Source organism: Bos indicus x Bos taurus, chromosome 1 (genome assembly GCF_003369695.1).
Source record: "Bos indicus x Bos taurus breed Angus x Brahman F1 hybrid chromosome 1, Bos_hybrid_MaternalHap_v2.0, whole genome shotgun sequence".
Classification (NCBI taxonomy): domain Eukaryota; kingdom Metazoa; phylum Chordata; class Mammalia; order Artiodactyla; family Bovidae; genus Bos; species Bos indicus x Bos taurus.
Genome location: NC_040076.1, coordinates 51,417,119 through 51,489,207, shown reverse-complemented (window position 1 = coordinate 51,489,207; position 72,089 = coordinate 51,417,119). Strand labels below are relative to the sequence as shown.

The following is a 72,089-nucleotide window of genomic DNA, read 5'->3' as shown; positions in this document are numbered from 1 at the left end:
TTGAATCATCATCGTCTGAGCAGGAGCTGACAGCCCAGCTTCAGTGGTCCGGAATGTGCTCAAGTAACGAGGAAGCAGCAGTTGGCAGGGTCTGTGGTTGCAAACATTCTAAAAAGGCTCTGCATTCTGTTAAACTCTTTTCTGCTTTCACTCATCAGAGTGAAACTGTGGGAAGAACGGAGAAGCCAACTTTACTCTCTTTAAAAAGAACTGGGATGGGTCTTTCTTGATCTTTGTCTCTGAGTCAGAGAAATTATTGGCTGGTTTCTAGCTTTAATTCTTCTTGGTAAATTGCCGAAATGTCTCTTTGGTCTTCAGGAAAGGGGGATACATTGTCCCACTTTAAAATTCATCTTTGTCTTTGACTATTTGAGAAAAGTCTGTTTCCTTTGCTATTCTCTTAGGCAGGATTTCTAACTTAAAGACAACTTTCAAACATCTTCCACAATTGTAATTTTTCTCATATGAAAAAGATGCTTCCTGTTACTGGTACTTGCTGCCTTTTGTGATCTACAGTTTGCATGCTGCTGCTGCTGCTAAGTTGCTTCAGTCGTGTCCAATTCTGTGCGACCCCAGAGACGGCAGCCCACCAGGCTCCCCCGTCCCTGGGATTCTCCAGGCAAGAACACTAGAGTGGGTTGCCATTTCCTTCTCCAATGCATGAAAGTGAAAAGTGAAAGTGAAGTCGCTCAGTTGTATCTGACTCTTAGCGACCCCATGGACTGTAGCCCACCAGGCTCCTCCATCCATGGGATTTTCCAGGCAAGAGTACTGGAGTGGGGAGAGTTTGCATACATACCCTCATTTGTAGTGGATTAACTGAGAGTGGGGGTGGGGGAGTGAGAGTGGGGGTGAGGGTGGGCAGTGGCTAGGATGAGGGCAAAGAGGTTGAAATTTCCTCTGATCAGTTTAGAAGGATATATGCCTACTCTGTTCTTTGACAATACTTGATGGATTCCAGCTCTTCTTGCAAAGTACATTTGAATGCCAAAAGTGGTTAGTTAATAATATGATCACGTGAAGTTTAAGACACTTAAGCCCTGGACTCTCATTTGGCACCTCAATTCTCCTTTGTGACTTTCTGTATGGTTTAGGGGGTACATATTTCAAAGTGCCCCTCAATGTGTGTCTTTATGTAAGGTAAATCTGTGCTGATTTTCTTTCCCAGTATGGAGTACATGACAAGTAAACCAGTATAGGCAGAACAATTATGACTTGGGGAGACAGAGTTGGTGAGGATCTTTATATTAATAAATATTGGCCCCTTTTTATACCCACATTTTAACTTAGTGTTTAGGAACTTGGACTCTGGAACCAGACTCTCTGGGTCTGAATTTAGGTTGCACCTCTTACTACTGGGCAAGGTACTCAGCCTCTCTGCACCTCAGTTTTCTCATCTGTAAAGTAGGGTAATGACAGTATCATAGGGTTATTATGAAAATTAAATGACAATTAGAACCTTTTATTTTGGAGAAGGTAATGGCACCCCACTCCAGTACTCTTGCCTGGAAAATCCCATGGATGGAGGAGCCTGGTAGGCTGCAGTCCATGGGGTTGCTAGAGTCGGACACGACTGAGCGACTTCACTTTCACCTTTCACTTTCATGCATTGGAGAAGTTAAATGGCAACCCACTCCAGTGTTCTTGCCTGGAGAATCCCAGCGACGGGGGAGCTTGGTGGGCTGCTGTCTATGGGGTCGCACAGGGTCGGACATGACGAAGCAACTTAGCAGCAGCAGCAGGAGATCCTTTTATTTAGTGTTTTGTAAATACCTGCTAAACAAATGTTTATTTATTTATTTTTATTTTTTTCCTTTATTTTATTTTATTTTTTTAAACTTTACGATATTGTATTGGTTTTGCCATACATCAACATGCATCCGCCACGGGTGTACACTGTTCTCCATCCTGAACCCCCCTCCCATCTCCCTCCCCATACCATCCCTCTGGGTCATCCCAGTGCACCAGCCCCAAGCTTCCTGTATCCTGCATCGAACCTGGACTGGCGATTCATTTCTTATATGATATTATACATGTTTTAATGCCATTCTCCCGAATCGTCCCCTCCCCTCTTCCTCTCCCACAGAATCCAAAAGACTGTTCTATACATCAGTGTCTCTTTTGCTGTCTTGTATACAGGGTTGTCGTTACCATCTTTCTAAATTCCATATATATGTGTAAGTATACTGTATTGGTGTTTTTCTTTCTGGCTTACTTCACTCTGTATAATAGGCTCCAGTTTCATCCACCTCTAAACAAATGTTTAAAGGCAAGGTAAATCTGTTATGCTAGTCTTACAGAGTTTTTGTTTCTGCAGGGAAGTTTTCTATCAGGTGATTTTTTATGGGAAGATATTGCCTTGAATGTTTCATGAACATGTACCAGGTGCTTCCAGGATGGAATTTCAGGGTTTTCCCATTATCTCTTGTGCACATAGAAACATTTGAGAAAGAAGAAATGGAACAACCAAAACTTTGTGCCAAGATCATATTACAATCGACTCCTCAACATAATTTATTTAACAAACATTTATATAGCACTTGCTATGTGCCACACACTGTTTTAAACACTGTACGAATATGAATTCATTTAATCCTCATTATAACATGAGAATCCTTGTTGAATTTCAATTAAGTGATGTGGGAAAATCCTCTCTCCTAGTGTCTGACATGATAATCCTTCAGCAAATATTTGTTGATCGGATGAATACCTATGAGTGACTCGATCAATCAGTCTATCTTGTTTGCTATCAAAAAGCAAACAATGCACCAGGATGTTATAAGTGGCCCAGCATGTTCTCAGAGACCGGAAACAGTTGAGATGCTTCTTCCACAGCTAAATTCAATTTGTACTGAAGGGACAAAAATAGTCTAAGTGTTTCTGTTGCTTTCTCAGGATTCATTCACTTATTATTTTGATGTTAAATTTAGCCGTTTAGATGTCTTAGAATAGATAAAATCTTTGGTGACTTGTAGACTATTATGCTCATCTATATTGGCAGTTGACTGTGCCATTCTAAATTTTCATTTTAATCATTATTTTGGATTTTGAGCAGAGAGTTTTATGGTTCTAAGATTTGCCAATTTTTAATCACTCTTTGAATTGCATTCTTTATTTTTATTCTAATCTAGGAAAACATATTTACATTGTGCTTCTTAATTTGTCACTATCTTGAGATTAGCAGAGAAGTACTTAATGTTTTGTAATGCTTTATCGTAATTGAATATATCCACCTACTAAGCTTGAGCAATAAACTACTTTAAAAGTAAATATGTCAGATTTATTCAAACACTTGAGAGGTAAATGCCCATTTTTTTATGAAGCTGCAATACATATTTTTATTCAACATGTTATTGCTGCAGTCCACTTTAGACTCTTTTTATAGCCACCAAATTAGTTGCATTTAGTCTTAAATTGTACTTATTGAAGCACAGTTAAATAATAGAAAGGAATCAATGTAATAAGAACAAAACACCTAAGACTTCAATAATCTCTGTGTCTGTCTCTCTTGCTCTCCTCATCTCTAGCTACTAATTGAAATATTTATCTTTTCCTCACCGTGACAAGCATCTTGTGAAATCGGATTTAAAATTTTTATGAAACTATTGAGAGGTGGCAACTGAAGGGCATCCAGAAAATGGTGGGTAAATTTACATGAAGACTTTAGTGATTAAGAAGAAGTGGAGAGGAGAGATCAAATATATAAGCTTTGATCTCTGAGATTAAATGTTACTGATACTCTGGGATAGACATTGGTGATTGTGGGTTGAGGAGTCAACAAGTATTCCAAAGTCACAATGTTGGCAAAAATTGCAGTTGGAAAGTGGACTGCTCTCGTACCTTTTTCCACTGGTGAGGGGGAAAGTGGGTTGAAGTTGATGAATTGACAGTCGGTCAAAAAATGTCCCAAATCAGCCAAGTGATGTCAGGCTTGAAGCCAAGTTGCTCTAACGAATGACTAAAAATTCCAGTCCGATTTAGACACCCTTGATTGTGTAGCCCTGGGATGATGAGAGGGGACAGTCTCCTTACTTCATGTTGAAGGTTTACTGAGGTGAGGGCAGAGTGATGAAAAGAGAAAGGATATCATTGGAAAGTCAAAGGATATCATTTCAGCTGTGAACTGAAGCCTCACATTTGACAGTAGGATCAGTGGCCAGGCTCTGAGAAAGAAGCAACAAGTTGCTGGTAGGATTAGAAGATCAGCATATTTCTGGACATCTCAGGATGGTGATATGGGGCTGGCTGCCTGGAGGAAAGATATTGGACTTGTTTATTTGGTTATGAGCCTTTCTATGTAGATATTTAATAAAAATTTTATTTGGCTTGACAAATATTTGTGGAAAAAAATATTGAATGGAAGTAGAAACTTCAGGATTGTACTTCAAAACATCATTGCAGTGGGCAGGGGGGAGTCTCATTATTCACATGCCAATGGTTAAAGTAGGATGCTCAACTTCCAGTTTACATGTAAATCCACCCTACTTTCAGATGCTTTCAAACATCTTATAAATCTTCATCTACCTTTGTCTGCCCTTTCTGCCTGCTGGCTCAGTGATGTCTGCTTCTCATGTTATGGAATTTAGCATGATGGTCTCCACTTGTCAGACTGATCCCTTCCACCTATCCGAATATGCCTGGTTCATCACCACACTAAAGAATCATCATGCCATTTTTCTCACCTGGCCTTCCTCGCCTTTTTCCTCTGTCTACAAATACTGCCCATTCTTTAAAGTTCAATGAAACTTTTTGGGTGACTTTTCCTAAACTTTTGCCCTTTGTCTAAAATTATGCAACCTGACCTATCCTAATGGGTTGAAAGTTTCTTAAGAGTAAGGGTCAAAGCTTTATCTTCTGTTTATTGCACTGCACTCTGCTGATATGTGACCACAAAATAGCCACCCAAAAATCTTCATTTGCTTTAACTGCTTTGTATTCTCTGAACAAACTCAACTTCTGCCCCCACAATTACAGATTACTTCAGATTAATTAGAGTTTTAAAAATAGAACCAAGTTCAGTTCAGTTCAGTTCAGTCGCTCAGTTGTCTCCGACTCTGTGACCCCATGAACCATAGCATGCCAGGCCTCCCTGTCCATCACCAACACCCGGAGTCCACCCAAACCCATGTCCATTGAGTCGGTGATGCCATCTAACCATCTCATTCTCTGTCATCCCCTTCTCCTCCCACCTTCAGTCTTTCCCAGCATGAGTGTCTTTTCCAATGAGTCAACTCTTCGCATGAGGTGGCCAAAGTACTGGAGTTTCAGCTTCAGCATCATTCCTTCCAAAGAACACCCAGGACTGATCTGCTTTAGAATGGACTGGTTGGATCTCCTTGCAGTCCAAGGGACTCTCAAGAGTCTTCTCTAACACCACAGTTCAAAAGCATCAATTCTTCTGTGCTCAGCTTTCTTTGTAGTCCAACTCTCACATCCATACATGACTACTGGAAAAACCATAGCCTTGACTAGACGGACCTTTGTTGACAAAGTGATATCTCTGCTTTTTAATATGCTGTCTGGGTTGGTCATAACTTTTCTTCCAAGGAGCAAGTGTCTTTTAATTTCATGGCTGCAATCACCATCTGCAGTGATTTTGGAGCCCAGAAAAATAAAGTTAGCCACTGTTTCCCCATCTATTTGCCATGAAGTGATGGGACCAGATGCCGTGATCTTTGTTTTCTGAATGTTGAGCTTTAAGCCAACTTTTTCACTCTCCTCTTTCACTTTTAAGAAGCTCTTTAGTTCTTCTTCATTTTCTGCCATTAGGGTGGTGTCATCTGTGTATCTGAGGTTATTGATATTTCTCCCAGCAATCTTGATTCCAGCTTGTGCTTCTTCCAGCCCACCGTTTCTCATGATGTACTCTGCATATAAGTTAAATAAGCAGGGTGACAATATACAGCCTTGACGTACTCCTTTCCCTATTTGGAACCAGTCTGTTGTTTCATGTCCAGTTCTAACTGTTGCTTCTTGGCCTGCATACAGATTTCTCAGGAGGCAGGTCAGGTGGTCTGGTACTCCCATCTCTTTCAGAATTTTCCACAGTTTATTGTGATCCACACAGTCAAAGATTTTAGCATAGTCAATAAAGCAGAAATAGATGTTTTTCTGGAACTCTCTTGCTTTTTCGATGATCCTGTGGATGTTGGAAATTTGATCTCTGCTTCTTCTGCCTTTTCTAAAACTAGCTTGAATATCTGGAAGTTCACGGTTCATGTACTGCTGAAGCCTGGCTTGGAGAATTTTGAGCTTTACTTTACTAACGTGTGAGATGAGTGTAATTGTGTGGTAGTTTGAGCATTCTTTGTCATTCCCAAAGACAGACAATGCCAAAATAGGACCAAAGCCCCACTTTTATTTTCTTTACTTTGTTTTATATTTATCTCCTTCAGACTTTCCTTGACTCTAATCATGGCAGAAAACCTGAAACAGTTTTGGAGGTTTTCTCTCTGGTGGACAAAGGTGCTGTTAGATTAGATGTTCCAAAACATAACTTCAGTCATCTAGGCCATTTTAGGTTTTCTAGTAAGTTATTGAAAAATATTTATGTAAAGTCTTTTGAAAGGCCTTAATCGAAAACCGATCTCATTAGATAGACGTATTTTTTATGCTACACTGCTTGAATTTATGATGATAATAATAGTGAAATAATTTACTTTCATAGTATATTTTAAGCCCTCTGGGACCTTAATGTCAAATATATTTTTAGGCACATATAGTAAGTCCTCAACAACTATGATGGAAAATTGATATATTTTAATATATAAGGTTTTGAGTATGCTATTCTACTTTGGCAAGTTGACAAGTATAATGTAATTGAATGGAAAATTCTGTAAAGTGCTCATTTATGACCAAATTTAAAACCTCTTTGAGGTTAGTAGAGGTGCCTTTGTCTTCACACAGCTTGGAAGACAATAAGCCTTTTTTTACACAGAGATTATATTTGCTTGTTTTCTTTGATTCACAATAGTCCATTATTATAATTGTGTTTTAGTACAGGCTGACAAGACATCAGCACTATTATCTTTTCTCTTTCCAATTTCAATTTTTCTGTCTTATTCGTAACAGACTTCTTTCTCAAAACTATTCACAGGCATTTAAATTAAATTATTATTCTTTAAGCTACATATGATATAAATTAATGTTCTCTCAATTAAGTAGTTGATGATTATTTTCATAGTTGCATTATGGACTTTGGTATTAGTCAAATAATACATAATTTAAATTCTGACAAGCTTTTAAACATTGTATTCTGAGTCAGTTCAGTTCAGTCGCTCAGTCATGTCTGACTCTTTGCAACCCCATGCATGCCAGGCCTCCCTGTCCATCACCAACTCCCGGAGTCCACCCAAACCCATGTCCATTGAGTTGGTGATGCCATCCAACCATCTCATCCTCTGTTGTCCCCTTCTCCTCCTGCCCTCGATCTTTCCCAGCATCAGGGTCTTTTCAAACGAGTCAGCTGTTTGCATTAGGTGGCCAAAGTGTTGGAATTTCAGCTTCAACATCAGTCCTTCCAATGAACACCCAGGACTGATCTCCTTTAGGATGGACTGGTTGGAATTTTTGCAGTCCAAGGGACTCTCAAGAGTCTTCTCTAACACCACAGTTTAAAAGCATCAATTCTTCTGTGCTCAGCTTTCTTTATAGTTGAACTCTCACATCCATACATGACCACTGGAAAAACCATAGCCTTGACTAGATGGACCTTTGTTGACAAAATAATGTCTCTGTTTTTTAATATGCTGTCTAGGTTGGTCATAACTTTTCTTCCAAGGAGTAAGTGTCTTAATTTCATGGCTGCAGTCCCCATCTGCAGTGATTTTGGAGCCCAGAAAAATAAAGTCTGACACTGTTTCCACTGTTTCCCCATCTATTTGCCATGAAGTGATGGGACCAGAAGCCATGATCTTCATTTTCTGAATGTTGAGCTTTAAGCCAACTTTTTCACTCTCCTCTTTCACTTTCATCAAGAAGCCCTTTAGTTTCTTCTTCACTTTCTGCTATAAGGGTGGTATCATCTGCATATCTGAGGGTACTGATATTTCTCCCGGCAATCTTGATTCTAGCTTGTGCTTCTTCCAGCCCAGTGTTTCTCATGATATACTCTGCATATAAGTTAAATAAGCAGGGTGACAATATACAGTCTTGATGTACTCCTTTCCCTATTTGAAACCAGTCTGTTGTTCCATGTTCAGTTCTAACTGTTGCTTCTTGACCTGCATACAGGCTTCTCAAGGGGCATGTCAGGTGGTCTGGTATTCCCATCTCTTTCAGAATTTTCCAGTTTATTGTGATCCATACAGTCAAAGGCTTTGGCATAGTCAATAAAGCAGAAATATATGTTTTTCTGGAACTCTCTTGTTTTTTTTGATGATCCAGTGGATGTTGGCAATTTGATGTCTTGTTCCTCTGCCTTTTGTAAAACCAGCTTGAACATCTGGAAGTTCATGGTTCACGTATTGCTGAAGCCTGGCTTGGAGAATTTTAAGCATCACTTTACTAGTGTGTGAGATGAGTGCAATTGTGCAGTAGTTTGAGCGTTCTTTGGCATTGCCTTTCTTTGGGATTGGGATGAAAGTTGACCTTTTCAGTCTGAGGCCACTGCTGAGTTTTCCAAATTTGCTGGCATATTGAGTGCAGCACTTTCACAGCATCATCTTTCAGGATTTGAAATAGCTCAACTGGAATTCCATCACCTCCACTAGCTTTGTTTGTAGTGATGCTTCCTAAGGCCCACTTGACTTCACATTCCAGGATATCTGGCTCTAGATGAGTGATCACACCATCGTGATTATCTGGGTTGTGAAGATCTTTTTGTATAGTTCTTCTGTGTATTCTTGCTACCTCTTCTTAGTATCTTCTGCTTCTGTTAGGTCCATACCATTTCTGTCCTTTATCGAGCCCATCTTTGCATGAAATGTTCCCTTGGTATCTCTAATTATCTTGAAGAGATCTGTAGTCTTTCCCATTCTATTGTTTTCCTCTATTTCTTTGCATTGATCGCATTCTTGCATTGATCACATTGAATGCATTCTTCTAAGTAATGCCTACAAATTAGACCTTTACTTTCCTTCTTAGGCTGGGATAACTGAAATATCAGATGGGACTAGAAACATGAATACATTAGGGTAGAAATTGTAATAGCTGGATGTAGGTCAATAGGAGGACCTATGGGTAAGTAGAGGTAGAGTTATGAATGCATTCTGGAGTCTACTTGCAGTCATGACTTCATAAGTTTAGCTTGCAATCTGCTGTCACCTAGAACAATATCATAAATAGTGTAAGAATATAAACATTTAGTCTCATGAGGAAGGCTATGTTGACGAACTTTTCTCTGCATAACTTTTAAAAAAGAGTTTACTTATTTATTTGGTTGTGCTGGGTCTTAGTTGTGGCGTGCAGAATCTTTTTTTTTTTTTTTTTTTTTTTAGTTTTAGCATGTGGGATCCAGTTCCCTGACTAAGGATTGAACCCAGGCACCCTGCATTAGAAGAGCGGAATCTTAGCCACTGGACCACCAACGAAGTACCTCTCTGAATAACTTGATGAAAGATCTCATTCTTTATGATGTGAGAGAAATATACTAGTTGCAATGTTTTACTGCATGAAGTATATTTTAGTTTAAATTAGTGGCATACAAAGCTTTCATCTTGCTTGAACAATATTCAGTTGAACATGTTTTTAGTCCCCCAAAGAAATTAAATTTTTAGACAGTTATTTTTTTCAGTTGGAAATTTATTGAATTAATAGAAAACAAGTTACACAGCCTTCCAAAGAATATATTACATGGTTTTGCAATTTGGTTTTCTTTGGCATTGTGTGGTTTTTAGAAAATCTTGCAAGTTTAATACATTAGGGTAGAAATTGAAAGAAAATAACCAGAAATATAGCAATACATTTGCAGATAAAATTTTCTATAAATAAAATGTTCACCACAATGTTATTTATATAAATAATCTAGAACTATTGAAGTCTCTAACCATAAATATATTATTATAATAATTGTAATCTTCCTATTAATGGACTGACTACCAGGTAGACATTAAAAATATTTTTGAAGGAATTTTAATAGCACAAGACTTTTTTTTTTTTAATATAAGATCAAACACAAAACCAACAAACCCAGAAAGCCAACTGTATATACAATAGAATTTTGTTTGTAAAGATAAACACATGAATGAGCATAAAGCAATTTATTACACTTAATCCTCACAGGAGCACAATGAAATTGTTATGGGCAATTCAGAAAATGCCACTGTCAAGAACTGATTCCCTGGATGAATAGTTTTTGGAAATCATTCTGAAGTTGAAAATCACAGGTCAACAATTTGAAATCCATGTAAACCGAGTATTGGAAGAAATTAAATATGCAAATATAAGGGATGTAATTGATTTTATTTGGAGGAGGTGCAGTAACTGCTGTTGTTCAGACCAGTTCTTAAAGTATAAACTGGCCGAGTAGTTTGAGCATTAACATATCCAACAATGACTGTTTCCCTCTATAGCCTTGGCCAGGTCCTTAACACCTTAAGGCTCCCTTAAAATGAGCTGCTTTACCACAATGAATTGGAGCAGTCTCTTTGATAGAGCTTGTATTCCAGTCCTGGTGGTTTTCCCATGAGGACTCCAAAAAGCAGGTGATTGAAAATTCTCTCCCAGTGGAACTGAGAGGCCCAATATGCTTGGAAGCAATGTCTCTAAAACCTTATATGATGATATTGCTTTTATAATTAAGTAATAAGTATTATCGGAGAAGGCAATGGCACCCCACTCCAGTACTCTTGCCTGGGGAATCCCATGGATGGAGGAGCCTGGTGGGCTGCAGTCCATGGGGTTACTGAGAGTCGGACACGACTGAGCGACTTCACTTTTACTTTTCACTTTCATGCACTGGAGAAGGAAATGGCAACCCACTCTAGTGTTCTTGCCTGGAGAATCCCAGGGACGGGGGAGCCTGGTGGGCTGCCGTCTATGGGATTGCACAGAGTCGGCCACGACTGAAGTGATTTAGCATAGCAATAAGTATTAAGAAAGTAGAGATAAAATATTTTTACTTCTGAAGAAGTAGGAAAGAAGAGATTTTTCCTTTAATGAGAAAACATCTCCCTGTTTCCCTTTTCCATTCTGTACTATTTGCTATGATTGCACCTGACGTGTTAGTCTGAAATGACCTGAAGACAGAAACAATGTGCTCTACAAGTCTGGAAAAATCTGCCTCAATTAAGGCATGTGAGGTCAGATTGTACAAAAATTAGTGTATATTATTAAGTAAACTTATGCGTGCTAATTCTTAAAAAAATGTAGAATGGATATAGTTCACAAGATGTTCTTTCTTATTTACCACTTGATTTCTTCAAGCTCCAATGGGAATCTGTTTAGCTGTAGAAACTTGAATATATACAAATCTGCATGGATATAATTCTTAGCCCTCTTTGCACTAGGTGTGCTTGCCCTGAAGAAGGAAACCAAAATCTTGGAATTCGTTTTTATTCATGGAGTTGCTCTCTTTAGACTTTTGAGAAAAAGAGCTGCTGGGCAGATGAGTTAAATATGTTACTCCTGTCTGACATGTCTGCCCATCAAGACTAGCTGATACAGTGCACTTTAATGACCCTTCTGTAGTCAAAGCCAACACTGGCACTAACGAAAAGATTTGGGACAAAGAGCTGTGTTCACCTGCAAGTCAGCTTCAAGTTTCATCACAAGCTGTGCTTTTTGTGCTGTCTTTTCTGCTTAATCACCTCTTTGTATATCTGTAAATTAAATGCTTCTTTCATGCTTATGGAATTTATCTTGGGTCAAGGAGGGGACAGTTTGGATCATACTGTTTTGGCAGGTAAGTTCTTTGACAGGGAAAACTATGTGGCTTGATCGTAAGAGCTAAAATTCACTAAATCTGGAACTACTGAAAAATTTTAATATCTGTTGAAATATCTCCTATCTGAGGCATGTTTGAAAATGAACTAGTTCAAAGGCATTTCAAAAGCATGTGCATTTTAAGAAAGCCGTTTGATTCTGAGAGTTATATAAAACTTCAAGTACTTTATTAAAAACCCTAAAAATTGAATGATTGAAGATTGTTCATGGAAGCCTGGGCAGTGAAAAGAAACTGGGAGTTGGAGAAATGGAGTAGTATTCAGAGATACATCTAATTTAGACTGTCTCCAGGGCAAGGCTTAAATAACTGAAAATTTGAACGGACTTCTGAAGGGTAGCCTGTTTTTGTTTGGCCTTACGTTATAGGATGTTCAGCATTAAAGAGTGTCTAAGAGTATGGTTCCAAGGAGCTTGAGGGTCCACAGCTGCTGTGCATCCTGGCATAAGTCGATAACAAACTTTCAAAATGGCAAGAATTCTTCTGAAACTGTTAGTTCTTCTCAAGGAATAACAGAACTTCTAGTCTGAGAATCTCTCACGTATGTCCATAGTTTTAGAGTGATGACCAGATGATGATTGGCTTAGGATCTCTCTTGCGTGCTAAGTTGCTTCAGTCGTGTCTGACTCTGCCACCCTATGGACTGTAGCCTGCCAGGCTCCTCTGTCCACAGGGATTCTCCAGGAAAGAATACTGGATTGGGTTGCTATGCCCTGGTGTGCTGCAGTCCATGGGGTCACTAAGAGTCGAACATGACTGAAAGACTGAATTGACTGAGACGTGCCATGCCAAGTCACCTCAGTCCTGTCTGACTCTTTGCGACCCCATGGACTGTAGCCCGACAGGCTCCTCTGTCCATGGGATTCTCCAGGCAAGAATACTGGAGTGGTTGCCATTCCCTCCTCCAGGGAATCTTCCCAATCCAGGGATCAAACCTGTGACTCTTATGTCTCCTGCATTGATAGGAGGGTTTTTTTTTGTTGTTGTTTGTTTTGTTTTTAACCCCTTGCACTGTCTAGGAAGCCAGGATCTCTCTCAGTAACTTTATATTTATGTGATCAGTATCAATATATATCTGGTTTCAATTCTTTTGTGTGTACCTGCTTTTTACCAACCCTGACTATTTGAGATGATTAGCTTGGACTGATAAAGGGGAGGCTCCCTTCTGACTCACTCCAAGATTATTGGTTACTCCCATGGCCTCAGTATCCCCGGAAGAAATGAATGAGATAGCTAAAGAGAAAATCTGTAGTGATTACATCTAAAGATTATTTAATACTTGTAAATAGAATATTTCATAGAGATTGTACCTGATCAAGGAGGGTAACTATTTTTCTGTTTGAATGCAACCTGAAAATTCTACCAAGGCAAGAGTGAGATAAAAATCCTTCCACTGACATGGCTTATGGTAGATAAGAGATGTAATACAGGAGAGAAGAAAAACAGGCTTACAGTGGAGATTATGCAGAGCTGAGAGAATTTTTCTCAGATAATAAACACTTGGCAGTCAGGATTTTGCAGCATGTTTGGGAAGAAAGTAGTGCCACGGAAATGCATTTGAGGGAGACCACAGTTGAAATGATGAATTTTGCTAGGTGTAATAGAGATCAAAAGTTACTTTTGAATTGTATGACAACATTGAGATTAAAAAGTGGCCATTACAATAGATACCTGTGGAAGGTATAATCAGTGTGAAATGCAGACAAGGTCTGCAGGTGAAAAGAATTAGATGATTAACAGGGACTGGATGCTGAACCAGAATAGTGCTGAGTCATTTCTTCTGGCTTCAAGATTCCCCTGGAAGGAGGCTCTGGATGCTTGGCCCAGGAGTAGGCCACCGGTGAGTGAGCCGAGGGTGCATGTGTTTGAGGATGAGTGAAACTTAGCTTTAGTATCAGTAATGAAGTTTTATTATTAAAAAATAAAGAGAAAACAAAACCTCTTGTTTAATTAAGCAGGGAAGCCGTTAGACTGAGGTGGCTCCAGTGCTGGGACCCATGTAAGCAAACCAAACTCTAAGCCCGTAAATGCCTTAGGGTTACTAAATCAGAACACTAAGGTCAGCTAACCACAAATAGACAACTAGGCTTTAAGCTACAGACAACTTCAGATAATTTCCTTTCTTTGCTTCTGTAGTTTCAAAGCCTTTCTCCTGGGTCCTGCTGGTGGAGCAACCAGAACCACTTATGTTTGGCATTGCTTGATTCCAGTTGTGTTTCTGTGTGTTGATCTGATGCATCAAACCTGGTTTCAGGTCTTGTTTGGGAGTAGAGAAGGAAAGCCCAGTGAGGTCCAATCTCAATTGGGTTACAAGTGAGTAAACTGAATTTTAAGTGTATACATTTATTTTCTAATCTGTAGGGTGTGTTTTATTATTCTCCAGTTTTTTTAATCTTTATAAAACACTTGTTTAACCTCCCCCAGATGTTGTTACACATAATTAACTGAATTGATGGAATTTCTGCTGACAGTTGCAATCAGGATTCTGTGCCTTGAGGATATAGTGGATGAATAGGCATTTTTATTGAATGATTCTAGGAAAATTTTGTTTCTATTGATGTGAGTTTGACATAATATGTCTACAAGCTATCATTATTTTCAGATTAATAAGATAGTTTATAAGCTTCTTATCAATTTTGTCAAGATGTAATTCTTTATACAACTAATGAGGGATTGTTAGCACATAAATAACATTCCAAGAATGTGTCTTGCCCGTTTTAGTAAAAGGCAAATACATTTTCAATTGGTGATAAAAGCAACATCTAAATTCAAGAGCACTTTATGTCCTTCCTCAGTTGAAGGTATAACACAAAGTAAATTAAGGTTCTATATAATTTATTGGATTTTTAAAAGCTTTGTACATTTTTCCTAAAAATACCCTGAGGCATTAACAATAAAATTAATTTAAGCATCTGCATCTCCTTACTACAATAATGATACATTCAAAAAGAAAGTAGGAGCATGCAAATCAAGCAGGATGCCTAGTTACCCTTGGAATATTGAAGGGTGCATTAAAGATTTGTACTTATTTTAATGAGGAAGGGTGAAAATCTTTCTTGTGTTCTCTTTCTACATTCCCTCCACTTCTCTTGATAAAGTAGCCAAGGAAACTAATATTTGTCTGTGGTTGTATAGAAGCTAAGGCTTAGGAGCTCCTCCTGAAGAGTGGATGTGCAAGTCTTTCCTTCTCTGTGCCCTGCTATGCGCCTCCACCCTCACATTGAGCAGGGGGAGGGCTCTGCAGGCCTGGGGTTCACATACGCTCTGATAATTCTCACCATGTGCCCACTGCCAGGAAGCTGCACACCTCCATCATTTTATGCAGTGGTCTTTTCAGTAGGCTGCTAGAGGATCCTTCACATTTTTGCTTTATTTAAAAAAGTCTAAAATAAAAGGATGGAGAGTAGAAGCATGTGGTATAACTCAAGTTGGGAATAAAAAGGGATTTGAAATTTTTCTGTAACTGATTTATCTTGTTCTGTGACACTTTTTGTTTTCACGGGGTAAAAACTTGACAATTAGGTATAATTAAGCCTCTTCTGACTAAAGCAACCCCTTTTTGATAAGTATTCTGTCTGTCCAAAGTTCAAACTTACTATCAGGGCTTTTCTTTTCTTTCAAGTGGTACCACCTCCTTCTCTTCCTTCCCAGGAAGGCGGGCTGGGTGTGGGAGGACACCGAGCTCTCACAGTGATGGGTAGGAAGTAGACAATTGGGGATGGGAGGGAGCTCTGGTCCAGCCAGTCCTCTGGCTCAAGGTGTCTTGTCCTGCTTGTTCATGGTCGGAGACTGCTGGCTTGCTGCCTCTGTCACTGACAAGTCTGGCACTGTTTTCTCAGCAGCCGTAGTGCAGTAGGCTCCACATTGTTGGGCTGCTCCTGATCATTTCTTTCTTCTCCATGTCTACTTTTCTGAGCTCTGGATCCCTGAAATTTTGCAGTGACACCCATTTAACCTCAGCCCTTTTGCTCCTTTCCTCTTTCGTTGTGCTGCTCTACCAGGGGTGCATTCCAGGGGTGCCCTCCAGGGGTGCCCACCAGCCAGCAACATCAGCTATCCCTCTGGGACAGAGGAGGCTTCTTGATTGATTACCCTGGAGAATGTGGGGTAGTCTCTCAGGCCCTGTCTATGTAAACTTGGTATCAGTCACCATATTCCACCGTAGTCACCCCACATGGCAAGGCTGATTTGAGGGGTTGCCTCCCAGAGTTCCAGATAGTACTTGGCTTCCCCTTTAATTGATCTGGAGGTGACCCATCTGTCCCTCTTGACCTGATGCCAGACTCAGATCTGTCAGTTTTTGTAACCTCTCCTTCCCACTGCTCTTTTCCCTTTATTTTTCCTGGAGGAAGGAGTCGTTCTTACGTGGGAAATCTAAAAACGAAAAAAAAAAAATAAATAGGGGATCAATTCCCTGTAAACCTGAGTCAAATGCATGTCTCAATCCCAGCTCTTCAGTGCTGGTGTATGCTGTGGAATCAAATCCCTTGGCTCCTGTGAATTCAGAGGTCAGCTGGGGGCTGTGCTAGCTGGTCATTTGTAAGGAGAGGCCACTGGGGGAGGGTCTGTCACAGAAGTCTTTGTTAATAACTTGGTAGTTTCAGTCTGCAATCAGGGATGAAGCACCGTTGCCATCCAGGAGTATGGATTTGCTTTCACTCACTGTGTTCATCTTCTCAGCTGAGAAATGAAACTAGCTTGGTGAATTTTGTTTGCTCCTTGCCTTTAACCCCTCTTAATGAGAACAGAATTGTAACCAATAGGTGATTTCATTTTCACAACGGTCTTACACAGCAGCAGTAGTTGTTTGCGAGGACTGCCAGGGGGCGCTAGCGGTAAAGAACTCGCCTGCCAGTACCGGAGACCGAAGAGACTCCGTATCAATCCCTGCGTCAGAAAGATCGCCTGAAGAAGGAAATGACAACCCACTCCAGTGTTCTTTTCTAGAGAATCCCATGGACAGAGGAGGCTGGCGGGCTACAGTCCGTGAGGTCGCAGAGTCAGACGCTACAGAAGCGACTTAGCAGCATGCACGCATAGCAAAGTTACCACAAACTGGTGGCTTAAACAACAGAAATGTATTTTCTGACAGTATTGAGGCTGGGAGTTCAAGATAAGGGTGTCCATCGGTTTGGTATCTTCTGAGTCCTCTCTCCTTGGCTTGTAAAAGGCCACTCTCTCCCTTGTGTCTTCACTGGTCTCTGCTCTGTGTACAGCATCCCCACTATATGGCTTTCCCTTCAGATCAGTTCAGTTGCTCAGTTGTGTCCGACTCCATGGACTGCAGCACGCCAGGCTTCCCTGTCCATCACCAACTCCTGGAGTTTACTCAAACTCATGTCCATTGATTCAGTGATGCCATCCAACCATTTCATCCTCTGTCGTCCCCTTCTTCTCCTGCCTTCAATCTTTCCCAGCATCAGGGTCTTTTCAAATGGGTCAGTTCTTCGCATCAGATGGCCAAAGTACTGGAGTTTCAGCTTTAGCATCAGTCCTTCCAATGAATATTCAGGACTGATTTCCTTTATGATTGACTGGTTTGATCTCCTTGCTGTCCAAGGGACTCTCAAGAGTCTTCTCCAACACCACAGTTCAAAAACATCAGTTCTTCGGCACTCAGCTTTCTTTATAGTCCAACTCTCATATCCATACATGACTACTGGAAAAACCATAGCTTTGACTAGATGGACCTTGGTTGGCAAAGTAATGGCTTTATTTTAAATTTATTGTTTCTTTAAAGACCGTATCTCTAAATGCAGATACATTCTGAAGTAATGGGAGCTGGGAATTCAGAATTTGAATTTTGGGTTGGAAGCAATTCAAACTGTAAGAGCAACTGGATTTTGGGGAATTCAGAGTACTTTTAGATCATAATCATTACTGAAACAAATGTTAATATTATCACTACTTTTCAGACTGTAATATGCAAGAATAGGGAATGGTTTATCAGAGGTACCAAAGCTCGGGAGAGAAAGTGAGAACTTCATTCAGTCCTCTTAGAATGAATGAGATATATGCTTTTGCATTTTTATTTTTTTCTTTTAATTTATGTATACATAAATAATACCTTAAAATGAGCTTAGTGGGGAAATCTCAAACTGTACAGAAAAATGTAGAGTTGTTGTCCACTTTATATTCAGTCTCCCTTTTTCCTAGAAATTATATAATGTTTTGATATCTATTTATCCAGAAAAAACAATATTTATACACAAACAAGATTTTTATGTGAAGATTTTGAATTTTGACTTTGTTTTTACAAAGTGTAACAATGCTATATGTATTATTGTCTGGCTTGCTTTTTACACTTACATGATGACGTGGAGTTCTTTCTGTGTTAGTATAAGGCAAGGTTCCTTTGGCATTATCGTTTGAGACTGGATAATTCTTTGGGGAAAGGTGTCCTGTGTGTTGTAGAATGCTTAGCAACATCCTTGACCTCTACTCACTGGATGCCAGTAGTACCGCCACCCCTGCTATTTGGATCAACCAAAAATGTCCCTAGACATTCATTTCCAGAACCCTTCCCAGCTTGAAAAACCACTAGTGTAGAGATTTCCCTAATATTTAGAAACTGTTATGCAGTATCCAGAGTGTGGGTTACACCATAGTTTATTTGCCTCTCTTCCTGTTGATGGACATTTAGAATATTTCCATCTTATTACCATTAGAAGCAACACTACACTGACCATCCTTGTGTGTGATTCTCCGTTATAGGTACTAGCATTGCTTTGAAAATACTTGGGATCGATCCCTGAGTCGGTAATATCCCTGGAGGAGGGCATGGCAGCCCACTCCAGTATTCTTGACTGGGGAATCCCCATGGACAGAGGAGCCTGAGGGGCTGCAGTCCATGGGGTTGCACAGAGTCAGACATGACTGAAGCGACTTAGCACACACACGCACATGCACTTGGAAATTTAATTACTGGGTCAAGGAAAATGCACATTTTATATTTTGATAGATGCTGTCAAATCATACCTCAAAACTTTTGTACAATTTACATTTCCAAAAATGAGTGTTCGTTTCTTTACCTTGGCAACACTGAATAGTATCAAACCCTTTAGTTTTCATTAGTTAGTATGACTAAAAATATGTATCTTGTTATATTTCCCTAATGAATAGAAGTTGAGCATTTCTGTACTTTATTTCTAATTTTGTGATCTATTCATATTTCTTAACCATTTTTATAGATGCTTTGATTTGTAGGAGTTCTTCAAATGTATTCTGACTCTTAATCCTTCTGCTGTTATATACATTGCAAATATTTTTCCTAATCTGTTATTTGTTTTCTAACTTTTGTACCACAACCCTTTATGATCATACATTTAAATTTTATATGGTTAAACTTTTGAATCTGATTTCAGAAAGTCTTCCAAACCTCTATTGCATAATACTTTATATTTTTATTCTTCTTTATGTATTTTTATGTTGCTTCACATTTTACCATTTAGATCTTAAATCATCTCTAATCTATCTTTTTTTGTAAATAGTTTTATGCAAGGGTATTTTCATTATTCTTGACCCAAGCATTTACATAAACAAGTTTGAAGCTGTAAGATCAGTCTGTTTTTGTACTGTTCATCCAATACAGATGTGATGATAAAACACAAGTAAAATTTGCATTTCTATCAATATTAACATTCTTTAGAGAGCTCCCATCTGTCTTGTATATGGAGGATTCATGACACTTAGGACAGGGGAATTTTTGATTGCTGTTCCCTTTGCTTTTTGTTCCCCATTAGGCTACAAGTAGGTGGAGTAGAACAATCTCTGAGCAGAAGCAGAAAAGCAGGCTTCTGATGATTCATACTTGGTGCTCCTTTCCAGAGAGCAGGGTCACCATTCATAGGAGGCCTTTGGATTCCTTCTCCACTGTGCTCTGGGCCAGCCCCTCTTTGAAATGTACACCATGCAAGACATAGGTCTTTTTTTATTCCCTGGGTTGCTTAATCTGGCTGACTTCCAAACTGCAGGACCGTCACATATCTGGAGAACATATTATTTTTGGATTGCAAACCAAGAGGACGACCCGGCGAGGGCCTGGGAGGGTCTGACAAGATCCCCCTAGGAGGCAGGGGTTTGAAAATGACTCCTGAAAAGAAGCAGCCTGGATCCCAAAGTTCTAGCAGAGTCAGAAGTCGTCCGTGATTTCTTTACATCTTATTACCAATTCTGCCCTCACACTGGTGAGTTCAAACCCTTTCATATTCACTGTAATTGATTAAATTTTGTACTCAGGAAGGAGAACAATGAAGAAAGTAAAAACAGTCTGAAAGAATATTACACTAGAGACACTGTACATGAAAAAGGACAAACTAAAAATGTAAGTGGGCAGGAACATCTGTTTCCTCCTCTCTGACCCCATTTCCTACCCCCACCCACAGCTTCTCACTCAGCTCCAGCTACCAGCACCTTCTTGTTGCTCTGTGAATACGTTAGATGCCATTTTGGGTGGGACATCTCCTCCCACTCCGCCAGTATTCTGGGCCTGCTCATTATTTTTCTTCAGTCCCTGCACACAGGGAGCCTGTTAGTGAGACTTCCAAGCACTGTCTATAATATAACACCTCTCTGGTCACCTGACCTGGGTTTGTGTCTCCTTATACTTTGTTGGGGCTTCCCTTGTAGCTCAATTGGTAAAGAATCCGCCTGCCATGCAGGAGAGCGGGGTTCAGTCCCTGGTTTGGGAAGATCTCCTGGAGAAGGGAAAGGCTACCCACTCCAATATTCTGGCCTGGAGAATCCCATGGACTATACAGTCTGTGGGGTCGCAGAGAGTCGGACAGGCTGAGCAACTTTCACTCACTCACTCTGTTGTGCTTTATACTTAATTACAATGTGCATATTCACTTATGCACATGGATTGCTGTCTGCTTCCCCCACTGGAATGTAAACTCTGCATCTTTAGTGCCTAAAACAGTACTTGGCACTCAGTGCATTTTTGTGCTGAAAAGAATGACTAGATTGAGGTTACTCTATAAAGATGTGGGGAAAGGAAGGCATCAAGTATTATCCTCTGATTCCTAAATCCATCCTTCTTAGGAGCCCTGAGGTATTGCATTTAAAATGAATATATCATTCAAGGATGAGGTAAATATGTTGGGTTGGCCAAAAAGTTTGTTCAGATTTTTTTGTGCGATGTTACAGAAAAACTCGAGTGAAAGTTTTGGCCAGCCAGTACTTTTAATGTATATTTTGTGTGTGTCTTGTACTGTGCATCTAACTTGTGGCAGTTTAAAGGGCATGCTAAAGTTGCTGAAATGAATGCCGTTGTCAGTACCTTTGGAATTTTGTGAGATCAGAAAGTGGAAACTAGGGGAGGCAGTGTTGCTATGATAGATTTCTGTGGTTTCTGGCTAGCCTGCACCTCCCTATGAGGCCATCCATGCAAATCTTTCTATTTCAGGCTCATTTCAGTAAGGTGGACTTTCCATCAGGGATTTATCCTTTTGTGAATAATGGAATCAATAAAAGATTAGCAGGCTGTTCCTTGAAAACTAACAAATCAGCCAACAGAGTGCATATGTAGGTAAAGGTAATACTTTTTCTTCTGTAGTACCTGCCTTCCAATAATTATGAATATTATCTCTTCACCTTCACATATTGTTATGTGAAAAATAGAATCAACTGTTCACATTGTATATCTACAGAGGGTCAGAAATAACCCATGAGTCCTGCTCTCCTGTTTTTTATATTTTGATAGAATATTTGAATCTTTTTATCATATAAAGTAAGAAAAAGAAAGTAAACAGTATTATACTGAAATCAAATTTATTTCTAAGTCCTGTCTTAAATTTGATGTTCTCAATGAGCTTATCCTGAGCCTGTCAAACAGTGAAACTTTTCTACCTTAGAACAAGGAAATACTTTGTACTTTACTGAAAATACTTTCTGGCTTTGTATTCTAATGAACTACATAAGTGTCCCATTTTCTCTGTGAGACTATGGTTTTAAAATTTATAGCTGCTTGGGATATGTTTTCTAAAATTTTTAAGTAAATGTTGAAAATGTCAGATTTATAATAGCATAAAATAAGATAAAATGGTATTTTTAAAAATTTGGCTATATTTAAGACACCATGAATGTTTATCTAGAATAAAGAATATAGCATTCATCAAACTATATTACTAAATGCTGAATAATAAGACTTCCTTTTGCCCTCAAATAATTCTGGTTAAAAAAAAACATTGAAATAAATATCTGGAATACCAGGGGGAAATTTCTCTTTCACAAAAAAGAAAAGTAATGAGCAAAATTACATTCTCTATGCCAATACATTGTGCTTTTCCTAAGAGTTCTCACTTCAGAACTGTGGCACAGTTGAAGGGCAAATATATGCAGAAAGACAAATGAATAGAAATTTTCCTTTGAGTGAACAATGCAATTACTAAAATTACCAAGATGAATATTTAAGCTTTATGAAAAATCCAATGTTTCCAGCTTATATATGCACTAGTAACACAATTGCTAGAATTGTCGCATCCCATAAAATCTACTCTTACTAAATGGTGTAAAGAGTGAAGTAAGAATTAACTTGGATTATTTAATACATTATCTTATCTGTAATAGAGAGTTGTTTGCATTTTTTCTGAAATTCTTTTGCCTGTTTTTGAACAATTTAGTGTTCAGAATCATCAGTGAAGGCTTTCTTCTACAGCAGTGATACTCAGGAATAGGTTAAATGATGCTTTCTTGGAAACTTTATTCCAAGCAGGGTTTGTGATGGTGTGGCTCTTTGGTTTGACCTAAATCTCATCTGTTTCATAGTTTTACTGAAATGAGATACTTCTGGAGAATTACTGAGAGCCTGTCAATTCAGTGGGAATCCCTAGATACAACAGCATCGCTACTTGGTGCACCCAGAAGACACCACTCATTTTTTGATGATTGTGAAATGAAGGGGAAATGGTTTCCAGAATGTAAGATGAGAGCCAGGGCTAAGGATGATGTTTTCAGAAAACAGCACCCATAAAACTGTCAGAAAAATAACATCTCCTTTGAAGAAAAACTAAAAAAAAATTTTTTTAGCCTATCCCAACTTACATGACTTATGTGGTGGTCATTTCCAAGGCAGTATTCCTTCCCTCCTGTCCCATAGGCAGCGCCTAAGTATTTGGATTGGCAGTAGAGTCCACGGAGTCACCAAGAGTCAGATACAACTTAGTGACTGAACAACAACAACACAGAACATATGAATTAATTTCTGAAAAGAGATACAGGAAAGAGTGACTTAGAAACTGGCATGATTTTCTCTTTCCTATCTAAATATTCATACACTTATTTTTCCCTCTGCCAGGCACATGGTGTTGGATATCAGCCTATTACCAGGGACAATATCAGGATTACACACTTCTTTCTGCATGTCATGCTTTTATATAGGGCATTGACTCTGGAAATAATCACCAACAATTACTGCTGTTAGTTACATAGTATGACAGAGACCCTTCAACTATTATCCTTCCATGGCATTTTCATTACAAATCCCATTAAAATGTGATTTATTGTTTCGAGTACCCCATACATTATCCAGAATCGCTGTTCAAGGCTGATATTCTAAACCACTCCATAGCTTTCTTCTTGGCCTGTCAAGCAAAACTAAAGGTCTACTTCCAAAAATCTGTGTATGTGTTGTAGTTAAAGAATGCTTATTCTTTAAAAGAAACTAAACTCTTGCATGAAACTACCTTAAATGGGGACTCCTGTTGATTATTTAGTTGATTATTGTTGGCATTAACCAGCACGGCCACATTCTCTCAGGCCTTTTCCCCAGGTCTGAGTGTGTCTGTAGAATGTAAATTGTTTCAGGACAGGAGCTACATCTTTTGAAGGCATCGTTTTGATTTATATTATTTAATATCCATAGATGTAAAGTATTGTGATGATGAATGTAATGAAGATGAAACTAGATTTTATTTAATTCTAAAATTTATTGTGAGAATCATAATACCAGTGCTTTTAGTCTCAAGACCTCCCTGGCTCATGGATAATTTTATGAACTGTCTCAGAACTTCTTCCTTTGCCCTGATTAGTTTCTGTGAGTGTGTGTGTATGTGTATATATGTGCACTGGACCACCAGGCTCAGTGACTTGACACAGGACAGAGCTTGGCAGGGACTCACCTAGAAAAGAACTTCTCAAAGTCCTGGATTTCTGCAGCCCCTTGAAGGAGACCAGGCTCTCAGGCTGTGTGACCAAGTGGGCTTGTGGAGTCTCTCGGTTTCTACCTATCTCAGTTCCTGATTGCTGTTGGTGGATGATAGGGAGCCCAGTTCCCAGCCATATTCCTCTATGTGGCTTTTCTTTTATTTGGCCCTGACCATAGGGCTTCCCTGGTAGTTCAGCTGGTAAAGGATCTGCCTGCAATGCAGGAGACCCCAGTTGATTCCTGGGTTGGGAAGATCCGCTGGAGAAGGGATCGGCTACCCACTCCAGTATTCTTGGGCTTCCCTGGTAGCTCAGCTGGTAAAGAATCCATCTGCAATGTAGGAGACCTGGGTTAGGAAGATCGCTTGAAGGGAATGGCTACCCACTCCAGTATTCTGGCCTGGAGAATTCCATGGGCTGTATAGTCCATGGGGTTGCAAAGAGTTGGACACAACTGAACGACTTTCACTTTCATAGGAAATAACAGACTGCCAGGCAAAGCTGCCTTCCTCACACCAGGCCTGGTGCATGGCTATATTTGCAAATGTCTGGAGGAAATGCAGTTGAGGGCTCCAGCCCCCTGGCTGGCTGTGCTCTCAACCATTTCTGCATTTCCAGCCTAGTCACCTCCAGGAGATCTTTCTATTAGGGGTCTTTGGCAGAAGCCACTCTCAGTTGCCTCTGCAGAGACCTCCTATCTAGGGGAGGAGGTGGGAAACTTGAAAACACTTTTTCTCCATCTGACCCAGTACTTAGTACTTTTTCACTTCTAACCCTTCCCTCTCCCTCTTCTTCCTGGCCCTCAGGTACATAAAAACCTGAAGAGCCTTTTATCTTGGACTCGGTTGGCAGTGAGATGATTCTCCACCTGGTCTTATCCCCCAGGCCCTGACATGGGGCTGATCCTTGGGGAAAAGTGGTTCAGTGAGGGAGCTGCCACCTTCCCTGTTTGACCTTTTGCTTATACTGGCACTATAAATGATTAATGGCTTGACTGTTTCATTTTGAATTGTCACCTTCTTGACCCCTCTAACACCTGGGCCTCAAGCCCAGCTCAACTCAGCCCCTGACAGATGATATTACTTATATGTAGCATCATCTCACCCAATTTCACATGAGACGTTCAACATCAGAATTTGAACCAGAAGTCTAGCCATCGAACCATATCTTGGGGTAGTATACAGAGCAGGGAATTCACTGTTGATCATTACTAGGAAAACTGATTTTATAGGTGAAGCCAATCCTTAAAACTCACTCTTAAACTGTCTTCCTTCATTTGTCTGTCATGGTTCACATTTCCTGCAATGTAGATAGAAATTTTAACTAATACTATCTTAAATTAAATAATAATGAATATTCATTGCATGAATACTTTATGGCATATACTATGCTCTTCATATAGTAATAAAAAATTGTACAAGTTCTGTATAAAATATTGAAGCAAAATGTGAGTGCATAATGCTTAAGAGCAGATGAGTAGAGCATTATGTTTGCATGGACTGTAGCTCACCAGTCTTGTCTGGCCAGGCAAGAATACTGGAATAGGTAGCCATTTCCCTTCTCCAGAGGATCTTTCTGATCCAGGGATCGAACTCATGGCTCCTGCATTGCAGGCAGATTCTTTACCATCTGAGCCACCAGGGAAGCCCATAATGAACATTTGTTGAATGAATACTTTATGCCATACACTATGCTTGGCATATAGTAATACAAAATCTCACAAGTTCCGTATAAAATATTGGAGCAAAATGTAGGTGTGTAATGCTGGGAAAGATTGAGGGCAGGAGGAGAAGGGGACGACAGAGGTTGAGATGCTTGGGTGGTATCACTGACTCAGTGGACATGAGTTTGGGTAAACTCTGGGAGCTGGTGATGAACAGGGAGGCCTGGTGTGCTGTGTTTCATGGGGTTGCAAAGAGTTGGACACGACTGAGTGACTGAACTGAACTGAATGCTTAAAAGCAGATGAATAGAACATTATGGTTGCAGGAGATCATTTTCTTACAATAGTGAGGTGTGACTAGTTGTTGGTGGATGTGGAGATGCATAGGTAGCTAGCAAAGACAAGGTGACTAGAAAATTTAGGTATTACTCTTCTGGTTGTGTAGGAGGGCGTGCAGGGCATGGCCTTAATTTCACCATGTCTCTGAGATGTCAGATGGGAAGTAAGTCAGATTGGATGGATAAATGGAAGCAATATGGTAGGTATCAGAGACAGTCCTTGTAGTATGGAGAACTGTGCATGTTAATATTGAGTCATCCCAGCTAATTCCCTAAACAGATTCTAACCCTAAACCATCCACCTCAACCCGGTACATATAATCAGAAGCTGGTAGGCAAGGCAGCTAAGTTGCTGATTTATCTGATCTGATGAAAATTGACTTATAAACTGGAGCAGAAGGAGAACATTAATCACTTAGTTGTACAAGCTAGTAAGTGGGAAAAGAAATTTGAGCAAGTATTGAGAAATCATTTATGACTGGCCCATCTGTTGAGTGAAAAGGTTATAGACTTTAAATATATTGAAATACAGGACTGCTGCTTTCTGTTTTGAGGTAGAAAGTTGAGAAAGACCATCACTTCTATTATAGAATGAGAACAATAAACTTAAACAGCAAAGAGCTAAAGAATCACAAGTGAATTAAAGTCTAGAAAGAGATCATGATCCTGCAGAGAAGGACCCATGACTGCCCTCTTCTCTGGGGGACAGCAGAAGGAGGCACCAACTTACCCACAACTGGATAGGAAGAAACCAGATGAACTTTTAATAAACATTTAACAATGTATGTTGATTGGTTTATTGGATTAGACCAGTGGTCAGAGAGCAAAGCCATGTCTATCTCTCAATTCTTCCACCGAGAGTACAGAGGCAGCATGTTGCAGGCTGGGGGCAAAGTAGGAGAACTAAGACATTTCTCTGAGGTACATGGTGTCTTTGTAGCATTTAGGGCAACTGCATGAAAAAAAGGCGGAGCGCCAAAGAATTGATACTTTTGAACTGTAGTGCTGGAGAAGACTCTTGAAAGTCCCTTGGACTGCAAGGACATCAAACCAGTCAATCCTAAAGGAAGTCAATCCTGAATATTCATTGGAAGGACTGATGCTGAAGTTGAAACTCCAATACTTTGGCCACTTGATGCGAAGAGCCAACTTATTGGAAAAGACCCTGATGCTGGGAAAGATTGAGGGCAGGAGGAGAAGGAGGCAACAGAGGATGAGATGATTGGATGGCATCATTGACTTGATGGACATCAGTTTGAGCAAGCTCTGGGAGATAGTGAAGGACAGGGAAGCCTGGTGCACTGTAGTCCATGGGGTCTCAAAGAGTTGGACACAGCTTAACAACTGAATGACAACAACAGATGACATGTAGTTTGCCAAAGGCTGGAGGCAGGGCCAGAGAACTGAGAGAAATCCCTTTGGCATATCTGGTATTTACTGATTGCCACACAATGGCACACTGAAGATTAGGGGAAGAAACGTAGGGTGGAGAAGGAATTTCATGGTTTGGGATGGGAGAATCAGGGGACTCCACAGAGGTCCTAAAACCTGTTGGATAGATTGTAAAGCATAGAGAGACCTTTGAATCATTGCTTGTGTTCAGATCACAATCCCTGATCTTGCCACTGAAATATTCTAAATTATTGGTGACTAGGATTTAAATACAGCTACAACAAATCCAAACTCAACTACAAATTAAATGAACTCAGCCTGGAACTGGCACACCATCACTTCTGTTGCATTCTGTTGATTAAAGCCAGTTTGCAAAACAAGCACAGATTTAAGGATAGGATAATCTCCATCTCAGTGTGAGGAGTGATGAACATGTACAGAGAGGATAGGAATTGTTAGGACCCATATTTGTAGATTAGTTAGGGACTTAAGCAATACATCTATAATATTCCCTGGTTTTAAGAATGAACAATAAATTTAAAGAATAATCCAGAATAAACTAGAAAATATTTCAAAGGGAATGATAATGAAAATGCAACCTGTCAAAATTTGTGGAATGCAGCTAGCATGTTACTTAGAGGAAAATTTGTAGTTAAATGCTTATATTAGATAAGTGTGTTTTAGTAGCTCAGTTGTGTCCGATTCTTTGTGACCCCACGGACTGTAGCCTACCAGGCTCCTCTGTTCCTGGAATTCTCCAGGCAAGAATACTGGAGTGGTTTGCCATTCCTGTTTCCAGGGGATCTTCCTGATCTAGGGATCAAATCCAGGTCTCCCACATTGCAGGCACATTATTTACCATCTGAGCCACCAGGGAAGCCCACAAGGTTTACAATGAATGTTCTAAGTTTCCTACTTAAAAAATGTAGAAAACCAAGAGCAAATCAAGTGCAAACTAAGAAGAAGAAAAGTGTTAGTTGCTCACTTGTATCTGACTCTTTGCAATCCCATGGACTGTAGCCCACTATGCTCTTCTGTCTATGGAATTCTCCAGGCAAGAATACTGGAGTGGGTTCTTTACCGTCTAAGCCACTAAGAAGAAGAAGAAGAAAGTATTTTATAAAAATACAAGCAAAAACCCATAAAATATAAAGTGGACGAACAATAGAGAAATTTAACAAAGAAACAAAAGCCAAAAACTAGTTCTTCAAGAAGATTAGGAAAATCAATAAAACTCCCTAACAAACAGCTCAAAAGAAAAAGAGGGGATCCCCTCCCACAAATTATCAATACCAAAAATTGAAAATAGGACGTCACTGAAAAAAATAAAGAGATGTTATAAACAACTTTATGCTGGTAATTTTGATGTTCAGGTAAAATGAGTAAATTCTTTGGTAGACATATACTATTAAAACTGATACAAGAAGAAGCAATCTCTGAATAGCTTCATATCAATGAAAGAAATTGAATTTGTAATCAATCACCAGAAAAACGCCAGGATCCTTTGTCAGGATCCTTTCCCCCTCTTATCTATTATCTGTTTATCTGTCTTCTGTTTGTCTGTTGATCTGTCTCTTCACCCATTTACCAATCCATTCATTCTCACTGTCTTTAATGCATTCATGTTTATTTACCCTACACATTTTCTTTTCCTTCTCCTTTCTTTTCTATAGCTATATGTCTCTCTATACAGATACACACACTCACACAAACACACACATGCACAAAGTTCTCCATATCTGCTGGTTCTGCATTTATGGATTCAGCCAAACATGGATTGAAAAAAAAAAAAATCTGAAAAGTTCTAAAAAGCAAAACTTGAATTTGCTGCATGCCAGCAACAATTTACATTATCATTTCCATTTTATTTACTAGTTATGTGGCATACTGTATTAGGTATTATAAGTCAAGAAGCAACAATTAGAACTGGACATGGAACAGTAGACTGGTTCCAAATCAGGAAAGGAGTACATGAAAGCTGTATATTGTCACCCTGCTTATTTAACTTATATGCAGAGTATGTCATGAGAAACGCTGGGCTGGAGAAAGCACAAGCTGGAATCAAGATTGCCGGGAGAAATATCAATAACCTCAGATATGCAGATGATACCACCTTTATGGCAGAAAGTGAAGAGGAACTAAAGAGCCTCTTGATGAAAGTGAAAGAAGAGAGTGAAAAAGTTGGTTTAAAGCTCAACATTCAGAAAACGAAGATCATGGCATCCGGTCCCATCACTTCATGGGAAATAGATGGGGAAACAGTGGAAACAGTGTCAGATTTTATTTTTTGGGGCTCCCAAATCACTGCAGATGGTGATTGCAGCCATGAAATTAAAAGACACTTACTCCTTGGAAGAAAAGTTATGACCAATCTAGACAGCATATTAAAAAGCAGAGACATTACTTTGCCAACAAAGGTCTGTCTAGTCAAGGCTATGGTTTTTCCAGTAGTCATGTATGGATGTGAGAGTTGGACTATAAAGAAAGCTGAGCACCAAAGAATTGATGCTTTTGAACTGTGAGCACAAGGTAACTCTTGAGAGTCCCTTGGACTGCAAGGAGATCCAACCAGTCCATCCTAAAGGAGATCAGTCCTGAATATTCATTGGAAGGACTGATGCAGAAGCTGAAACTCCAATACTATGGCCAACTGATGGAATTAACTGACTCATTTGAAAAGACCCTGATTCTAGGAAAGATTGAAGGCAGGAGGAGAGGGGGATGACAGAGGTTGAGATGCTTGGATGGCATCACCAACTCAATGGACATGAGTTTGAATAAACTCTGGGAGTTGGTGATGAATAGGGAGGCCTGGTGTGCTGCAGTCCATGGGGTCACAAAGAGTTGGACACGACTGAGTGACTGAACTAAACTGAGGTATTATAAGTAATCCAGAGATAATTTTAAGTATACAGGTGGTGTAAACAGGATGCAAACAGGATGCCATTTTATAAAAGGGGCATGAGTATCCTGGGATTATGGTATCTGTGGAGGTCCTAGAACCAAACCCCAGAGATACTGAGGGATTGCCCGCCACCCCCACTCATATATGAGAACATTCCCAATAGGAAAACTTTATGTCTTAGAAGCAACCCTGGAAGTTTAATATCATCTATGTTCCAGTGGTCATGTATGGATGTGAGAGTTGGACTGTGAAGAAAGCTGAGTGCCAAAGAATTGATGCTTTTGAACTGTGGTGTTGGAGAAGACTCTTGAGAGTCCCTTGGACTGCAAGGAGATCCAACCAGTCCATTCTGAAGGAGATCAGCCTTGGGATTTCTTTGGAAGGAATGATGCTAAAGCTGAAACTCCAGTACTTTGGGCACCTCATGCGAAGAGTTGACTCATTGGAAAAGACTCTGATGCTGTGAGAGATTGGGGGCAGGAGGAGAAGGGGACGACAGAGGATGAGATGGCTGGATGGCATCACTGACTCGATGGATGTGAGTCTGGGTGAACTCTGGGAGTTGGTGATGGACAGGGAGGCCTGGCGTGCTGCGATTCATGGGGTCGTGAAGAGTCGGACACGACTGAGCGACTGAACTGAACTGAACGGACTGATGCTGTATTTTGTTCTTTATTTTTCCTTTCCTCCTTCCTTTTTGCCCCTCTCTTCCCCTATCCCCATGTTCTCTGTCTCTTCTTTTTGTGGGAATAAACACTCTGGGATTCTGGTATGCAAGAATTTCTAGCTAATTACATTTCAGTTTTCTAAGAGAGCTATATATTATATGGTATGTGCTGTTTCATCAATTTATTTAACCATAGATTTTTTTTTGAGGGGACATTTTGTGGAAACAGTTTTATATGGAAAAAAATTGGGACATTCTGCTCTATTTTATTAAAAATTCCATTCTCTTAGCTTTTAATATATTTTCAATAATAAAAGCAAAGTAAATGTTCATTATAAATGACACTTTTACAAATGTATGAATTTAAAAGTTAACAGTTCTCTTACATTTTAACTAAATGGATGCTCCATGAAGGAGAGGGCCATGTCTGTCTGAGTCACTGTTATATCCTCCTGTCCAGCACATTGCTGGGTACTGAGTAGGCCCTAAGTAAATATGGCACAAACATATAAGGCATGTCTATTAATCAGAAGCTAAAATATATTTGCAACTATTCTGCATTTACATGTGGTATAGTTCTTAATCAGTGACTCACAATGAATTCATAGTCAGTCTATGTAATATGAAAGTCCCTGCTTAACATAGATGTAATCCAAGGCTTTAGCCTGAATGATTGTAAGAATTTATGAATATATTCTCAGAAGCAATGGACTACTCAGAATCTCCCTCCCCATAAAATAGCATTACTAATATAGTGACCCAGGATTCTATTTTATGCAACAGTTTTAGGTTCACCTGCTATTTCTCTGCATCGTTCATGCTACAGGCAGTGGTAACTCTTCTGTCATTCAGGAAAAATATTACAGACTTTCAAATCACAGACCTAAATAATTGCTGTTCTGTCTATAGGGGGAATCAGTGTTGGCAGCTGCCTTCTAATTTAAAAACCACATTACCCTGTACTACTGTCTATGGCAAATCATAATTTGAATTTATCTTGGTAACTAGTTCTTTAAATTTGAAAACAAATTCATGAAAGCTATTAAATGTTCAAATAGCATGGCAGACAGTACAACAGAAATAAATCTAAAAAAAAAAAAATCTGGATTCTGCAGTTCCTTGCAGGGGGCACAGGTTCGATCTGTTTTGAGGAACTAAGATACCACATATTATGCAGTACAGCCACAAGTTAAAAAAACAGTCTAGAGACCCATACCCATATATCTCCCCCTTTCCAGATGCAAATGCTCTAACAATTTCCTGTGTTTCCTTCCAGAATATTTTGATGACAAATATTAGCTTCCAAGATTGTTTTTTAGGAGAGAGTTAAACAGAGACATGTAGCTGCTGCTGCTGCTAAGTCACCTCAGTCGTGTCCAACTCTGTGCGACCCCATAGATGGCAGCCCACCAGGCTCCTCCGTCCCTGGGATTCTCCAGGCAAGAATACTGGAGTGGGTTGCCTTTTCCTTATCCAATGCATGAAAGTGAAAAGTGAAAGTGAAGTCGCTCAGTTGTGCCCAATTCTTAGGGACCCCATGGACTGGAGCCTACCAGGCTCCTCCATCCATGGTATTTTCCAGGCAAGAGTACTGGAGTGGGGTGCCATTGCCTTCTCCGAGACATGTAGAGAAAGCATGTAACACAAGATCATTAAAAAAGAAAAAAGAGAAAGAAAATAGTCCTCTTGATTCCATATGGTCTTCCCTGGTGGCTCAGACAGTAAAGAATCTTGCCTGCAACGCAGGAGACACAGGTTCGATCCTTGGGTCAGGAAGATCCCCTGGAGAAGGAAATGGCAACCCTCTCTAGTACTATTGCCTAGAGAATTCCATGGACAGAGGAGCCTGGTGTGCTATAGTCCATGGGGTTGCAAAGAGTTGGACATGACTGAGTAACTAACACACATAGATTACATGTATCAAAATGGGAAATAGAGATTAAAATACACACATGCATTTGCTCCCCAGGCCTCCTACTTTCCATCTTCTCCATGGTGTTGCTGACAGTCCCAGCCTATCTTTTGTGACTGGGAAAGTGTGGAATGGATGGTTTCTTGGCTATTGCCCTGGTGGTCTGTCATTTGAACACCCCTCCTAAGAAGGAGCCATGTTAAAAAAAAATTCCCTACTTCACTGGTAACCGTCTTGCTTTTTTTGTTTTTTGTTTTAAATGGATAAAGATATTCTCAAAATGATAATGGCAGGTGGGTGATACTGATTTGGAACTGGGCAAGTCTGTGTGGACTTTCTTTAAACCAATTCATAATGGGAGCTCTTTATCTCCCAGGGGGCATTTGGCAATGTGTCTGGAGACATTGTGGACTGTCATGACTCGGGGTGGGTGAGTGTTGCTGGCCCCAAGTGGGCAGAGGCCAGGGATGCTGCACATCCTTTGAGGCAGAGGACAGCCTCTCCAAACAAAGAGTCATCCAGTTTAGGATGCAATACTGCTAAAGTCGAAGAACTCTACTTTAATTTAGCTGTTTTGCCATTTTTTCTTTTGGGGACAATAATTTTCATTCAGAGAAACAACTCAGAATAAGCAATCATGTCAACAGCAATAAAATTCTCTGCAGTTTTCCACTGGGTTTACAGTTCAGGTTCTTGAACCTCAGAACATAATGGGAGAGTTTGGTGTCTTACTAGTTCATCCAGAAAATAATTTTTCTTATAGCATTATCTACCCTTAGCCTTTTCTCCTTTTTTTTTTTTTAATATCTTTTCTGATTATATTGCCAATGGGAAAAAGCCCAACATATTGCAGGGAGATGAAACTTGAGTAGTAAAGAATAATAGCAAATAACTATTCTATATCAGTTTGAAAAATACTAAAAAAATAGAGAGCATGTCCCTTGTTCATTTTCCTTTGCTGAGTTTTATTGCCAGCTACTTTTAATCTTGTTCTAACCAGAATCTTTACACAGATACTCTATTTCAGTTAAAACTTGCTGCATAAAATCCCTCTTAGGGTGAAGCCTGACCACTGTGTTCTGGTGGGATAATTGTATTTAATCTGCTCATTTCTGAATGTCATCACAGATTAAAGCGTGTAAAAAATTAAATACTGTTAGGTTGCATTGACTCTGGGTTAGAAGATTTTTGACCCATAGTAAATCCTGCCTTTGCTTCATTTTGGAGCATTTTGTTGGCCTAGAGGAAAGTGTGGAATATTGAACATCTAAAGTTAGGGAAGCTAATTAGGTTGTTGGATCTGGAATAAAGTGGTTTAGATGGTGTGGAATACAGCCTCTTAAGCTGTTGATGAGGAAGTGGGGACTCCAACAGGTAAGTGGCTGGCCCTGGGTCACAGGTCAGTGGGGATCCTGAGGCTAGAGTTCAGCTCCCCTGCGCTCCCCCACCTCATCTGAGCCCACTGCTCTTTTGGTACTGTTTTCTGTGCAGCAATTCATGATTATCACCATGTGACCAGAGCTGCCCAAAGTGAAATATGTCAAGGCCAGACCATAATATCTTGTATATATTCATCATTTTAGACTATTCAAGCTACGTTCACATAGTGTATTATCTCACATCAGAAACGAACTTATTACATAAACAGAATAAGAATTATCTCAGTTGATCAGAAGAAAATGGAGATACTAAGTAATTTATGTGAAAGTGAAAGTGGCTCAGTCGTGTCTGACTCTGCAACTTGAATTCTCCGGGCCAGAACACTGGAGTGGATAGCCTTTCCCTTCTCCAGGGGATCTCCCCAACCCAGGTCTTCTGGATAGCAGGCAGATTCTTTACCAGCTGAGCCACAAGGGAAGCCCAAGCATACTGGAGTGGGTAGCCTATCTCTTCTCTAGTGGATCTTCCTGACCCAGGAATTGAACTGGGGTCTCCTGTATTGCAGGCAGATTCTTTACCAACTGAGCTATCGGGGAAGCCCTTTATTTAATTTATGTGAAGCCCTTAATTTAATTTATTTAATTTATGTGAAGTTAAATAATAATAAGACATAGACCTGGACGTCCCCGTTCAGGTCTCTCCTCTCCAGTTCCCTGCAGGTTTGTTATAGAGGCAAATCCTTCTGCAGTGGTATAAAAATAGCTGTTCTCTTTTGGTTGCAGACTCTGTGTCTGCCACTGTGCAAAGTGTGTATGTGAGCCCATTTGTCTTACACAATAGCTCTAAAAGGTTTGATTTTTCATCTTATTTGCACAATGAATAATTTGAGGTTTAGTTAGGTTTGGTAACCTGCTTAAGTTTACACCATTAATAAGTTTAGACTAAGATTTGTTTCTTTCCAGAGTACATATATGAACAATTATACTGTACTACCAGTGTTGTTAGTTTGATTTTTCCTTTTTGTGAAAAAATATATTTATTTGGCTATGCTAGGTCTTCGTTGTGGCACATGGGATTTTTTTTTTTTTTTGTCCAGCATGTGGAATCTTTAGTTGTGGCATGTGGAATCTCAGTTCTTGACCAGGGATTGATTGTGTCTGAAACCTCATTGTGTCACTACTGAGGAGCCTTTAATGGCTCACTCATAACTTAAACACAAGATACTCTCTCTGTTCTCTGCTTTGTTATGCAATTTTGTCTCCTGCCAATCCACCTCTGCTCTGCTCTAGCCACCCTGGGGTTTGGTAGTTTCCCAATGCCGCTTTATGTGGGTGTATTTCCGGTTCTTCAGATTACATCTCTACACTGCCACCCGCCTCCTCGTCCAGCCCCAGCCTGGCCCCTATTTAAGTCTTTTTCTTTAAAACTCCCTTCAAGAATATTGCTTCTGAGCTCCCCAAATACTCAAAACATGGTCTGTCATGGCCCCTATCACTGTCGTTGATAACTGACTTTCCTCTCAACTTTTTAAATGAGCTACTTGGTAGAAAGCACCATTTTTTATGTGTCTTTATTTCCCCAATGCTTAGCTCAGATCCTGGCATATGATGGCAAGCCAGTAAAGTTGGATGAGAGTAGTAATATTGCACAAATTTGGGGACTGAATAGATATGGAAAGTAAAGAAGAGAGAAGAGTGAAAGATGATTCCAGGATATCTTCTTTGGGTAACTTGAAAGATCTTTATGGTATTAACTGGAACAAGAGGCTTAAGAGAATGATAATGAATCTGGTTGTGAGAAAGAACATTGGTAAATTTGGGCTTGCTCAGGACTAAAGAACAGCAATCTTCAACCAAATAAATATTATATATCTGGTAGAGTAGTTAGAAATTTAGGTTTCAGGACAAAAAGCTTGAAAAAGTTCTGTTATCTTTTGTAATTATAAAATAAATAGACCTTAAGTTTCTCTTTAATGCATATGTTTATGCAAATGAAAGAGAGGGCTGGCTGCTTGCTCAGACTGTAGGTTTTCCTCCATTACCTCTTTTGACATTGCTCATGCAGAAGTAGAAATTGACTCTACACTTTATGAGCAGCTGATCTGCAGCAAGTAAGTACACTTTATGAGTTTGGCTGAAATGGAATGCTGTGTGCAAATGGAATGTCTTTTGGTAGCTAAATGGCTCTTAATAACTGTGCAAATATCATTCATTGAATTAGTGAACTAGGAGTAGTTTGCTTTAAGATGCTTATGCCTTTGGTTTATAAGCCTTATTATCCAAGCAGAAAATTTTTTATGCAACTGGACTTTCTGTTTTTATATTCTAGACTGGGGACCCAGTGTAGACCGGAAACAAAGAACAGAGGATAGAGTCCTGTGATGAATAAACTTGTTTTGTGAGAATTATAGAGATAAAGGAGAAGGGTAGATAGTATACAGTTAACTATTTTGCTTTTTATGGAATGGACCTGTCTGGTTATTTCACTACTATTTTATCTCTGACATGCATGCATATCTTTTGGCAAAATGTAGCCATAAAGATTTTTACTTCCACAAGAATTTTGAAAATACAGAATTTCTCTTTAATTCTCTGGCAGAGGGGCTAGTTAGCAGAGCTTTGTTGTTGCTCAGTTATGTCTGACTCTTTGTGATCCCATGGGCTAGAATTCTCTTAACAGAGAACTTAGAGTGAATTCAGTATAAATAGAAGAAAGGTAAGCTCATTGCTGGGAAGTAGAATTCTGTCAGGCAAGTGGTGGATAGCAACAATATTTTTGCCTTCCCAGGTCTTCCTGGGAGCATTTCACTGAATGATTAAATACAAGTGTTCTGAAATAGGGACCGTTTCTGTTATGGGCTGAATTATGTCCCTGCCAAAAGTCATCTGCTAAAGTCCTGCTTTCAAAATGTGACCGTATTTGGAGATAGGGTCCTTACAGAGGAAATGGGGTTAAAATAAGGTCATTAGAGTAGGTTTTAATCCAATAAAAGAGGAAATTTGGACACAAGCACACGTGGAGGAATGATCAAGTGAAGATACAGGGTGAAGCCAAGGAGAGAGACTTGGAGCAGGCCTGGAGCAGATCCCTCCCTCACAACCCGCACAAGGATTCAAGCTAAAGACACTTTCAACTTGGACTTCTCACCTCCAGAAGTGTGAAAAAATGTTTGTCTTGTTTAAGCCCTGTGGTCTGTGGCACCTTGTTGCTGTAGCCCTAGCACCCTAGCACAGGGTCTTCTTATCTTTGTATCCTCAGACCTTAGTGTGTGGCCTGGGATGTAGCAAATTCTCAATAAGCATATTTGTGTCAAAGGAATAGGAAGAGATCATGTTGGTCTTTGAAAAAGGGTTAGTGCAACTTGAGGAAAAAGCACAATTCACAAACTATTATCCACTTAAAAAAAAATCACCTTCAATCAAGAGATACCACAACTTCAGGTGTGTGTTCTCAGAATGGGTCCTGTGTGTTGGCTGTGCTCATTAGAGTGGGCATCGGCCCTGCTTTCAAAGAGCTCATGGCCTGGATTTCTTCATCCTGGAAAAGACACAGTGAAAGATCTCATGGTAACCTCATCGGCAAAGGTGTCCTCCCTCTTTACTCCTAGTTCTCTCTGTATCAGTAATAGTACTTTTTTTTGGTGTGTGTGTGTGGGGGTCGTCAATCATTTAATTATAGCCTCATGAACATTTACATTCAAATTTTCCTGCCAGTAGGTAGGGAAGTAGGCTGGCATGGTTGGGTTCCAGGTCATTGATCAGATAACCATTGGAGTCAACTGGGATTCCACTATACATTTGTCAGTATCATTTTGGTGTTCTTTTTTTAGACTTGCAGCAAAAAAGAATATTTACACTGTGCATGAACTTTTTACTGGATTCTATGGAGTTGAATGGAGCATAAAATACATAAAGCTGAGTTTAAGTTGGACTAATAATCTTTTCTCATTTTAAGAGCTGGTAAATACTCTTTAGCCATCTGTGGACATGTCAACATTTCAGTCTTGCTTTCTGGGATTGAGAATTATTCGTTGTTGCAACATTCTCAATTTGTTGACTCCTTACAGCTGCTGCAACAACCCTTGGCAGTGAATTTAATTGTGCTGAATCATATCACCTCCTTATTTTCATCAACATTCCTCTTTTGATCCACCATCTCCTGTTCTTTTCTTATGAATGTGGTGTGTATAGTGGGCAGATGTTGAGAGGGCTTGCAGCTTTCCAGTGGCTTTACAGTTTCTCAGTTTTTCTGCCTCTTTTTTTTTTTAATTTATTTTAATTTTTAAATGAAGGATAATTGCTTTACAGTATTGTGTTGGTTTCTGCCAAGCATCAACATTCCTGCCTCTTTTCTTAACTGCTCTCTCTGTGTCTCTCTGTGATTCTTCTCCTAAGCATGATCACTGAAGGAAGTTCTCTGCCCCATGCCCTACTGCTTTGTGTCCTGATCCTGCTACTTTACCTTACTGTCATTCCAGCCCTCCACTTTGGGAATTTTCCCTTGTCTGCTTCATCATCGTCCACCTCCTTTCCGTGTATGCTCTGCATTTCTATTTTTTTTTTCTTTCTTTTTTTTATGTTGCTGGATACCACACCCTGTTTATGTTTTCTGGATTTGTCAGCCCTCTATCATAGCTTACCCTAGAGGCCTGGGCATCGAAAAACTGGTTTCATGTACTCCCTGGTCCACTTATTTATTTGTTTCCTTTATAAGTAAAATAGAAGCTTATCCTTTGCATAGGCAGCTTCACTCTTGAAATGCGAAAAAAAAATCTACTTTGTGGCAGCACTTTCCAGGAAAAGTGTCTTGCTGCTGCTGTTGCTGCTAAGTCACTTCAGTCGTGTCCGACTCTGTGCGACCCTATAGACGGCAGCCCACCAGGCTCCCCTGTCCCTGGGATTCTCCAAGCAAGAACACTGAAGTGGATTGCCATCTCCTTCTCCAATGCATGAAAGTGAAAAGTGAAAGTGAAGTTGCTCTGTCATGTCCGACTCTTAGCGATCGCATGGACCAGCCTACCAGGCTCCATGGGATTTTCCAGGCAAGAGTACTGGAGTGGGGTGCCATTGCCTTCTCCAGGAAAACTGTGTTATTAACCCACAAAACAAACCTTTTATGGTGTTTCCACATTTTCAAGAATATTTATCCTTCAGTTCAGTTCAGTCGCTCAGTCGTGTCCGACTCTTTGTGAGCCCCTGAACCGCAGCACGCCAGGCCTCCCTGTCTATCACCAATTCCCGCAGTCCACACAAACCCATGTCTATTGAGTCGGTGATGCCATGAACCATCTCATCCTCTGTCGTCCCCTTCTTCTCCTGCCCTCAATCTTTCCCAGCATCAGGGTCTTTTCATATGTGTCAGCTCTTTACATCAGGTGGCCAAAGTATTGGAGTTTCAGCTTCAACATCAATCCTTCCAATGAATACCCAGGAATGATCTTCTTTAGGATGGACTGGTTGGATCTCCTTGCAGTCCAAGGGACTCTCAAGAGTCTTCTCCAACACCATAGTTCAAAAGCATCAATTCTTCAGTGCTCAGCTTTCTTCACAGTCCATCTCTCACATCCATACATGACCACTGGAAAAACTGTAGCCTTGACTAGACAGACCTTTGTTGACAAAGTAATGTCTCTGCTTTTTAATATGCTGTCTAGGTTGGTCATAACTTTCCTTCCATTGATAGATATCAAGTCACACAGATTAATCTGTTTCTAGACCTGCATTTTCCAATGTGTGTTCTAAGAAGTATTAGTTCTTTAATATCCTCCTTAAAAATTATAATCACAGATAATCTCATGCTATTTTCCTCTCTTATTGACTTCAATCCTGATCCAAGAGCACAGAGACTATGCCCTTCTTGTTCTTATAAAAGCTTGTTAACTAATATAGATTGTGGTGAGTAATAAATATGCAATAAAAGTTCATTACATGAGAATTCATAAATAAAGAAATGAACAGTAGCCCTGTGAAGTATACAGGGTTTTCAAAGAGGCCAAGATTATTTACTAATATCAGTTCAGTTCAGTTCAGTCACTCAGTCATGCCTGACTCTTTGTGACCCCATGGACTGCAGCACGCCAGGCTTCCCTGTCCATCACCAACTCCCAGAGTTTACCCAAACTCATGTCCATTGAATTGGTGATGCCATCCAACCATCTCATCCTTTGTCATCCCCTTCGTCTCCTGCCTTCAATCTTTCCCAGCATCAGGGTCTTTTCCAATGAGTCAGTTCTTTGCATCAGGTGGCCAAAGTATTGGAGTTTCAGCTTCAACATCAGTCCTTCCAATGAACACCCAGGGCTGATTGCCTTTAGAATGAACTGGTTGGATCTCCTTGAAGTCCAAGGGACTCTCAAGAGTTCTCCAACACCACAGTTCAAAAACATCGATTCTTTGGTGCCTAAGCTTTTTTATAGTCCAACTCTCACATCCATACATGACCACTGGAAAAACCATAGCCTTGACTAGATGGACCTTTGCTGGCAAAGTAATGTCTCTGGTTTTGAATATGCTATCTAGGTTGGTCATAACTTTTCTTCCAAGGAGTAAGCGTCTTTTAATTTCATGGCTGCAGTCTCCATCTGCAGTGATTTGGGAGCATAATATTGCATACTTGTTAAATGATGAATTAGAATTCAAACTAGAATTTAAGCCTTTGTGACTGATTGTCTGGGGTTCAATTGTGTTCATTGATTGGCTGCCTCCCCCTTCTGCTACATATTTATGTTGAGAAAATTACTAAATAATGAGAGAAAATCTGAGATTAGTCATGGAGCCCAAAGGGTTCAAATAATAGATAAATTTATTATTTTTCAAATGTGAGCAATGAGCAGACCAAGTATATATCTGAGAAATATGTAAACATCAGATTGAAGAAGGCCTTACATGTCAGGATAAAAAATCCAAACTTTGTTTGGAGGTAATTGAACGTTCTTTGAAAGTTTCAGAACAGAGAAATGGTATTTACAAAACAGAACTTATAAGTGAGGAACATGAGGATGGTGTATCAAAGGGGAATGGGAGGACTGTCCACTAAGGGATATACTGCTGTGATTGTACGGTTGGTCAAATCACAGTGTTGTACATGATGTTCAAATGGTGAAAGTAGAGGAGTCCAGAAGAGATGGTTATCTCTATTTTTCTAGTCCTCTTGCTAACTATCTAACTAAGGTGGTCTTATAATCTCCCTTGAGTTTTTCCAACCACTCAAATAAACAGATTGTACTGGATAATTTCTTAGCTTCTAATTCTAGCACTGATGAAAGTGCTCAGCATATACTATGCAATAAACAAATAATTACTTATTAAATGAATTAGTGAAGAAGTGAATGAATCTTTGACTATATGATGTATTTCCCACCTCTTAATACTTAGAGTTCCTTGCAGAAGCCTTAAAATTTCAGAAAAGCACAGAGACAAAAGTGACACATTATCCCATCATCCTGTTGAACTCTATCGAGTATGATGAGGATTCTCATGCACCTCCCTTCCATTTCCTTTTTTCCCTCTATTTTATTTCTTCCACCTCGCCTTCCTAAAAATGTTTGTTTTGACTTTTTTGGGGGTGGTTAATATATTGTCTATGTGAATCATTTGGAAAGCCCAAGAAGGAGAAAATACCTTGTTAGAATAAAAGTGTATATAATAATAGTAACATGCTTCTTTTGTCCCCACCAGGATGTAGAGGGTGGTGGGAGCCAGTCACAGAGCTCTCACCTCTGCCCCTCACTCCTGACCACAGGCCCCATCTCTCCATCACAGTGTGCCTGAGAGACTGGTTGAAGGAGGCTACAAGTACACCTAACAATGTACCTTTTCCAAAAATGTAACCAAGCCCACATCTTCACTTTTCTCAATCACTTCAATTCATCCAAGCCTCTTGGCCCATCTTGCAGCCCCAAGACCCTTATTTGTGTATCCTCAATGTAACCACATTCTCTGATGAGTTCCCATCTCCGTCCCTCCCCGGCTCTCGCTTTGTACATTGTGGAATCAAGGAGTGTGTACAAATCAGGAGAGACTAGGTTTTATTATGGTGACAAATCAAACATACACGTGCACACCAACCCCAAATTCTACTGGTTCTCACAAAATGAAAGTTCACTTCTCACTTAATCTTTATGGTCAACATTGGTTGGCAAGGAGTCTGCTCTGTACAGTCACCTAGAGAAGAAACTGACAGAGGCTCCAGTTTCGTATCAAAAAGAGCTGGAAATAAAGCCATACTCATGCCTTCTCTACACCTTTGTTTTTCTGGTGCCTCATCTTTTTATTGTGTTTTATAAATCCTGCTTGGCAAAACTTCCACTGTGATCAAATCCAAGTCTTCACTTAGATAAAGTGTGTGGCCAAACAGCTGAACATGGATAAAGAAAAACAAGAAAAAGAAATGCTAAAAGGCAAAATGATTGTCTGAGGATTTCTTACAAACAGCTGAGAAAAGAAGAGAAGCAAAAGGCAAAGGAGAAAAGGAAAGATACACCCATCTGAATGCAGAGTTCCAAGGAACAGCAAGGAAAGATAAGAAAGCCTTTTAAAGTGAACAGTGCATGGTGGGAATGCAAACTAGTACAGCCACTATGGAGAACAGTGTGGAGATTCCTTAAAAAACTGGAAATAGAACTGCCTTATGATCCAGCAATCCCACTGCTGGGCATACACACTGAGGAAACCAGAAGGGAAAGAGACATGTGTACCCCAATGTTCATCGCAGCACTGTTTATAATAGCCAGGACATGGAAGCAACCTAGATGCCCATCAGCAGATGAATGGATAAGAAAGCAGTGGTACATATACACAATGGAGTATTACTCAGCCATTAAAAAGAATACATTTGAATCAGTTCTAATGAGATGGATGAAACTGGAACCTATTATACAGAGTGAAGTAAGCCAGAAAGAAAAACACCAATACAGTATACTAACGCATATATATGGAATTTAGAAAGATGGAAACAATAACCCTGTGTACGAGACAGCAAAAGAGACACCGATGTATAGATCAGTCTTATTGACTCTATGGGAGAGGGAGAGGGTGGGGAGATTTGGGAAAATAGCATTGAAACATGTATAATATCATGTATGAAACAAGTCGCCAGTCCAGGTTCGATGCACGGTACTGGATGCTTGGGGCTGGTGCACTGGGATGACCCAGAGGGAGGGGAGGGGAGGGAGAAGGGTGGAGGGTTCAGGATGGGGAACGCGGGTATACCTGTGGCGGATTCATTTCGATATTTGGCAAAACTAATACAATATTGTAAAGTTTAAAAATAAAATAAAATAAAAAAATAAATAAAATAAAATAAAATAAAATAAAAATAAAAAAATAAAGTGAACAGTGCAAAGAAATAGAGGGAAAACAATACAATGGAAAGACTAGAGATCTCTTAAAGAAAATTAGAGATACTAAGGGAATATTTCATGTAAAGATAGGCACAATAAAGGATAGAAGTGATATGGACCTAACAGAAGCAGAAGATATTAAGAAGAGGTGGCAAAAATACACAGAAGAACTGTATAAAAAAGATCTTCATGACCCAGATAACCATGATGGTGTGATTACTCACCTAGAGCCAGGCATCCTGGAATGTGAAGTCAAGTGGGCCTTAAGAAGCATCACTACGAACAAAGCTAGTGGAGATGATGGAGTTCTGGCTAAGCTATTTCTAATCCTAAAAGATTATGTTGTGAAAGGGATGCACTCAATATGCCAGCAAGTTTGGAAAACTCAGCAGTGGCCACAGGACTGAAAAAGATCAGTTTTCATTCCAAACCCAAAGAAAGGCAATGCCAAAGAAGGTTCAAACTACCTCACAATTACATTCATTGCATATGGTAGCAAAGTAATACTCAAAATCCTTCAAGCTAGACTTCAGCAGTATGTGAACCAAGAACTTCCAGATGTACAAGCTGGTTTTAGAAAAGGCAGAGGAACCAGAGATCAAATTGCCAACATCCATTGGATCATAGAAAAAGCAAGAGAAATGCAGAAAAAAATCTACTTTGCTTTATTGACTATGCTAAAGCCTTTGACTGTGTAGATCACAACAAACTCTGGATAATTCTTAAAAAGATGAGAATACCAGGCCATCTTACCTGCCTCCTGATAAATCTGTATGCAGGTCAAGAAGCAACAGTTAGAACCGGACATGGAAAAGCAGATTGGTTCCAAATTGGGAAAGGAGTACATCAAGGCTGCATATTGTCACCCTGCTTATTTAGCTTATATGCAGAGTACATCATGCAAAATGCTGGTCTGGATTAATCACAAGCTGGAATCAAGATTGTTAAGAGAAATAGCAATAACCTTAGATATGCAGATGACACCACCCTTATGGGAGAAAGTGAAGAGGAATTTGAGTCTCTTGAAAGAGGAGAGTGAAAAAAGCTGGATTAAAACCCAACTTTCAAAAAAACAGATCATGGCATCTGGTCCCATTACTTATTGGCAAATAGATGGAGAAACAATGGAAACAGAGACAGACTTTATTTTGTTAGGCTCCAAAATCACTATGGGTGGTGACTGCAGCCATAAAATTGAAAGATGCTTGCTCCTTTGAAGAAAAACAATGACAAAAGCAATGACCTAGACAGCATATTAAAAAGCAGAGACATCACTTTGCCTACAAAGGTTCTTATAGTCAAAGCTATGGTTTTTCTAGTAGTCATGTACATATGTGAGAGCTGGACAATAAAAAAGGCTGAGTGCTGACAAATTGATGCCTTCGAACTGTGGTGTTGGAGAAGACAAGAGAGTCCCTTGGACAGCAAGGAAATCAAACCAGTCAGTCCTAAAGGAAATAACCTTGAATATTCATTGGAAGGGTGAAGGCGAAACTCTAGTACTTTGGCCACCTGATGTGAAGAACCTACTCCTCGGAAAAGACCTTGATGATGGGAAAGATTGAAGGCAGAGGAGAAGGGGATGACAGAGGGTCAGATGGTTGGATAGCATCACCGGCTTAACGGACATGAGTTTGAGCAAGCTCAGGAAGTTGATAATAGACAGGGAAACCTGGTGTCCTGCAGTCCATGGGGTAGCAAAGAGTTGAATGTAACTGAGGGATTAAACAACAGCAGGAGGAAAGTAGTACTCATTCAGTCCCTATGGGAACAACATCTCACATTCAACAATTTTCTAGTCATTTACTCTCTTTCCATTAGAAGACTGTTTTACAGCATCCAGTTAGTCCTCAGACTTGCAGTCCCCTTCACAGTCTCAGCCAATGATTTATCCCTTGATTTAGGGTCAGAATAGTGGTAACCAAAAAAGTACCCCCCTGATCATCCCTTAGCAAGTATGCCAACTTCACATACTCTGTAATCTTATCTGAGAAAATGGGCTCAGGATCACCTTCTCAAGGAAGTTGCTCCTGAAGTTGTCCCCTTTCTCTCCTGCATCAATGCCATTTCCTCCTTCTGCAGGACCATTCCTGTCAGTATGTCCACATGCCCTAAAACTTCTTTATGGTGGACTTTGCTGGCTTGTAGTTACAAATCTTGAAATCTTAACAGTACATTGACTTATTTCTTTCATATACAACATCAAATAGTGTTCAACAGCTCTTCAGGGCAGCTCTGCCCCCATGAGGGTGACATGAGGATTCTGGGTCCTTTAACTTGTGAGATCACCATCTCAATGCAAGGCTCTAGGGCCCCCATGGCTGGGAAAAGAGAAGGCAAAGGGGAGCATGCAGAATTGGGAAAAGAAAAGTTGAAGAACAACATTCAGATTTTTTTTCCAGGAAAATAATGCTGCTTTAGAGATAAACATTTTAAAGTCTAAAATATTTTCAATTTAACCCTTTACTGTCCACTATGTTAGATTTCACCTACCACTGATAAATAAAACAAGAATGATGATCTCCTTTGCATGTGGTGAACATGTTAATGGAATTTTCTCTTTGGTTGTGTGTGTGTGTGTTCTCCATAAAATCTATAATAGTATACTTATCTTCTATCAATACTTGGGAGAGCAAAGATGATTTCATTTAGTAAATATGCAGTTGAGAGGGACGGATTGTTTATCTGGGTTAAATTTCCTTTTCAGACTTTTCTGAACTCATGTATGACAGGAAATTATTTGCTGTCCATGTTGTCAGAGTGAGGAATATATGTATGTGTTTATGCTTATGCATACCAGCTTGGGATTTTTAATAGGTATTCAGAGCTTCCCTGGTAGTCCAGCTAGTAAAGAATCCACCTACAATGCTGGAGACCCCGGTTTGGTTCCTGGGTTGGGAAGATCTCCTGGAGAAGGGATAGGCTACCCAGTCCAGTATCCTTGGGCTTCCGTGGTGGCTTAGTCAGTATAGAATTTGCCTGCAATGTAGGAGACCTGGGTTTTATCCCTGGGTTGGGAAGATCCCCTGTAGGAGGGCATGGCAACCCATTCCAGTATTCTTGCCTGGAGAATCCCCAAGGACAGAGGAGCCTGGTGGGCTACAGTCCATGGGTCGCAAAGAGTCAGACATGTCTAAGCAACTAAGCACAGCACATGTCATGCCAGACTAGTCTTTGGTTTTAAGAATCTAGCTGCATATGACCTTCAAAATTGACAGAACTAATAAAGAAGCATATGGTACATGATTTCCTTTTGTTACATAAACCACTCCAAAACTCAGTGGCTTAAGACTCTTAAATTTATTTCGTTCATGATTCTGTGGGTTCGTTTATTCTTTTAGTCTCACTGGGCCAAGTCATGTGTCTGCAGGCAGTTGTCTTTCAGCTAGGTGGGTCTGCTTCTGAGGGTGGTGGCTGGCTTAGACTGGGTGACAGTAGAGATGGCTAAGCCAGTGTCTCTCATCTTCCTCGTATAGCCCACAAGGAGGTGGGCAGGACCCTAAGAAAGAAAGTGGAAGAGTGCAGGTGTTTGGACCCAAGGCATGGAACTGATATGTTCTCAGCTCTGCTGCATTCTGTTGGCCAGACAAACATGACATGAGGCCACATTCAAGACATGTGGGAATAGATTCTCACTCTTTGTGGCAAGATCTGCAAAGTCAAGTGCAAACGGATATAGGAAAAGGAAGAAAAATGATCTATGGCCACTTAGTAATCTACCACATAGGACAGACACTTGAGAAGTGGAGCCTGAGATCACTGAAATTGGTCCCGTCACCTAGTACTAGCCAGGGAGAAGAACAAAAATCAAAATTAGTTTTTGAAAACAAGGCTTCCTAAATGTTTCTCCATTGCTTGCCCAGCTCTGCTGTCACTATTAAATACAGAGCTTTAAGAATTTTGAGCTTATTTATTTTCCTGTGGAAATAGTTTTTCTGAAAAAAGGAAGTGTGTTGATTGCATTGAGAAGGACCAGCATCTTGTCCCCATGGTAACAGCATCTCTAATTCTCGAAGTGTTTGCCACCTGGTGTTTTGAGGCCCAATAGCCCATATAGTACTGCATTATATAACATAAGGAAGGAATCTGCACACACTGCACATACAAGGACAGTGGGCTCACAGGTGCAACTTGGTATCAGATCAGAATCATGGCCTATGAAATAATAAGAATATGGTTAAATTGCTGAAACATTAATAATAATACAAGTAATCTTTTTTTGTCAGAGGTACTTGGATAACTGTTACCTTAAAAATATTCTTTTCCAACAACATAGGAATAGATTATGTTTTAATGCTTTTAAGTACACTGTGGCATCAAGCTTACTTGTTCCATGTGCTAATACACGGGAACATATACACACATGTGCATGCACATAATTGTTGATTTCTAAATTTAAACAGAAGTGATAGCAACTGTAAAGGCCTGTTATTAGTTACTGAAATACTTCAAAGGATGACTCTTGTCCTGACTTACGATGTTCTTTTAAAAAAGATGTTTAAGAAATATAATGTCCAAGTCATAAGACACTTGTGTGGGTGGTTATTCTTCCACAGTAATTGTTCATTCTCCAAAACCCTTATCTTAGTAGGTGTCACCAGGGCTTTTAAAAATTAGAATTTAGAGTCAAATCAAGCTACACCTCTATGTAGTAATTTTGAGCATATAAATGATAGATTTAAGATCTATCTGTGTCTGTGACTTTTGTTAAGATGCACAGGAACTATGAAAGAGCAGATCTCTGCTCACAGTAGTAGTTGAATGGCTGCCGTTGCTGCTAAAACTGTAAAGCAAATTTCTGTTGTAAGACCCATAGTGATAGAATTCAGGAAAGGTGGATCCCTAGGGGGATTGACGAGGCGACGTGTGTGGGATAGTTTTAAATGAGTCATGGCAGGATTGGAGGCATTCTTCAGATTAGAGATAAAAACTCTGCTTGGGAAGTCGGACATGGGCTTTGAACTGAGAAGAGACAGATCTTCTGGACCCTGAGAGGGATCCTGTGATGATGCTTTTCACCTGAAGGGGATATAGAAAGCTTGGAAACTAGATCCTGATACTAACTGCAAATAGTAGGTTAAGACTGGCCTTTCATTAACTGCTGTAGTGATTAAAGAAGTCAGTGGAGGCAACACATTTTAAAAACTGCAAACCAGTGCACAAAGCTCTTTCCTTTTCACTGGGGGCCCGAAGAGGGAGAAGTGAGTTAGAAGGTGGGCAGAGTGTTAAAAAAGAAAACACTGATATGTGCTTCCCTTCCCCAAGCTGCAGAAAAGCCAGCTCCCACAGGGCTTAAAGATACAAGTCTGAAGAAGGGAATACTGAATGGAAGATAGAAACCAGGGAGTCTATGTGTGCCTCTCAGGTCACTTGACAACTGAGTGTTGGTTATCTTTGGAGAGGGACTTTATGCTCAGGAGAGATTTCCCTTATACTTGGGCTCCTTAGAATTCCTTAGATTCTCATTTATAATCCATCCTACATAACCTTATGAGTTTCTATCCTCCATAGGTCATTTATTCCTTATAATCACTCTAGGATGAATATATTTATGAGTTGCCCATCCCAAAATAAAAAACCCAGAAAGCTCTAAATTGGAAAGTTCTTTTTGTAATTTTGGTAACAACACCAGATTTGAACCACCATAAAACTAGTGTTAATAACTTTTATTTTTCTCATCTAGTAGGTTATCAATACATCATTTTGCTGAAGGTTATCAAAATGTTTGCTTACTAACTGCTGTCTCATACATTATGGGTATTGCATAAAATTCAGTATATGTACTACATTATATAATAAAAAACTGAAATCTAGTCCTAAGGACATCAGGTAAGAGATTGCAGACATGTATTATCTCTAGATTAAAGATGGAAACTGAGGTTCAGGGAGGCTAAGTGCTTGGCTTAAGGTTACATAACCAGAAAGCAATGGCTTTCAACTCAGGTACACTGGGATGGTGGTTTCTTTTACAGCCAAACTGTTAACCAGTTTCAGTGAATTCTTTGTTTTTGAGTCAGAGCATTATTTTGATGCACCACTTTTATTTATTTATTTATTTATTGATGCACCACTTTTAAAAGAATAATGAAAGATGTCTTTGAGAGCTGAAGCCTTAGGCAAGCACTCACCATCAGTCCATCACTCACAGTGTAAAGGTGGAGAAACCTTCCATGGTTCTTTCAGTTTGCAGAAGCCCGTTCATCCCATATCCTCTTTAGTATTAGTCACTGAATGACAGACTGGCTTCCTGTCCTCCCAAGCTGAATGTCTTCTCAGCAATACAAAAAAACACGGCGAGGACAAAGCAAGTTCCAAATACTAACCCTGTGAGGTCTGAATCTTGTAATCATTGTCAGTCTTTCCAGGCCTCAGTTCTTCATCTCTGTCTGTTTCTATATGTATTCTTTTCTTTTTTCCTTTTACACAGTCTGGGAAAGAATGTTTCTGATGCCAACTCCGTTCTTTACCTGTTTCCTTTTAAGGACAGATGTTTCCTTTTCTCCTGATCATGTGCCAGTTTCAGTAGATTTAGTGGTGCATAGTCAAGATTCCATGATTATGGCTATATTTATTTTAGAAATGGAAAAGTGTGTGAGGCAGATGTCATCTGTTTTAGCTTGGGCTGACATAACACAATACAATAGACTGGATGGTTTAAACCACGGACATTTCTCTTGGTTATTGCTGCTGGGAAGACCAATATCAAGGGGCCAGCATATTTGTTCTTGGTGAGGACCCTCTTCCTGGTTTTCATTGCATGGCCATCCCTCTGTTCTTTCTTATAAGAACACTAATCCTGTCATGGGGGCCCCACCCTCATGACCTCCTCTCAACTTGATTACGCCAAAGGTTTTACTTCCAAATACCACTACACTGGACTTAATAGCTTCAACATATGGATTTTGGGTGGGGGAAACACAATTCAGTTTACTAAAACATTTATTTACTGCAGTCACATTCTTTTAATATTTAAAAATTCTACATGGATTTATACTTAGTACTGGATTGGCAATAGAAAACAGTTAGGTTGGTTCCTGCTTTGCTATCAGAAAGAAAAAAGAGCAAAACACTTTCATGTAATATATGAGAAAAAGCCATGCACAGCAACGAAGACCCAGTACAGCCAAAAAATATATATGATATAGCAGTAGTAAAGTTGCTAAGTCATGTCCGACTCTTGCGACCCCATGGACTGTAGCCTGCCAGGCTCCTCTGTCCATAGGATTCTCCAGGCAAGAATACTGGAGTGGGTTGCCATTTCCTTCTCCAGGGGATCTTACCGACTCAGGAATTGAACCCGGGTCTCCTGCATTGCAGGCAGATTCTTTACCGACTGAGCTATGAGGGAAGCCCTATATAAGGTATACCCCAGTTTAAATACGACACTATGTTATGTGTACAGCAGTGTGACACAAAAATAATAATATCTCTAAAGTATACTAAAGAAACTTTTTTGTAACTTCATTTTTTTCTTACTAGTTAGTTATTTATCCATCTTTTCTGAGTTGCTACAAGTAAACATTTTCCTAGTTTCACAGATTTTGGAGTCATATTTTCAACTTCTGCTCAGTGGATATTTTTATCATAGATGATAATTGCCTTCTGATCTCTCCCTCTCTTTTTTGGTTTTAGGTTCTTTTGATCATGTCACATGGCTTGCGTAATCTTTGTTCCCTGACCAGGGATTGAACACAGGCCCAGCGCACAAAATCCCCAAGTCCTAACCACTGGGCCACTAGCGAATTTCCTGCTGTCATTTTCTTTAGCGCCTTTTGTAGGTAGCTCAGGTATCTTTGCTCTTTTAGGGGAGAATTGATAGTGATGACGTAATGGTTATAAGAAGTTAAGAACAAGTGAGATAAAATCCTATTTTTTCAGGATATCATTTCCGTACGATTTGTATTTTCAAAATTAAACAGTAACATGGTCCCCTTTCTAAAACAAAAAAGGTGTAAAATACCCAGTGCATGCATTTAAAAAAATTCCTTTGTAGTGGGCAAAAATCATGCCAGATATTTAATTTTTTTCCTTTGGCCAACAGACTGTTCTAAAGTAGTCCTGAATATGTCATTTTGACATATAAAAGGAAATAAAACTGTCACCTATTGGGGTTCGGTGTGGCTTTGTCCTTGTCTTTTCTGTCACTCCAGCCTGCAGTCTTTTGCTTCAACCTGGTCCATTTGCAGAGGTGTGATTGTGTGGGTTTCGGGGGACTGTCAGTTCTCCTTCCCCAGGTGCTGTGGGCCAGCTCCAGGCCTCTCAACACCTCTGACAGAGGCAAGTCCCAGAGTCGATAGCTCTGAAGAGGCTGCTGGTCCCAGGATGGATGACACGATGCCCTGGGCCTTTGGGACAGACATGGCAGGATGTTACTATTAAAAGATAGCCCTGCTGCTGAGGAAGGGGAGGGAAGCAGATGTGAGAGCAAGATTCAGGTGACAGCCTGGGCATGGCAGAGATACAGGATATGACAGAGGAGGGAGAGCAGTAAGTTGGCAGAATGTGCAAGAGGCGAGCCCCGAGCGTGGGTGAGGGAAATTGCGGCTTTCAAAGATTTCTGACCTTCTGCCTGCCAACTTGGAATTAAATTTCTTGATGGAGGGGGAGGAGGATGGAAGGGGTGAAATAGGCAGATGCCAGGAGAGATTATTGACCTGGAAACCAGACAAAAGGATGCTGTGGCTGGCACCCCAGGCAGAGCGGGGCAGAGTGGTGCAGCTCATAGGTCTAACCCAAAGGACGGAGTGCCAGTGTCAGCTGTTAGAGGACAGCCTGAGGTGGCCTCTTCTGTTGACAGGAGAAAATAGTCTGTAGAGACATACAAGAAAGAAAAGTGAAATTGAATATCTTTGGATAGATTTTTAGGGTTGGCATTCAGAAGTATATTGAGCTGCCTTTCTCCTATCTGAGGAGCATAACCTGTTTGGATCCATGTTGATAATGCTTTTTAAAAAAACCCTGGTAATCCTGCTGCCACCTCTCCAATTCCAAGACCGAGGTGATGTGATCTGCCTACTGGCTTCACATTCCCCAGCAATGAATACTGAGTGACTTTTCCAACTGTTGACCCAGGACAATGTCATTTTCCCAGAGAAGGGACTCACTGATTCCATTGGAATACAGCTTCATTGCCACATGAATCAGGAAATTTGAATGTAGCTCTGTGGTTCCCAGGTTTTGCTCTTGGCTCTTGCTGAGCATTTGATTCTCCATCCTATATCACCATATGCCACTAGATGTCACTGTTACTCGCGCCTTTGGGTGACAGAAACTGCGAGCACTCCTTCTGCCCTTTTGTGAAGGGGGATAAATCTTCAGAAGGGAGGATAATGCTGTCTACATGGATTTCAGCACAAAGACCTTTTCAGGTTGTATTATTTGGTTGCTATTTCCCTTTCTGTTTTTGAAAAGGAGAAACTGAATTAAATGCAGTTCTTCCCACCAATGTACCTTCCCCTGCATCACTGCTAATTCTTTATTCTCCCTTAAAATATAGTTTTCAACTCTGTAATATGAGGACTACTCGTTAGCAAATTTGGAAAATTACTGTTCTGTGTGTATTCAAAATCTATATATGGACTCCACATGTTTCTATTCTAATCTCTTCCAAATCTTAGAGAACTTCAAAATGAAGTATCTAATTTCCTTAGGAAAAATTGATGTAACACTAACCTCAACTAGGAAGAGAATCTTGTGCGAGTGCAGCGAGTCAGGGTTATAGATTCAGTCTACTTCATTCTCAGATACACCCTTGAATCCAAGGGACAGAAGTTGCCGTTAGTCTCAAGTTGTTTGAGAGATAGTTTTAGGCACCCAAATCATTCGTTTTCTTTCTAAACCTCTTTTCTTTGTATTAACTATCTCAAAGAAATATCTTTTGAGATGTTGTTTCTGATTAATATATGCCAGTGAATTATTTAAACATGAAATTAAATAAGATATTCAAGTTTATAAAATTGCTTTTTGAAAGTAGCTTATTATAGCATATTAAGTGAACGTCGCAACATAATTATAGCAAATGATATCCAGTAATAAGTAATAACAAGATAAAAAGAAAAAAGGAACTGGCAGAATATATCTTAAAAAGCAAATTAGGGACTTCCCTGGTGGTCCAGTTGATAGAACTCTACACTTTCACTTCAGGAGACCTGGGTTCTATCCCTAGGCTGGGAACTAAGATCCTGTATGCTATGTGACTTGGCAAAAAAAAAAAAGGTAAATTAAGGCCATGCTTGAGTTGCTGATGCAGAAACAAGTCATTTTTGTTTTTTTATAGTTTTTTTTTTTTTTTAAATCTTCACCTCTTACTCTGTAATATTGCCATTTAGTAACCACACCAACAGTTACTGAACCAATCGACCTCCAAAGTATAGGCCTACGCCAGTCTGGTTTCACTTTAGTTATGATGCCACAGGGTTTATAGATTAGTCTGCACTGTGATTTAATCCCCTGGAGCGAACTCTCAGCTGTGGGACAAACGCCAGCTCAGTCTGAGTTGGGATAATATTCCCTGACATGAAGGTGCTGTGCTCTGCTCTGTTGTCACTTCAAGAATATTTGCAGTCTTATTCCGTCCTGTCCTCTTCTCCCCCTCCTCTCCCTCTCCACTTGTTCGCTGCTTCCCCCATCCTCTCTTCACTTCTCTTTTCTCTTCTCTTCCTTTCTTTCCTTTCCTGCCATCTCTTTGTTTTCCATATGTGGGACACTTGGATGTATTGTTCAGTTGTGTTAGAGAAAGGATCACAGCCATGCCATTGTTTCCTATGGCTTCCATAACAAATTACCACAAACTTGGTGGCTTAAAACAACATGCATTTATTCTGTTATAGTTCTGGAGATCAGAAGTCTGAAAGCAGTTTCCTGGGCTGGAATTAAGGTCCTTAATTTCAGGGCAGTGCTCCGTTTGGAAGCCTTGCATTCCTATGGTTTTAGCATTTCGTTCCTTGCATTCTGTGGCCTGAGAGCCCCTCCCTTCAAAGTCAGTGGTGGAGCATCCTCGAGTCTCTGCTGAGGCTACAACAGTGTCTTCTCTCTCCTGTATCAGTTTTCCCTCTGCCTCTCTCTGGACAATTCTGACCACATTTAGGGCCCATCTGGATAACCCTGGTTATCCCCACCTCACATCCTTATGTCTGCATATAAAGTAACATTAGAGGTTCCAGCGATTAGGACTTGAGTATCATTGGGGGCCACTCATCAGCCACAGCTTCTTAGCTGTGTTTGGACAATTTACTTAACTCCCTCTAGATTTCAGTTTCCTTGCCTGATAGTGTTACTGTGAGGACTTAATGAGAAAATGCTTGTAAAGCACTTAGCATGGTATCTGGCAAAGAGTATGTCCAATAATTTAAGTGCCAATAAATATTATTCCTAGTATCAAGTATAATTATCTTGAAGATTATCTAATTCTTCACCTCATATTCACCTTTATACTACTTTAGTCTGCCTTCTGTCCTCACTACTCTATTAAACATTTATTTCAGGATCTTCAGTCTCCTTCAGCTGGTCAAATTCAAAGACCAGTTCTGGGGCTTCATTTTAGCAGCATTTAATATGGTCGAGCACTCACTTTACTTAGAGACACAGTCCTTACTTGGCTTCTGCATATCGTGTTTCCTGGTGTTCTTTCTTCCTCACTGGATATTTCACCTCTTTTTCCTTTGCTGTCTTCTCCTTTAACCCAGAGGAGCCTGGAGTGCTGCAGTCCCCAGGGTCACAAAGAGTCAGGCACGACTTAGCAACTGAACACCACCAACAACCACCTCCTTTAACCCACCACAAAATATTGGTGTTCCTCAGAACTCTGTCTTGAGTGCTCTTTGTCTGTAACTGAGTGAGGAGTAGCATGGCATGTTTGATGATTGTAAAGAAGATAGTGAGGCAAGGGGTGGGAATGGCATGGGACATGGCTTGTGTGGTGGTGTGGGTGAGAATTTGCTATGACTAGAAGCTTCTTATGATAAGGATTTTGGCATTAATCTTACGTGAGGGCGATGCCATGGGGGGCTTTGACGTTGGAGTAATGGGGGGTTGTTGGGAGTGAATGCATGAGTTCTTCCTCTCAAGAGGTCTACAGCTGATGAGCTTTGTCCTGAAAGCAACTCTCCATTGAGCCCACCTACTACCTGCTGGTTCTGGACTTGGATAGAGGGCAGAAGAGAGATGACAGAGGTGTCTGTGAGTGGAGTGACAGAGGCTCAGCTTTGTTCCCAACGTTTGGAAAGAATATGTGTGTCTTCTGTGTAAAGGAAAACCGCTGCTCATGGTGGTTGTGACCTGGGCAGAGTGTGGCAACTTCTGGATGAGGAGGCCACAGCTGTGGCTATTGGGGCGTGGAGGAATAAACTTAGCTTCAGCCTGGTCTCCTAACTGAGGGACCATGCAGGAGGAGGCCCAAAGTACCCTCCAAGAACCTACAGAGAGTCAACGTTTGGATCTCGCTTTCAAAGGTGGTATTGATAAGCAATCATTGTTCTAGGGAAATAGCAACAACTGGAAGAAAGAGAATGAATGGTGGATTTGTCACAGGCATTGTGGTCGCTCTAGTGGTCAGTTGTCTCCAAGCCTCCTTTTACTGCCCCTGAAATTTGGGAGGAGATGTCTCCGGAGATCACTTCCCTTCCTCCCCACTGCCAGTCATTTCCTCTTACTATGTGTCCTGCTTTTGTGGAAGAGAGAAAATTGTAAGATATGAGAGAATCTTAGCCATCCTGAAAAATGTTATAAGCAGAAGGAGAGATCTGTAAGAAGCTTGTACCTGAGTGGAATGGGGTTGAAAGGAGACACTTGACTGGTATTATTTGGGAAAACAGTAAAATGATTCCAGATTTATAATTCAATGAGTTGAGACTCCATAATCAAACCAAACAAACATATAATATTTAATTTTACTGTTATTTTGATATGCATAACAAAACTTTGAGTTACATGTTATTATTCCTATACTGAAGTTGGGTAAGGTGAGGTTTCATGTCAAATGACTTACCAAGGGCACACAGCTAGCAGAATGCAGATCAAGAATTAGAGCCCTCATCTCCTGACTTTGAAGCCTCTGACCTTTTTAATCCACCGTACTGCTCCCTATACCACACTGTTAATTGGTTTCATGTGGCAAGTTAAGCAGAGTTACAACTAAATAACTATTAGCGATATTACAATCTCACAAAAGGTAGAATGATGTAAATAATAGACCTTGGTATAATGGGACTTCCAATTTTGAAGTTAGTTTCTGCTACGACTACAGAAACGACTATGGTACTTACCCATTTGTTCTATATCAGATAACCCAGGATTATTTTAAGCATTGCACATGGTTATTGATTTTTGTGGCATACGCTCCTGCTCCCTGTTTTTAATAAGTGTCAGCTTAATGACCTTATTCCTCTCCTTTTCTGCTATTTTGTCAGCAACCTAGAACCAGGACTTAGCACATAATGTTGTTGTTGTTAGCTCTTTGTGTATGACTCTTTTGTGACCCCATGGACTGTAGCCTCTCAGGCTCCTCTGCCCATAGGATTTCTCCAGAAAGCATACTGGAGTGAGTTGTCATTTCCTTTTCCAGGGGATCTTCCTGATCCAGGGATTGAACCTGCATCTCCTGTCTTGCAGGCGGATTCTTTACCACTGAGCCACCAGGGAAGTACATAACAGGCCCTGCATAAATATTTTTTGAATGAATGAACGGATGAATGAATGAGTGAATGAGGAGCTAATATTTAAGCTACCATCTAAAGTCTACCTTAAAGAGTTAGAGGCAAAAAAGAAGGAGAAAAAAGAGGATGTTATAGACTGAACGTTTATGTCCCCCTGTGAAACCCCTTGCAGAATCTCCTAGAAAACCGTGAAGGGAACTGGTTGGTAAAGGCCAGGAAGCCATTCCTACTATAGTCAGTGAAAATTTCCAAATAAGTTTGCTTAGGTATTTGAAGAAATAGAGCTACATTTCAAAACTAATTAATTCATATTCTGCTTAAAGGTAAAACATTGTTTGTAATTTTTCAGATAAACTTTATCACCTTCTTGCTTTCTCTATCAGTTTTAGATGTAAACTGAGCTAACTCAGAATTTTTCTCCATCCTTTGCCTTCTCCTCAAAGTGGCATCCGTGATCTGGCATCAGAGGGAGGTATCTGGTCCAAGATGTCCTTTTTCCATTCAGCCATCCATGAACTGGGATGTCACCCATGCTGTCTGGTCTTAGGTCTTGCTCCCTGCTGCCATCACTGAAAGTATCACTGTTACGATCTGGTGGGGAAATGCAGAGCTCTCTGCTGCAGTATGGTCTCGTGTTATCACCGTAAGATATCTCAGGGCTTTCCATTCATCTCTTCTGCATGATTCTAGTAGCCAGTGACATTGGGCTTCTCTTTCAAGCCATTCCTGGCTGCACAAAGAATTGATTTTGGTTTGGTTGCCTCAGGCTCTTTCTCAGAAATAAGCTTTGTGTTTTGCAGCCACACCAGGGGGTGGTATGTAGTTCTGGCAATTCCCTTGTCAGAGCCCTCACCTAGGAAAATAAGATGTCTCCCAGATTGCCAAGTATCTCTGAGGATTCTATTATTGTCTGCTACTTTGGGCTAGTCAAGTCATACTTAGATTTTACACAAAGGTGGAGGCTCAAGATCAAGTATATATAACACATTCAAAACTGAACTCCCTGCATAGACGGTAATGTTTTGCATCATCTGATTTACTCCATTTCTCTCCTCATCCACATTGCTCTCATCACACCACTTTCCTTTACATTCCCAGAAATGGGAAGCCTTTTTCCTACCTCTGGGCCTTTGCCCATGTTCTTTCCATTGTATAGCTGGTGCCTTCTCATCCCTCAGGTCCTGGAGATGCATGATCCTCTTTTCAATTGTTTTGGTTATTCTCCCTAACCATGTGTTTCTCTCCTTAGAACACTTCCACTGTAGTGACACTACTGGGTCACTTATTCTTTGTCTGTCACCCCAAGTTGACAGCTTCCAAGAAAAAGATGCTGTATCTTTTTTTACTCATCTTTAGCTTCTAGCACAGTAGCTTGCATGTAATAATGCTAGAATAAATAATGCTGAATAGAAGAAGTAGGTGCTATATAATTCCACTGTTACAAGAGAGGACTCTCTGGGACCAGACTTCCATGTTGTTGTCCGGCTGCTTGGTCTTGTCTGACTCTTTGTGACCCCGTGGACTGCAGCATGCTGGTCTTCCCTGTCCTTCACCATCGCCTGGGGCTTGCTCAGAATCATGCCCATTGAATCACTGATGCCATCCAACCATCTCATTCTCTCATTCATCCCCTTCTCCTCCTGCCTTCAATCTTGCCCAGCATCAGGGTCTTTTCCAATGAGTTGGCTTTATGCATCAGGTGGCCAAAGTATTGTAGTTTCAGCTTCAGCATCAGGCCTTCCAATGAATATTCAGGGTTGATTTCCTTTAGGATTGACTAGTTTGATGATCTTGTGGTCCATGGGACCCTAACACCACAGTTCAAAAGCATCAATTCTTTGGTGCTTAGCCTTCTTTATGGTCCAGCTCTCACATCCATACATGACTATTGGAAAATCATAGCTTTGACCAGACAGACCTTAGGAGGCAAGTAATGTCTCTGTTTTTTAATATCCTGTCTAGGTTGGTCATCTTCCCTGGGTCGGGAAGATCCCCTGGAGAAGGTAATGGCAATCCACTCCAGTACTATTGCCTGGAAAATCCCATGGACACAGGAGCCTGGTAGGCTACAGTCCATGGGGTCACAAAGAGTTAGATATGACTGAGCGAAGGCAATCAATCAATCAATCAGGTAGGTCATAACTTTTCTTCCAAGGAGCAAGTGTCTTTGAATTTCATGGCTGCATTCACCATCTGCAGTGATTTTGGAGCCCCCCCCAAAATAAAGTCTCTCTCTCACTGTTTCCACTGTTTCCCCATCTATTTGCCATGAAGTAATGGGACCAGATGCCGTGATCTTAGTTTTCTGAATGTTGAATTTTAAGCCATCTTTCCCTCTCCTCCTTCACTTTGATCAAGAGGCTTTTTAGGTCTTTGCTTTCTGCCATAAGTGTGGTGTCATCTACATATCTGAGGTTATTGATATTTCTCCTGGCAATCTGGATTCCAGCTTGTGCTTTGTGGCTGCAGTCACTGTCCACAGTGATTTTGGAGCCCAAGAAAATAAAGTCTGTCACTGTTTCCGTTGTTTCCCACATCTATTTGCCATGAAGTAATGGGACCGGCTCTGCACTTAGACTTCCCTGAGTTCAGATTCTTTCCTAGGAGTGTAACTTGGCGAAGTCATTATTCATTCTTTGCTCAGGTTCTTCACCTGTAAAGTGAGGGTCATAGTAGTGCAAACCACATAAGGTGGTTTTGAGGATTAAATATTGTTTTTGAGGATGAAATAATTTTAATGTATTAATATATGTCAAGATTCATGGCACAGAATAAGGATGATGTATCAACTATTAGAGGAAAAGAGATAGGAACAGACCCTTGTGTGGATCTATAGAAAGAGAGTTGGGTGAGGGAGGGATCCCATCTGTGGAATGAACAACCCCAGGCCAGAGGGCTATACCCAGGGCAGGGAGAGGGTAGGGGACATTTGCTGCTTCAGAGAGAAAGCATGGAGACAGCGGCAATCTGCACCTGTCTGAAACATAGCTCCAGGAAGCACGTTATCAAATGGAGGCATCATCAGAGGCAATGCAGCCATTGTCAAACTTTGCCTGTGGTTGGCAGGGGCTGTCTGTCACTGGCAGGGACCAGATTGCTCCTGATTTTGGCAGGGATTCATGAAACTGATATTTGGGAGTTTGTTTTTCTTGGTGGAAAAAAAAACTTGATTAATAATCATAAGAGAGGAGAAATGTGCATGCTTGCAGACCCGTGGTTTGCAAATTGCTTATAATTCTCCTATTACTGTCTGCCACCAAAATATCTCAGCCTGACAAGATCAGAACTACTGTCATCCTTTTACATTTAATTTTAATTTACATGAAATAATGTTCTTGCTGCTCCATTTCTTCCAATTCTTTTCTTCTCCTCCCCTGTTCATTTTTCCTTATCACTTCAAAGTTAATCCTTTCAGCAATGTCATCTTCTTTTGCTGGGATGTGCTTCACCTTTATACATCTAATAAAGGCATTATTTTCATTTCAAGTCTATGTCCTCTGTGGTCACACTTTTAGTCTCTAGAATTAGGCTTAGGAAAAAAAAAGCTGAATATGTAATAGAGATGATTTTGCTGTTGTTAACAGTCATATTGGTTGGCATTTTTTTATTTTGGAAACTTTCATTCTGAATTTAATTTAGAAATTCAGGGGACACTAGAGTGCATAGGGATGACTGTTTTCCTCCCCTCCATTTTTGCCTTTCTTTCCCCACCTCTGTTTCCTTTTTTCTTTTCCATGTCTTCACAATACACCCATAACATGAAGAACATTTTAAAATTCTTTGGCTAGGTTTGCATACTTTCTGTACCTTGGATTTTCTGCTAACAGGTTTTCAAACAGTTTTCTTCACAAAAATGCTTGCTGTGGCATAAGATGCTGCACTGGGGATATGCAGTGTACAGCTTTAGGGATAGGTGTTTGGTTTCTTTTTCAACTCAGGTAAACATTTACTAATTACCGTGTTTAGAGGCTGAACACTGTCCTGGATGAAGCATAAACTTGCTCTAATTTGGTCATTCTTGATGTCCTTGGACAGGAGCTACAGATATTTTATCATAATACATTGCCTTAATAATTATTCTTGTGAATATAGAAATACCCAGTGTTCTGATGCTTCTTTCTGGTAAATTTGTCTTCCATTTCAACCCTAACCTCTTCCCAAAGAGGTTACCTCTTACTGCATTACTAATATCACATGTTGAATGTTCTGACAGACTTTCCTTTTGCTAATTCACTTTTCCCCCAAGAGATGATGGCTACTATTCTTTTGAATTATTGCATCCATTTTATAAAAGGAACTAATTATTCTTTATTTAACAAGGACTATCCTGTGACTGATACAGTTGGATTCATGTGAAAATGCATAAGTGGTAGTGAGGATATCATTTTCTCCAACCAAAATGTAATTTCAAAAGTGATTTAAATGGAGCATAAAAGAAGTACTCATGAATATGGTTGCTTTTATAGCTAATGCAGATATCTTACTTCTACCACTGATATTCCTGAGTGCCTTATACTTAGCAAGTTCTCAGTAAGTGTTTCTTGATATTAAGTTTTCCAATCCTGAATTTTTTGATAGCTCTTGAAAGCTTTATGTAATGTTTAGAAACTATGAGATCAATAGATATGAGATATGGATCTCATATCATCTGTGTAATACCATATCTGGACACCTGGATAATTGTGTGCTGATATGACCTCAAATGGCTTCCCAGGTGGCCCTAGTGGTAAAGAACCCTCCGGCCAATGCTGGAAACTTAAGAGATGCTGGTTCAATTCCTGGGTCTGGAAGATCCTCTAGAAGAGGAGGGCATGGCAACCCACTCTGGTATTCTTGTTGGGAAATCCCATGAACAGAGGAGCCTGGTGGGCTGCAGTCCATGGGGTCGCCAAAGAGTCAGACACGGTGGAAGTGACTTAGCACACATGTATGACCCCAGCAGATGAGAGTGCTCATCAATACTCCTCTTTATACTGTGTAAGGATACGTTTATGTGCCCTGGCTTGCAATTCTTCCTTTAATTACAGGCTAAACTTTGCTTCTTTCCTTCAAGACACATGCTTGGCTTTAGGAAGTATTGTGACAAATATAAATTTACTTCCGAATTTCCTGCATTGCAAATTATACTTAAGTGTACTAAAATTGGCTGCAATTAAAACAATATGTATCATTCATTCTGTGTATGCTACCCATTCCAGCATGATGCTTGGAAGATAAAAGTTTTTCCATGTTATTGACTTTGGTGCCTCATTGCTGCTGTGAAAGAAAATATCTTCAACATATGAGCAGAAGAGATGACTCTAGATAGTAAGCTGGTATGGGATTAACAATAATCACTGCCTCCATTGTTGTTTTATTGATTCCTTCATTCACGATCTTTAAACAAGTATTAATTAATTGCCTAATATCAACCAAGGCTTCTTCCAGCCACATGACTTGTGGGATCTTAGTTCCGCAATCAGAGATCGAACCCAAGGCCCCCAGCAGTGAGAGTCCTAAGTCCTAACCACTGGACCACTAGGGAATTCCAGGATCTGCTTTTTCTTTCAGAACCTTTATTTTACAGTTGCAGCAGGATTTTGTTTGAGTTGAGCCATGTTGTTTTCACGGTGAGCAGTTATAGTTAGAATGGACTTCACTTGTTGCTAAGAAAATGGGTTCTGATGCCAGGAGGGGCATCAGTTGGGGTCTAGTTGTCACAGCTGTGGTTAGTTAACTGCAGAACCCTTCCTTTTGGATCTTCCTTGTGGTTGGTGTTCAGCTGACACCAGATTTGATCAGTTCCTCAGGCTGTGCTCACTTGGACTTGATGCTCCACCTGATTGTTCACAGTTTCATTGCAATGTGAGATGCCTGCTTTCCTCCTAAGCCCACAATCTTAGTTTCTGAGAACAAATCTCCAAAATTATCATTGACTTCTAGTTATGTATGATAGCAACTTTTGAAACCTGATGCAGACTTCTGAATTATTTGTTTTCCTTAGGCAGATTACCATTTCACAATAATATGCATCATCTAGAAAGTACATCATAATTAGATGTAAAGTATATGTTGACGTATATACTGAAGCTTCCAGATGACTCATGTAGTATGTTTTGTTGACGCTTACAGATTAGTCCCTGCTGCTTGTCAGGGCTGTAGAAGCCTGGGACCGACACGTAGCACTTCACTCCTTTGGTAATAAGGGAATTCATTAATCAAGAAACCATTCTCTCTGAACAGAGATATTTTTAATATGTTAAAACATTCTGCCAATTCTCTAATGCTGTCTTTTCAGTATTCTATTGCAGAAAATGGCAAGCCACCTAGCTTCAACTCTGCTTGTCCTTTATTTGCTCTGGCTGACCACTGTGTTCTTCTTATTCCTTTGAGAGGGAAACATGCTGAGACAGATGTGAGTATCAACTGAGAAACTGAATTTAGAGTTACATCTAATCACCATAAAATTAGGAGATATTTGGCCCATAGTCCTAAGCTTCTGACAGTGGCAGGACCCTGAGTCTACTAGAATGTAAATTCCAGGGAGATTTATACCAGAGCTTTGGTCCTCAAATTTTAATGCATATGCATCTCCTGGGACCTTTTGAAAATGTGGATTCTAATTTAATAGGCTTGGAATGAGGCCCAGGATTCTGCATTGTCACATGTTCAGCACTTGAACCAAGCCTAGAGGAGCAGAACCTTTTTAATTTTAAACATAGGCCCTAAGTGTTATAGGCTGGATAAAATTGAAGCTCTTAGGTTTTCATGCAGAGGAATTGGGACCAAAGAGAAGGCCTTATCACTGACATTCTCATGCTGAATGGACCCAATCAAAATTCTCAGTCCAGAAGTCTAGGACTACTGAATTCTTTATTCTAAAGACTACTGAACTTGTACTGTGCCTGTCATTATCTTTACAGTTTCTAATGTCTTACAGAGTTGTACAGAGGCAGCAGAATAAGTGAATGGGACAGGTAGATTTACCTGGAGTCTTACATTCTGAGTTTGAATCCAGTGTTGCCTTTGCTTGGTTCCTTGAGTTTGAACAAGTCATATATCCTCTTTCAGTTTTCATATCCTTGTGCTTAAATTGGCAATAGCAAAATACAGCTTTATAGTTTTGCTTTGATAACAAATTGAGAATATATATAAAAGTGTTTTGTAAATGTCAAGTGCTATGCAAATATTATTTGAGGATCTTGTAACCTAGCGATGATGATTTACACTCATATCAGAACACTTGTGTTGCCTAAGATCCTTTTGCTGTTTGTTTATTAGCAGCAAACATTCTGACTGAGAACACAGGTATTTCATTGTTTCCTTTGGGTGTCATTTGTATGCAGTCATTGGTTATAATTCTGTAAAAAATTCTTTAATTTTTCCCTTAAAATGCCAATATTGTCATCACCCCCTAATACGTTCTGAGGAAGAGAAATGATGGGTAGCATGAATAAAATTTGGTATAGCACTCTGCTTGGGAGAACAAATTAGTGTTCTGTGACAGTCATGGGTGGTATCCTGGGATACTCACAACTTTTGAGAATTGCTTAATCACCACAGAGATATGCTTGGTCTGAGGAGAATGCACCATCCTCATCACCTAGGGCGGGAGTCAGCCTGCGGACAGCTTGCATTTTAATTGATTTCTTGATGAGCGTTGACTTTATTAAATTTTAGACAAAATGCCCTATGGCATCTGTCAGTAATAAGTGACAGGAAAGACATTAAAATTTTAGTGAACACTTAGGAATTCTTTATCATAAGGAATGTATTGAATGCCCCCTGGGTGAGAAGAATAATGCTTGCATTTATAACTTACAAGTCACTTCCACAAATTTTATTTATGACACAATTTTATTTGGGTCTATTCCCTATTCTGATATAAAAGCCAACTTTGTGGTGCTTTCATTCATCATTAGGTTAGAGATGCAGCACGATTTCCATTTCAGGGAGACATATCTTCAAGGGAGGAAGGGAGAGGGGGAAGGAAGAAGGAAGGAAGGAGGGAAAGGTGGTAGGGAGGGTGGGAGAAAAGGGAATGGTTAACGCAAAAGTGTTATTTTTTGCTTTGTTTTCAGATTTTCCAGAAAACTTGCTCTGAGTTAATGCCCAAGAAGAGAAGAAATGATTTGAACAGCTAAATATGTGAGACCTTGTGTCAGGCTTTTTCGAGTTGATCTCTCAATTTGACAAAATGTACATCTTTGTAGAACTAAAAAGTTCAATAGCTGCTTTGGTGTGTGTTTAGTTTGATTTAGTCCCAGTTTCTGCTTTTCTTTCTAGACTCTCTCTGATGTTTTTCAACCTTAGCCATGTCTTTTCATTCCTGTCATTCTCTTCTATACTTAGAATACTCTGAGGATTTGTCATTAAAGTTTAAATACACTAAGCATTCAAGATCTTTCTTTTAAAATGGTATTTTGAGTAAGGTAGATTACTCTTCCCATGGACATCTTAGAGGGTCTTTTCATTGCTGAGAAGGCCTCATTCAGGACCACCGACTCATCATTTTGCCGCATATGTGTTGTTGAGTCGGTGGAGCCTGACTGAGGCTCCATTCCTTGCAGGCTGCTTCTGCAGCACTTCTCTGGAAGACCGGTTCTTGGAAAACTGGTTCAGAATAAGTGGAGAAAGGCCAGTAAACATTTCTGAAAGTTCTGAAATAAGGGAGTCTATGGGGTCAGACACAGACCGAAGAGTCAGACACAACTGAAGAGACTTAGCAGCAGTAGCAGTAGCAGAGAAAGCTGAACTTAAATTTTCAGAAGTATAAAGGACATATTGTAATCTCTGATCTGACAAATGAATATGCATCTTCACAATCAGAAGTTAGAAATAATGAAATGAAACAATCTTCTATTAATTGGTTACTAAATAGAACTTTTCTGAATGTTTGATGCTTGTGTTTAGCCATTTATATATAATATAATTTATGTTTAGTCATACCCAAAGCCTTGCCATAGGAATTACTCTAATTAATACATAAGTGTCTCTTGTATTGAGCATATTAATTGCTTATATGCAAATGATTTCAAGTACTTGAATAGTTTAAGAAGGATAAACATTATCTCTGTAATCTATATGATTTTCATTTCCTTAGCAAGCCCTTTTCTGATGGATTAAATAAAAGGAAACTTTACAATCAACTGAATACAAATTATCTTAAGTTTAGAAGAACAAATTAATGAGGTTTTATGATCTTAAGTTTCTTCTAGACCTCTCTACCACCTGATTTCAAATAGGACAACAATATACCATAAATTGGTATGAATGGCTCATAGTTTTACAATGATTTTCAGTCTTTATTTATCTCTACTAACTTTTAAATGAACCCCTAGGTAATTCGACATGTTATGGCATGACTCCTCAGAACTTTTATAATGCATTTAAATATGCATGTATGTGACTCTTCAAGACAGAGTCATGGTTTCTTGCACTTTTCCAAACTTGTTTTCTGAATGGAGATCACAGGACTTCTGTACATTATATTTGGGAATTGCTATGGTCTATCAACACCTTTTTAATCATTCTCTTTTCCTGCTACCTGGTATTAGTAACTTTTGATTAGTAACATTTTATTTCATAGCACATTCTTTGGATACTGATAATCAGTATACTTGCAAATTCTGAGAATGAGGTTGAGAACTCAAGACAGGAAATTCATAGTCTCTCATAGTTTCTCAGTGAATATTGCCAGTGTTTTTAGAGCATCTGTCAGGAGCTGAACTGAATGCCACACATGCAGTGCGGGGAATACCCTCTGCTTCACGGTACTCCTGGCTACTGTATTCAGGTATAGTGAATGAGCAACACCCTCTCTGGAGACCCTTGTCTTCTTGACTGTCTCAGGGTAATACTGCTCCTGGGTTTGAAAACTTGTAATGTTAGGATATGTCTCCATTGGGTTTTCAAATTTATTTCCTGGAGTGCTGTGCTATGCTTAGTGCTTAGTGCTGTGCTGTCTACAGGAAGATGCGCTATGCTTAGTTGCTCAGTCATGTCCAACTCTTTGCAACCCCATGGACTATAGCCCACCAGGCTCCTCTGTCCATGGGGATTCTCTAGGCAAGAATCCTGGAGTGGGTTGCCATGCCCTCCTCCAGGGATCTTCCCAACCCAGGAATTGAACCCAGGTCTCCCACATTGCAAGTGGATTCTTTACTGTCTGAGCTACCAGGGAAGCCCTCAAGCCAACTGAGCATTAGGGTCTTAGAATTTATATAAAGAGTATTATGTAAATCATACCAAGTACTTCTTAGTGTTTTTGACATATGTAATATGATATGTAACATTTCAACAACTAGCTTTTCCATTCAACATGTATTCTGGAAATTTATTCATCTAACTGCAGGTAAGTATGTCTGTTTTTTAAAACTACTGTGTAATATTCTATAGTATGAATATATAAAAATATATTTAGCCATTCAACTATATTCAGCTAGATTAAAAAAATAAACAGAACAATGTGTACCAGGTACTATTACTTGAAGATAAAAGAAGAGGAAGATTAAATAGAGGAATTGAATGATTCTGCCCATTCTTTGCCGATAAGATTACATGGACTACTAAAAGTTTAATTCATTCATATGAATTATCTTCTCTTCATGCTTATTTTGAGAAATAATTTACCAGCTAAACAAATCTGTAGAACAACCCTTTGTGCCAAGGTTCATTCCCATTGTCAAATCCGCCGCAAAACTTTCCTTGTTTTTGCAAAAAATATGATCTCTCACTTTTTTTTAAATGCTTCTTCTGCACTCCAGTGAAATCGCTTGGAACTTGTACTCCAGCTGTTTGAGGTAGCTTGTTAAGGCACGCAGCTGCCTTTGTGTTCCTCAGAATGCCTTGCTCTTAGGGTCTTTAGAGAGGTGTTTGGGTTTGAATTTTGAATTAAACTAGATTACTTCTCTAGTTCTGGTTATTAGGTGAACAGTGTTCTTGAGCTTCATTTGTACCATTGTACTCCACAGAGACAATCTAAAATTAAAAAAAAAAAAAAACATCGATGACTTGGGAGGTTAATAATGATTTAAACACTTCCCAAAGTATATCTATTAGTTATCCGTGCTTCTAATGCCTCTTTCCACCATTGTCTACAGGAAGCACAGCAGCAGAATAATTGCTAAATAGCTGAAGATCTTGAACTCAATTTACCAATTGCTGCAAAGTAGAAAAAGAAATTACATGAGCCATATTTTCCATTATAAAATATTCATAGAAATGAGGTTCAACCTGTGTTACAATAAAATGTTAATAAGACTTTTAAGAAAACAATTAAAGACACATGTTTACTGTTAGGATAAATGGGTTCAAATATTTTATTCCTCAGTTTGGTTAAAAAGGGGTAGTTTGGGATAATTTAAGTGTAATGTTGTCAGGTTGATAGACACTTGCTTTTTTCCTGGGAAACCTTCTATTACTATAAAGTTTTCATATGGATAATTATAATTTTCAGCATCTCCCTGTGGCAAATATAAAACAACTGGAGGCTATTTAGGTATGTTCTTATACCTTTCTACCACAATATATTTAATAGCAACTTAAATTGCTTTCATTTAGGAGGAGCTCTACTATTTAAGATTCTTTGCTGTCCAAGTGAAGATCATAGTCAAGGGATAATAACATGGCTCAGAGTTTAGAACCTTTCACGCAGAGATAGAAAGTCAGAGTATCTGCCAAACATGAATGCGCTCTAATAGGCTGAGGGGAGTCCCTTCTATTTTTTTCATGCTGCTTCACTTACTGACTCAGCAGCTGTGGAGGGTGTCAGTCTCCTGTCACTTTGGGTGGCAAGTCTAGCATCAGCCAAGCACATTGAACTATGAACTCTTTGCCTCTATCAATTTTTCTATCGGCATTGTGGAGTTGACCATCATGAGTGGGAACACTACTGAGCTGCTCTTCTGAAATGTCAAAGATATTATTGATTGGAACCCTTGCATTTTATGACAGTAATAAGGTCCTTGACAGGACATCGGGGGTCTAGCTTATCTACTTACACTAGAGGGAAAAGGGAAATTATCTGTGTTGTGGGTGTGCATTTTTAGCTTCCTAAAGGTAAAATTCTAAAATCAGCAGCCGTTTTCTTGGAACTGCTAATATGATAATCTCAAATTATACCACATACACTGATAATACAGCAGTCACCGTGATTCAGGGTATAAATCATCAGTAGGAAGCAATGTTAGTATTATGCTGAAGCCAGAGGAAAGAAGAGAAGGCTGCAGTGTGTGCAGAGCAGGTTTGAGGTTAGGAGAACCCAGGTTCTTCTAAGTTTTAAGCTAACATGTTCTGAGCTTCCTCAGGTCAGCTTTTATTGTTCGTGCATTCTTTTATTAGAAAGAACAGGCAGTGGCTGGCAGGTGGTAGTTTCTAACTCTTTTTGCATTAACTACTGGTTCTGAGTTTGGGTGTTTTGGTCACACTGTGTGTTTTCATGGCTATTGCTTTTGCTGCTGATTGTAGCAACTGTTGAGGTAATTGCAGTAATCATCTCTGTGTGATGCTCTCTATGATTAAAACAATTAATATGTGAATGTAATTATAGAGAGAACTGTCTATATTTTATTATCGATGTTCTACACATAGTTATGCAAATCTCAGACTTCATAAATGCCAATGCTAATGATTTGCAGTTTGGTAAGAAGTTTGTTTTTAGATGGACTAAAAGAACACACAGAATTTTACATTTGTGGGAAATACAGTGTCAGTGAAATGAGAGGCTGATCTTTTCTGAGAGAGAGAAAAGTCACTTTTTATTTCTGTCTACTTGAGAACAATCTTATCCTCTCACTTCTTCCTCAAGCCTTTCTCAGGATGGAGATGCCATATGGATCACATGGTTTGATGTGAGAAAGCAGTATAGAGAGGTTGCAGCTTTTTGTTATCCCAGTGGTATGAAACACCAATTTTCTGGGATAAACTATAAGTTCAAAGAAAATAGAATTTCCTAGCATGTCAATTTTGGACATTCTGTGAGTGTCCAGCAAAGAAGGCTGTGAATTGCTTCTGTCATTATGACTGGCATAAGCTCTTAAAAGGGTTGACAACTTGCAATTCTTCTTACTGACTTTCAAATAAATTATTGACATTATTATGCACTAACTTTCCTGTTAATGCAACAATAAATGATAAAATATAAATTTAATTTCAAATAAAATCTCATTCCTAAAAATTAAACCTCTGCAGATCTATATTTATTGTCATTCAGTGGGTATTTGATTTAGCATGATGTTGCACTTGAATTCAGTTTCCAACAGGTTTTAAAATCTGAGGTGACTTCCTGAAATGTCCACATACTTGAACTGGATTGGGCCAACACTGTGTTGTTAATTAGTCCCCCTGGAAATATTGCATCTGACTTACGCTTTTGCTCTGTAAGACCATTTGAACCATGTTGTAAACTATATCCCTTCCAAATTCTTTCTATGCCTCAGCTTGCTGTATTCTGATATCCTGCAAATTGTTTGTGTTCTAATAAAGGTACTCTGATTTATCATACTTTTTGTTTGCATTCTAATAAAGGTACTCTGATTTATCATACTTTTACAAACCAGGATCTCATATAGTAATATTTATTGTAGTGTTTAATGCTGAGTTCCACCTTTTGATTAAGGCTTAGTCTACTAAAATTGGGTTTGGTTTAAATTCCAGTTAACCTTTTGCTTCCTCTGTGCTATTTAAGTGCATAGTTTCATTGCACCTTGATAACAGAGTACAATTTTATCCTTTGATTTTTCACTGAAACCAACTGTTTTTATAAGCTAGCTAGTTTGACTCTCCTAATTCTAGTTATACTACAGGGATGACTAAACTAATCATTATAAAATAAAATAAATGATTCTATTTATGAAAATTTTGAAACATTTCCTTATAATATTTTTAGAAATATGAATAAACTATTTTTTGATAAAAGTGAATATGAATCACACTTTTTATAAAACTTGAACTTCATATGACTAACTTTGGTCAACACCACCTATTCTGAAATATTTAATAGTAAACTATATTCAAGTCACTTCAACAAAGCGCTTGAGGCCCTTGTAGTATAAAGTTGAATAGTGTCTCCTGATTTTGAAGGACTCGGTAACCAGCAGGAAAGACAAGCGCATGAAGAGTTAGCATGTTGTGTAATACACTCTGATGGAGTAGTGTGTATGAAGCAGGGCACAGCACTGAGAATGGAGCATATGATGTGGGACCACAATGGAAGTCTTCCCAGGAGAGGTGGGACGTGTGAATTAGGTTGAAGTAAGAGTACATCAGGCAGATGAAAGGATGGGGATGCAGTACCCAGGGTGAGAGGTAGCATAAGCAAAGGTCCAAATCAATAAAACTGTGTCATGGATTTGGAAAGTTTGAGTTATGCAAAATGATGGTTCTTGGTAAGTGTGTATGGAGAGGGGGAGATGGAATAAAAGGTGAGAATAGAAGGGGTAGGAAATTAGGATATGAAGGGTTTGATAGCTACCCTTTAATATAGGAGAGCCACCTCAAAATACAGGATATTTTGATGCAGGCTAAAATGTGAAAATGTTTTACTTTAAGTTGTTTTTAGAAGTATCAAATAATGTGCAGAAAGACATTCTTTCTCCTCTTCTTAGACTTGTGCTGTCAGCCATTCCCTAAACACCTAGAGATAGGATAAAGTCCCGAGTTGTAAGGTGCTGTGAGAGACAGGATGAAAGTCCAGATTCAGTACAGTTTAGGACTGATCATTTTTCACATTAGCTGGCCTCTTTAGACATCTTGGATTTTACAAAAATGGTTGAAGATGAATCAGCATATTTGCTGTAAGTTTACCCTATTTCTAATAAGGTTCGAAGGTAAACCC

At 39.7% G+C, this 72,089-nt stretch overlaps 1 long non-coding RNA gene across 1 annotated transcript; it reads left to right on the top strand.

Annotated features, from left to right (window-relative positions):
- Nucleotides 1–19,865: 19,865 nt before the first annotated feature.
- Nucleotides 19,866–65,488, top strand: LOC113898721. Its single transcript, XR_003512733.1, has 3 exons — nucleotides 19,866–20,067; nucleotides 63,552–63,668; nucleotides 65,335–65,488. It is a non-coding gene; the product is annotated as an uncharacterized LOC113898721 (long non-coding RNA).
- Nucleotides 65,489–72,089: the final 6,601 nt, after the last annotated feature.